A 51,551-nucleotide genomic window follows, 5' to 3' on the forward strand; every position below is an offset into this window, starting at 1 on the left:
CATTCCTTCATCGCCTCCTGCCTTTTTTTTGTGTGGAAGATCTTCATTCCCTCAAGTGGGACACAAAGTAAATGCTTCCCCGTGGCAGATTTGCAATACATAAAAGTGAATCTCATTCAAACCACTTTACCAAACGCAAAGGCTTTTATGTGGCAACGGTGCATCTACAGTGTCATCAATGGGGAGAGAGCAGATTGAGATGAGGAGGTGAAGAAAGAGGGGGAAAAAAGGAGTTATCAATTAATAAATGCTTTGGCAAATGTTTTTAAGTGGGGCCGATAAAGACGAATGACAGAGCGATAGAGAGAACAGAAAGGTGAATGTCTTTATGAATAATATAAGCAGGGGAGTCAGTGGGGCTAAACTAACAATAACACACTGATATTCATAACAAAGCTACAGCACTTGTCTGTGTCAAGGAACCGGAGTCAGTGCGCTAACCTTGAGTTGACATTGTGAGCGCGAGAGCCTTACGTTCAATCAATGAAGGGCTTTTCTCAGGGAGTCCACTAATCTCACAGGGCAGCAGAGGGTTCATCAGAGCTGAGAGACCCCAGGGACTGACTGAGGTAATTGGGTTAGCTGAGGGAGTGTGTGTGTGTGTGTGTGTGTGTGTGTGTGTGTGTGTGTGTGTGTGTGTGTGTGTGTGTGTGTGTGTACATCTACTTATGTCTTTGCGAGGAGAAATTTGACCATCGACATCACTGAGGACATTTTGAGAAAGTGAGGACATTTTGGCCTTTCCTCACCTTTTCAAAGGCCTGTTTAAGGGATAAGACTCTTTTAGGTTTTAAGGGTTATAGTTAGATCAGAGTTAAAACGCTGCACTTTTAACGAGTGCTTCAAAAGGCACAGGCACAAAAACTAAATCAAATGGTCCATCACAACAAATTGTTTTTGTATAATAAAAATAGGTTTTATAACATCGCCGACACAGGTTGGGCAGCTGCCCATTATTCAATCTTTTCAGGGCACTCATTGTCTCTCCCCAGTGAACTCAGTGAATGCTTATATGACCTTAAATATAATCTATAACAATACATAATAGTTGATAAATAAGCAGAAGGGTGTTTCATTTTAAAAAGATGAAAATAGAGTAGGTGCTAATCAAATTAGATAATATCCTATAGCAGGATGTGACAATTCCTACAGAACCATAATGACCTTCTCATCTCCGTCACCTTTCAAACACATCTGCCTTCAACATCCTGCTCCCTTTAGTTGCATAAGTCACAGTGAGCGCACTCGTGGCGACATGGGTTTGAATCCGTCCTGGTTTACTTTTCACACGTCCACAGCTTGTAATCTGTCATACTTCCCTGGTGTACAGGCTACACACAGCAATGAATTTAAAGAGAGCTGCTCTCTGTCTCCCACCTGCAGTTTACACACACACGCCACACGCACACAAACACACACTACACACACAAACAAACAAAGGAAGAGAAAGAGTTATCACAAGACTTTGTTCTCCATTTGGGGCTGAGATAGAGCTTCTCCTAATGAGAGTGATAATGATGTCTGAGAGAAATGCAGAGAGGAACAAAACATCAACCAGGATGGGAGCCAAGACAACAACAAAGACGACCCTAAATGCAGTTGACTGTAGACTCCCCGCTGGCTCCGTCTATGTGAGGAGATGACACCGCGCCCATCCCCCTGCTACTTATGGGGACATTATCATAATGTTGTCTCTGTATCAAGCGGGCTCATCTTGAAGTCCTCCACAAGGCCCGGTGTATGCTGACGCCTCAGATGCTGGAGGAAGACAGTGGTGAACAGAGGAAATATTAATATTAATGCAAACTGACAGTTCTGGCATCCACCAGCACAGCCCAGGACTGACAGCACCAATCTGATGAATCTCCGCATTGGTTGTAAACAAACAACAGCAAGAAAGATAATGATAGCCCTTCTGTTTGTCCTTCTGCTTCCTGCCTTGTCCTGTCACTACAGACAGCTGCAAAGAATAAACTTGAAACCGAGAAAAGAACCATATTGTGGACAGTGCATGGTTGATGTCTTGCAATAATCCAGCAGTTTGATACAGTCGGGTTCAAATCGTTGCTTCTATCCTGCGCTGAGGTCGGATACGAAACAAAAGTAAAGAGGTTAACAGAGGCGGTGTCAATTAAACACATGAATAATAATTAGTTCCCAGAAACAGATATTGTTTGTCACGGCCTGTGCGAACCTTCACACCTCAAACATCCACCCTCCGACATCCTGTTGAGTGATACTGTGCATGTGGTCAGATACAGCTGTGTATGGGTGTGTGTGTGTGTGCGCGTGCGTGTTTGTGGGGGCCTATGTGACAAAGTCAGAAACAGAAACAATGAGGGAAAGCTCCCCCTCATGACACCACGCTGCCACTTCCCCTGAGACTCTGTGAGTGAAGTGAAGACCGAGTCGCTCAGCAAGTGTACGATGCAGCACTGACTGTGATCGAGCTGAAACCCTCATCAATGGCCCATTCAGTCATTGCATCAAAGTTCCCTTTAAACCTGTGTTACTGATCTAACTGGGGACATGTAAATTACTTAAACATGTAGCTACCACATGAACAGAAGGTCTGTACAGTGTGCTGTGGGCGGCTGTGGCCCAGGAGGTAGAGAGAGGTGTCTGCTAACCAGAAGGGTGTAGGTTCAATCAATAGCAACTCGGCAGTCCAAAGTTACCTCAAACCCTAAATGGGCTCTGACGGCCATGCATGAATGGGTGAATGCTACTAGTCTTGCACTTTAAGTGATCAATTAGACTGGAAAAGTGATATGTAAACACATTCTGGAATATACTTAGAATGAAGACTTCAGTTCCCTTTCGTTTTAACTTTTTGTTCATGTTTTCCCAGCCGTTTGTTTGTGAGTTAGCGAAATTATGAAAAAACTACTGGATGGATTACCACGAACCTTGGTGGAAGGATGTGGTATGGGTGAGGAAAGAACCCATTACATTTTTGGTACAGATCCAAATCAGAGAGTGGATCCAGGCCTTTTTTTTTTCTCATTTTTTAACATTTTGAGGTATTTTTCATCGATTTCTGAGAGAACTAGGTGTGAATCGTTAAAAAAATATTGAGACGTAATGAAGGGGTTGATATTGTTATGCGCAATTTTGTGCGTATTGAACAAAAAATCTGAGTCTAGTTGATTTAAATGTGGTTTCATTGGGGTGTATGATTTTTAGCCACTGTATGGTAACAAATAACTACCACCAGTGTGTATATGAGAAATGTAATGTGGCCTTAGTTTTAAGTCTTGTTTTGATTTAAGGAGACTGTTGGGTCTTGGGGGAGGTATATGCTCTACTGAGTGCATTTCTAGTTTCACTTTAGATCTTTGATCCTGCATTTTGACATGGTATGCAGGAGGTAGTGGTGGCCCAGAGGAGTTATATTAGTTTATGTAACAGAATGTGTGCTATGCAGGTTATGCATACATTAAATAAAAAAAAACCTTGCTGGTCACCCAGATGTTCTTTCTTTCAATATATGTTAATCCCTCCAGATTGTCTTATAGCTGTACAATCAGTGTACAGCAGCCACAAGACACATTACTCACGCACACACATCAAAAGACACCTGGCCCTACATTTGTTTACTGTACATCGAGCGATCACTGTCCCGACTCAAGCTCCATCCCAGCAGCAGGATGTGGTGATGCGACATGTCCTCGCTCAACAACACCCACTTCCTACCAGTTTGATAAACAGCCTTGTGGTTTCAATCTCCTCCTGCCTGTCAAACAGAGATACACACAACAGCTCGACAGCATCACCATCTGCTAATGTGGCATATAAGCAAAGTAAGTTATTGTGCCTAATGGAGCTCATGCTATACCACGAGATTTACTGCAACAAACTATGTAAGGACCATCAACAGAATCGCTCATAGCTCAACTGCAGCGCCACGGCCTCACAGAGAGACTGAAGGGGATGAGCGCAAATACGCTCAAGTTATATCAGAATCCAGGCAGGATGTAATACGTCTCATTTGTTTTAGAGCAAATGATGTAATTGGGTCTGAGTCATGTTCACTAGTGGACATTTATGTTTCATATTAAAGTCTGTGTGCACCAAAAGGTTGATGACATAAAGCAATTATAGTCTCCTCTTCTCCTCTCCTCTCCTCTCCTCTCCTCTCCTCTCCTCTCCTCTCCTCTCCTCTCCTCTCCTCTCTTCTCCTCTTCCTGCTTTTCTCTTCTCTTCTCTTCTCTTCTCTTCTCTTCTCTTCTCTTCTCTTCTCTACTCTTCTCTTCTTTTCGCCTCTCTTCTCTTCACTTCTCTTCTCTTCGCCTCTCTTCTCTTCTCTTCTCTGCATGGTTGCATTGACACATACAATCCTGTCAGTCAGATATGTGGGCTGTCAGGATATGAATGTACACGCATCTGATGGAAGGAGGAGGAGGTGGGGGTGGGGGGGTGATTTAAGCCTGCTGATCCTTCACACTCCTCTTGTCAAACTTAACATGAAAATGAAACTGTGTGAATATGTGTGTGTGTGTGTGTGTGTGTGTGTGTGTTTGTGTGTGTTAGGGGGAAAGAGAGAGAGAGCGAGAGGGTCAAAGGAGAGGAGCCATGCCTAATCCTGTGGGATGTGAGGGTATCTACTGTGTATGGAGATGGGATGTAGAGATGTGTTCAGTGGTGCATGGATCACAAAACCTTCCTAACTGACAGAAGAGACTCTCAGGAGACCATTGTCAAACTGCTAACTGCTCCAAAAAATATTAAAATAAAATGGATAAAAAAACGAAAACTCAACAGTATTGTACTTTGCACCATAACTAAGAATGTTACAGAAATTGTTTGCTATGATTGATTAAAAATCATACAAACAGATGTATGTAAAATATTATGAAACTCTATTATTACTATTATTATTATTATTAATAATAATAATAATAGTCATTGTAGTAGTAGTGGTAATAGTAGGTTAGTAGTGGTATTCATAGTTCTAGAAATAACTTTTATATAATATATTACATTATATTACATATGCAGCCAACACAATCAAATAAATCATGATAAAAGAAATCTGTTGTTCTTGTCATAAATCACATCAGCTTGTTCTCTTGAACTCTACCGCTTCTTTCGGACGTGGTCTCGATTGAACGGTAGGTGGCGGTGTTGGTCAAATCAAACTCCTTTAACCCGGAAATGGTTGTGGCGGACCTTTAATTTAGCAGGAAGTTGTGTCCTCATGAAGTGACAGTTAGCTGCCATGGCGCATGATGTGAAGTCCAGAGCCAAACGATATGAGAAACTGGATTTCCTGGGCGAGGGTCAGGTAGGCAGAGGAATGAACCCCACATTTCTGTCGTTACCTCCGGTGCACGTCCCTCCTTAGCGGGTCGCAGCGAGTTGTGTGGAAACCAGGATAGCATGCTAACAAGCGGTAGCAGCTTGTCAGTGTCAACAAAGCCCTGCTGCATGCTGTTCAACGCAGCACTGACTATGGAGGAACACAGTAATGTTGGTCTCAGTGTTTCTTTTCTCACTGCCTTCTTTCTCCTCTGCAGTTCGCCACCGTGTACAAAGCCAGAGACAAAACCAACAACACTATAGTTGCCATTAAAAAGGTACAAAATTTGTCTTAAAGTCTGGACATCTGTTAGCTTTGTTGTGCTAGGCTAGTGTTTGATAGCTGATTGTTCCTATGGTTTCCTGCAGATTAAGGTTGGCCACAGGACTGAGGCTAAAGATGGTGAGTACTGACTGACTTATAGTAAACATGCAGTGATTGTACTACACATTGCAGCTCATGCTTTATACCCACGTTTCAATGTCTAACTGTATAAACAGGCATCAACAGGACTGCACTAAGAGAGATCAAACTGCTGCAGGAGCTGCACCATCCAAACATCATTGGGGTGAGTTATCAGTCAGGATGTCGGCATAAGCATTTATCTTCTTGGTCATTCATTTAGGAATATTTTGAGGGAAGAGGGGTTATCCTTCTCTCCTGTAAGAGAGTGCACCAATTTGAACGTGGCTTTAACCTTTAATGTGGTGATTTGCAGCTGCTGGATGCCTTTGGACACAAATCTAACATCAGTCTTGTGTTTGACTTCATGGAAACAGATCTGGAGGTGAGACAGTGCCTACTTTGTCTGTTAGTTATATGATAACATGGACACCAATATAATATTGTATAATGCTTTCCACATATCAGCCCACAGAGTATTGTGCTTGTCATTATGATTCAATCAAATTAAAACTATTTATGACAGGAATGAATGTGTTGTTCCTGGAACATTACATTTCCTGGACATCACTAATCATCCTCAATTGTGTTACCTGAAATCTAAAAATCTAACATGGCCTCTTTTGAAAATGAACCTCCTTTCTCCTATCTTATAAATTTAATTTAAAATTATAAAAGAAGATGCATTTGACCAGGGGTCAGAAGAAATGTTAGCCCTTATTTCTTCCCCATTACTAGAGGTTACAGGCAAGTGGCATGTAGAAGTTTGATTTCATCTTATGTTTATTTGCTGTCAGGATTTACTTCTACTCTTAATGATTTAAAAGCTGTGATGGTCAGATTAGTATGTAGGCAACTGAAATATGATCTGCATAATTAAGATGGCAGTGTGGGTGCTTTCATATGACCATTTAGTTATTCCACAGGTTCGCTAAGGCTTTTATGTTTTCCCCCAACTCCTCCTCGAGAATGTTTTAGTATACAAGGCTCCAGATGGGCGCCCGCCACCGATGCATCAGATCCAAATAGAACTATGCAAAACAAGATAAACACACTTTAAAAAGAATCAATATCACTCAGCTATCGGCCCCCACAATGAAATGAAGCCATTAGCCACTCACAGGCAGCAGACGGAAAGGTCAGGCTTGAGGCTGAAATATGATGCTCATCTTATTACTGGTGCTGAAAGCCTATATTTAGGCCACATGTTTGAGATGGGGATGCAAGAGCTTATTGCTTTTATTGCCATTTAGATGCAGGATAATAGTGGAGGTGGTGGAAGGATTATCTGGGTGAAAGGTTGAATCTGAACTCTGCTGTCTAACTTGGCTGAAGCCATGTCCATTTCTTCCCTGCGATGTATCCCAGTTCACTTAATTCCCTTATCTGCTCTGATAAGTGTAGTTTGGTTTAAAATGTTTGGCCTACAGCGATATAAAAACATGAAGTAATGGATGGATATTATTAGTCATCATATGTCTGCCTTTACTTGAGTGGCTTTGTTTTGTGTTTGTAAGGTGATCATCAAGGACACCAGCCTTGTCCTGACTCCAGCCAACATCAAAGCTTACATCCTCATGACTCTACAGGGATTGGAGTACATGCACCAGCACTGGGTCCTACACAGGGTAAGAGTTCTTATACTTCCAACGCTCATCACTTCATACTTGTACTTCTATCGTAGTGAGGCCACTCATTGGCATTTTGCATTCCATAGACCCTAACCCTTATTTAAAACATCAAAACTAAATCCCTTACCCAACCCTTTTCATACTATAATCCTAATTCTAACCCTAAAACCAGGTTTAATCTTCAAAAAACACATAAAAAAAAGTGAGGACCGGCAAAAGTGCCCACACTTTCCAGGAAGCTGTGGCTCAGGAGGTAGAGTCATCCACTAACCCAGAGGACATTGGTCCAATCCGCAGCTTCTCCAGTTTGCCAAAGTGTCCTTGGGCAAAACACTGAACCCTGATTGCCCTGCGACTATATATATTAATCTCAGCATATTGAAATTGTGTGTGTGCATCTGAAAAGGTGAATGTCACTTGTGTTGTGACAAGTTAAAACACTTTGAGTGGTTGTGAAGGCCATTTACAGTCAGTTATGCATATTTTGCTGCTTTGTATGTCCAGGATCTGAAGCCTAATAATCTGCTGTTGGACGGTAGCGGCGTGTTGAAGTTGGCTGATTTTGGTTTGGCCAAATCGTTTGGCAGTCCCAACAGAGTGTACACTCACCAAGTCGTTACCAGGTCTGTGCTGTTTCTTTATCTCACAGTATCAAAGACATAGATGCTAACATTCTTCAGTTTTCCGCCTGTTTTTATTACACTCATTGTAAAATATCATAGGTTATCTTAATCCATTACTTTTTAACTGGCCAACTGAGAGCTATAAAAACTGAACTCTGTCTCTGGGACCCTTTTCCCAGGTGGTATCGCTCCCCTGAGCTCCTGTTTGGTGCCAGGATGTACGGTGTGGGTGTTGACATGTGGGCAGTGGGATGCATCCTGGCAGAGTTGCTCCTTCGGGTACATAAACCTCGCTTTAAAGACATATTCATACAATATGCCAGGTTTTGTTTCTCATATCATGCTCATGTTTCTTTATGTCTCCTATTATTGTAGATACCATTCCTCGCCGGAGACTCTGATCTCGACCAGCTGACTAAGATCTTTGAGGCTCTTGGGACGGCCACAGAAGAGACATGGCCTGTTGGTATTTTTTTCCCCCGTTTTGTCTGTGATTTTATTTGCATCGCCATATGGTGAGAATCCTTGCATACGTGTGTCTTGACAAATGTCTCTGCAGGGAGTGAGCAGTCTACCGGACTATGTGTCCTTCAAAATCTTCCCCGGCACGCCTCTGGAACATATATTTAGTGCAGCAGGGGATGACTTACTAGAGCTTCTACAGAGCTTATTCACCTTTAACCCCTCGACAAGGAGCACAGCTACTCAGGTAATAAGCTCACACTAACGCACAGTGGTTGATCTGAAAGTCATAGTTGATTTTAATTAGCTAAACTGGTGTTTCCTGTAGCCTTTGGGATTTTGGGGAAAATTTGACTTTATATTATATCAATATGCTAAGGTGGTAAAGATGAACATAACACAACATATTGTGTAAGGGCTGGACAATACAAATGTATATCAATAATTATTGGAAATATAATTTGTATCAAAGGCAACATAGCAAAACATTATAATTTAATGATGCATTGTGTTAGCACAGTGAATTGATTTACCTTTGTTCTCTGCTAATAAATAAGAGTTAAAAAAAAACTCAAGAGCAAAAATCTGTATTATGTGACATTGTGATATATTTATGTATTATAAATCAATATTTACTAATTTATCTTGATATAATTTTTACCGTGTAACCCAGCTCTACAAGATGATACACACATCTGTACCTACATACCTTCAGTGCAGCTGTAGACATTGCTAGGGCACGATTGGCCATATGCAGGTGATAACAAATTGACACATTTGTCCGTTTTTCTCAAGGCTCTGAAGATGAAGTACTTCAGTAATCGGCCTGGTCCCACTCCTGGCCCCCAGCTACCTCAACCCAACTGTTCAGCTGAGGCACTGAGGGAGAAGGAAACAGTCGGACTCAAGAGGAAAATAGAAGGACTGGAGACAAGTAAAAAAAAAAAAAAAAAAACACAGTCTAAGCTCATCAGTATCTATATACATAAAGACACGGTCATACTTCACTTAATGTATTTGCTACATATATCAAATTCTAAAAGTACTCCCCTGACCTCGGTTTGCCCAAAGTCAAATAAAACGGGTCAATATTACGGTGAAACGGTTCAATTATGGTCTGAACAGGAAAGTGAAAAGTGTCTGCTACTAATGTTTGAAGCCAAGTTTGGAAAAGCTAGAAATGGTCAGACCAAAGTTAAATTTGGAGAATGTTGTGGACTTGTGCCAAAGAAACTGCTCTGTGCATGGTTCACTGAAATCATAAATCTAGAACACCACTCTCCTGAACCTACCAATTCAGAGGGTGTTGGCTGCACATTTAACTACAGTAAATATTCAGAATAAAGTGAAGCAGAACTCACACACATACCGTTTAGTGGTTTGTGAGAGGGTAGGTTTTATTTTGGACGGACCTTGCTTTTACTGGGAGGTTCAAAGCTTCTCCAGCTTAATCGTATGGTTTGGAAAAAATCTGAGCTGACTACATAAGCTAATCTCTGCTATCGTTTATTACAGGGAGAACATCCAAACACTTACAGTAGATGGAAACCTAAGTGGTTAGCAGACTACTCATTAAATGCTTGTTTTACTTGCACGTGCAGTGTAGATACTGTATCTGGCTTTATTGTTCCGAACACAGACTAAATGTTAAACTGATTGTTATACTTTTAAAGTTCCTTTTTTTTCTACAATGTATGTGATGACAGTATTTGTATTATTTTCAGCTGTGATGAAGAAGAAGCTCGTTTTCTGACAAGATGGGACCTGGTGAATCAGATGGTTGCCATCTTCACACCATTCTGTGGCTCAACATTACTCGGGATTGTCCACTGGAAAAAGTTCCCCCCAAAAGAAAGACCAAATCCAGCACAAGACAAAAAAACACAGGGTCAGGTGTGGTTGACTTTAGGACATTTTAGAGGTTGTAGCTGTTAAACGAGTCGGGTATTTGGGCCTGAACTTAGCTCTATGAATCAAGCTGCTGCTGTGTCCAGCAATGGATGAACAACAGAGACGGTCTGTGGTCAGAAGTTTAAGCATCTTTCTCCACAAACTTCTAAACTGCGGGAGCCTGTTGGATCGTGGATTTATGGGACTGAGAAAAACCAAACAAGCAAGTCTGAATGATTTCATGTAGATGTATCTTTATTTTTTGTATGTAAGACCAATAAATGGTGCGTATGCATATATGGTGTGTTTCTTGCTAATGATTATGTTTAACACTTTAAGCTGCTTATTTAAATAACTGACTTTATGAATGTTATTTGCCCTGACTGTTATTAAGGGAAGATAGTGAGGATGGACATGTTCTCTGGAGTTCATACTATAACACATAGAACATATAGTTCAGGGATGGCAGAAAGGTTTCATGTTCGTACTGTTACGTCTACTTTTGTGCCAGTGGTTTGTTTACTCAGCATGGTAGAGATAGTCGGTGAGTCTGTCTGTCTCTTTGTTTATGAGACATAACCCTGCCCTCAGGATGTCTCGAGGCTTGACAGTGGCGTTCAACAATGTGCCTCTCTCCCTCCCTGTCCTTTCTCTTCAACATCATTGTGATCCAACACAGTCTGACATGTCAGAGGCCTGGCGATCTCAGAGGCAGTCTGCTGCACTTTTGGTTTTCTGTCAAACTGGGTCCATTCAAACTCAATCCTCATATTTAATCAAATCTATTTCTTATTTTCTTAATGGGAGCCAGTGGTCATTTTTATCTTCTGTTTTTATCTGAGTTTTTCCTCAGTGTTCTCAATGAGATCATGTTTAAATACCTAAAACTACGTCAGATCAATTCTACTGAAAAACCACACTTGGTCAGTTTGATGACTTTCAGGTTCTGAGCAGAGATGCTCATGGATTTGAAGTCATGAACTCAAAGTTTGGACAAAGGCAACAGTGTGTCGTTGGAGCCTATTAGTAAATGTCCACAATAGAGCACTGAGCGGCAGCACAACGACTTTGTGTGGTGGTGGTGGGCGACTGGGTCAGGTGACAGGTTTGGCAAATGGCAGCACAGTCATAGAGAGCCACAGTAGCAGCTTTATCAGCTCAACCTTGTACAAAGGCCACCTCACTGGCCTGTAATGGTGGGACTCGGCACACAGTTGCCCACATGCGGTTGCATAACGCGTGCACAGGGTTTTTGGCAGAAAGTGATTGTCATATGTTTGAATAAGGAAAATATGACTGTGCGAAGAACTGCAGCGGGATGATTACAGGCTTAGCATGAATAAGACAGGGAGGGGACAGCCTTATGTGACGCAGAGTTTAAAGTCAAGAGATGTCTACGTGTATAGATTTGTTAACATTATCTACAGAGGGAGGTTTCTTGGTCTCGCTGAATAGAAAATTAATGATTTAGATAAGATAAGTGAGTAAGCCTTTCATGTTTTATTGCTTTTTATATAATTTAGAAACTGCATTTTTGTAAAAGTAAAACGTTCTTAATTTGTGATGAGTCCTTCTGGGTGAACGATAACAGCTAAAGTAGGTGGTGTTCTATTAAGATGATAACATAATTATCACATTAACATAGTCAATATAGCATACCGTAAACACAGCATTATATAACAGAAGCATAGCATTACATAACAGAAGCAAAACAGCATAACATAACTTCACATAAACAGAGCATGTATATAACAAACACTATATGAACAACATATAAATAGGACTAAAAGTATTAAAAGAGATTTGTAGGGCATTTCAATCTTACATTTGAGTCCTGAAGAATATCAACATCATAGGTGATAAATATTAAATATATATTTAAATCATGATTTTCTTTCTTTCTTTCCTTGACCCACTAGCCTTCCTGATGGATTGCTTATTAAAAACCAGATGACAGTTAGATGTTGCATGAACAAATGGTTCTCACCCTCTTGATAGTACTTGATTGTTTAGTTAAGTGTTGTCTAGTGTAGTGATTGATTTAATTGACAGTTGCAACATTCAGACCACATCTTAATATGTGGCTTGGTGAGAGGCGTTGATCAGTAAACTTTATTTCTCTCTTCACCTCTGTGGTCATTCTCTCCTCCATCCCTCCTTGTGGCCGCGGTCAGGGGCGGAAGCGGCGATCAGCTTTGTGCTCTTCTTTTGCTTTGAGTCCATGATAACGATGGTGATGTGATGTGGGAGGAGAGATAGAGAGGAGGGGGGAGGAGGAAAGACAGAGAGGAGGGGGGGAGGAGGAGGAGAGACAGCAGCGGCCAGGCTGGTAGGCAGGGAGACGGAAAGAGAGAGAGAGAGAGAGAGGGAGAGAGGGAGAGAACAAACGCGTGTGGCGGTGATTTCTTGTGGAGGTGAAAGAAGGCGACGGAGAAGAAAAGCAGCTCCTCTTCCTCCTCCTCTCAGACGGATTGTATTCACTGGCTCCGGCAGAATGTGTACGCCATGTTGTGTCTCTCAGGTGAGGAACATTTCCACAAACCTCGATGTTGTTTTTGTTGCTGAACTGTGGACGGTTGTACGCGAAACGTCGACGGTCGTCGCTGCCTCGTCACGTGTCCCCCCGAAACATTACCAATTCTCTCGGGGACATCTGTCTCTGTTATAGCTTCCCGACATGTTTGTCAGTCACGTTCATTCATTAGCAGTACGAAATGACCCGGTTTCCTCACTGGAAGCGAGTGGAGAACTTCTCTGTAGCGACGTCAAAGCAGCTGGAAGACAAAGAGACGCGAAGCAACGTCCGTCACCGACGAGCCACCAACACGAAAGAGAAGAGCCGTCATATGGGGACATGTTGTTATCTGGAAAAAAAACTCACTAGCCTTGTCTGTTCAACCGGATGCTCGAGTTGGTTTTCTGTTTTTTCTGAACTGTAGTGCAGTTACCCTCCAAACATCCTGCTTCCCAAAACACAAATCACACATCGGTCCCATCTCCATTCCGCAAACATCTATCTCTGTAGAAACGTTGTGTTTCTGAAGTGTTATTAGCAAGAACGAAAGTCTAAAGATGCACACAGCCAACTACTTTTCATGTCAACTATGGAAACAGTGTGACTGTTGTTATTTCTATGTTTGAGGTAAGTTTTGAAGTTGCAGAATGGCTTCAAATAATCAATTATAGAAGTATACTATATAATACCTTATGCAGAAAATGTATATAGTCACTTTTTGCTTCTGATTCTTTATTCACAGAAGACCAAATTATTCATATACCCCTGTATGTGGCTTCTATTACAGCTGTTGCATGGACAACTGTGTTTTTTATTGAAGATCCCCCTCCCAATAATTGAGATGAGTGATTTGATTATTTAAGTCGTTTAAAGATGCTAAAACAGTCACTAGTTCTTGATGCTTATCTGCAGTTTTGCTGCTTATTTTTGTTGGGAACTTCTGTTGGTGCAGAACTTTAAACAAATGGTTTTGGCTTGTGAATACGTTTTATAGATTCAATTATTTTACCGGAAAAGAACCAGAAAATGTATAGATACCAACAACTAGAATGGCACTTATTAACCACCAAATTGCACTCACTCATAAATATCATCCTTCTAAATGGTCGCTTTTTTATTTCATCAAGATCCATAAATTATTCCTAGGGAGATAGTCGGAATGTTAAAAATTCTATTATCCCAAAATGTGATGTTTATTTCTTGGCCTGCATCCCATCCTTCAGCCACATATTGTAGAAATCTGTTAGTATCTTTTGCATAATCTTGCTAAAAAACAAACCGACCAACCAACAGAGAGGTGCAAACAGCTAAAAAACCCAGAGGTTAAACCGATTGATGGTTACATTGATTGTGTTAATATAGTTGCAGGCTTTAGTTTGTGTAAAACTATTGAAATACTTTGAAAAGACAGCAGCGAGCGGTGAGTGCTCAATTGATGTGTTTGTAAAGATAGAAAGGGTTTTTCAATGTCTTTCAGCAGACAGATTGTTTTGACCACAGGGTCACCAGTGCTGAGCTGGTCTGGTCAGGAATTTAATTACTTAGACACATCCCTCATATAAGACGAGCTTGCTTCTATTTCCTGTTCTTTTCAGGGACTGAGAATGAAGGAAACAGGGAAGGATTAGGAGAAAATGAAGGGCAAAATGTAGCATCAGTGTGGCGGTAGTGTGCTAATCCAAACCACAGGCGCCTCATTTAGCTTTGTCGCCCTCTCAATTTATGTGTCTACTTGTAATTAACTATTTTTTGCCTGTGCGTATGCGTGCCCCTCTTGAGGTTTATAGGGGCCCAGGTTGATGTGTGGTCTGTTATTATATCCTCCTTGGCTTGGAGGTGGATGTTATAGGAGGGTGGGCGTTGTTTGGGTTAGATTTAGAGAGAGAAGCAGGGATGGTGTGGGAGCTCACTTGTAATTTCCCAGTGGGAGCAGGGATGTTTGCCATGTTGTGATGGGACAGAGGGTATGGCTTTAGCTCAACATTGAGTGTTGTCCAAAGCGCTGCGAGTGTTGGCTGTGATTGTGGGACAGGACTGAGGCTATGTGTAGGCAGAACAGCAATGGCACAGGCAATGCTGGCAGGGTGCATATGTCAGGAAAACCTAGAGGAGAAGAGGCTGCCATTCAGCATGAATCTTTCTGGGGTATCACAGAGTCAGAAATTAAGAACTGACCCCGGCCTCTGTCGAGTATTTAAATGTTGCTCAACTCGACTCCAGTACAGCATGTTTTATTTACTAGACATTTCTGGAAGGTCTTATCTTTAACCAGGGTGTAACAAGATAACAGCTGCTGCTTTCAAACACCCACCGATGTACGCACATTTTCCTGAAATTTTCCAAAATGCTGTAAGTGAGAAAATGTCTGGAATATGTCTGAGTGAGCCAATGTGAGAATACAGCAGGAAAATGTGTGGAAATGTAACACTTGCTGGACACAAAACTGAAAAAGACAAAAAGTATCTAAATATTTAAGGATTAAAAAGGGGTGTCATACCCTGTGAAGACGTTGACAAAGATGTCAACATGGAAAGACGAGTGGATTTAAGGACTTTTGGTAATGAAGGCTGCTGCCATTGTAGATTTGCTGTAGCCAAAAAACTGCTTTCTGCAGCAGAATTTTACACTTCATGTCCTGCATGCTCTACAAAGGCGCAACCTCTCATCTGAATACTCCATATATTTTCCTGTTGTTGTGACCACGTCTGACCCGGACAAGCTCCTGCAGCATTCTTCCTATGTGAAAGACAAACTCCGGAAACTGTTCGGACCCACTTTTCTGAACATAATGTCTGAAAACGGCTCAAAATAATTTGCTGATGAATATGTGTTTGTGTGCATTCTACAATTGATGCATGTTAATCATAATATTGCATTTCTTGTAAGATGGTTTCTGCTGCTCTTAGGACTTCCAGCTGACTGGACTGTGATCTTTTTAACATAGATAAGTAAATATTGTGAAATCTTGAACTATCTCTTAATGGTTCAGCCCATTGACACTCACACACAGCTATCCCTATCAGTTGGCAGAGCGACTGCTTGTGGCCAAGGTCACAGCTCGGCTGGGCAGGTGATCCTAAAAACAAGTGTTGATAGCCTGTAAAAATCACTAGAGTTGTAGTGATCCCCTGAGTCATACGATTAGGATTACTGGCCAACTGCGAAAAAATGTCTGCTATTTTCAGCTTCCTCGCAGGAATTTTGCTCTGGTCAGCAGCGGGAGCAAGTTTCCCCACAGGGAAATAATTGTGAATCCTCCATCTCTTTGTCCCTATGAACTGTCATACAGTTCGCAGGGATAATGTTTCCTCAACCTCATCTTCCCATGTCTGGTCTCTTGTTTTTTTGCGCATGGGGTTGAAGGCTGATGTAACCATGTGAAATGCCAGCCAGCTCTGAGAATGCTACCTTTTGCATCGGTCAACCGGGAATAAGTGGCTGGGAATGACATGTTATTGTGTTTAACTTTGTGCAACTGAACGCTCACATTCGCAAACAGTGCACTTTGAGAAGTGAAACAGGCCTCTGGGTAAACACAACGTGACGCTGGATTGGCCTGGCGATCTCAGGCTGCCTTCCTGTTCTCGTTTTGGTCTGTTTCCTTTAGTAGTTTTTGTGACTCACATTGTCTGCAGGGGACTGTCTATGTCAGCTCTCTGTTTTTCGCTGTTCCTTTTTTTTTATTTTCATTCTTTGTTTCTGTTTTCCTTTATCCGTTAAGCAGACTTTAGTTTTTCTCGGTTGCTTGTACTTTGGGATATATTTGCCAAGAGAGAAGTAAAGACCTCCCTTTGTGTATAGGAACCAGAGCAGTGATACATTTTTGCTGTGTGTATACAGCTGCCTAGCTGAACACACAATAGAGGAGCTGTCAGTCACAATCTAAGTGGAAATTGGAGTAGACCTTTTGTTACCATACCATACATCTGTGTGAGAAAGATCCCGCCTTATATTTTATTGTTTAAAGTTTTTTTTGTTTGCCCTCTCCCTCGGTTTTTTTTTCCATTTCCCCCTCTCTGCTGGTTTCTCCTCACAGCATTGTCCTAATTGAGATACAAGGGTGTAGTTACATCTGAGCTTTGCCATGAGTCATTGTGGTCAACGTTATCCAGTGGCCACAAAGGTTTAGCTGAAACTAACAGGGAGTTCCCTTCGTTTTAAAGCAGCCGGCTGCAGACTGGACTAAAGTAGGTAAAGTAGGACAGGGATTAAATATGAATGGATCAGATGGCATGGATGAACAAACAAGGACACTGTGGCTTGAAACAACCTGATGTTTATCGTCCCACTGATGCAGTCGCTGAATATTTAATGCCCCCTTCTTTCATTAACGTTGGTGCCTCCACCAGGGATGTTATGTTTTCACATTTGGTGATAGGTTGGTTTGGATGTTTGATTCGAAGCAAGATTCTGCAAAAACTACTGGACAGATGTACTTTATTCTTTGAAAAGAAGGTCAGACAGTCATATAGTATGCAAATGCGCGCATTCTGCAGAGTGAAAAAACAAGGAACATTTGCAGGCCTCCTCTTTAATGCAGCTGAGTGATCCTAGCGTGTGAAGTGGGGGAAAAGTGAAATCCCAGGAGATAACAAGAAGGATGAGGAGGGGTGTGACAAGGTCGAGCTGGAGGAGATGAGAACGAGAGCTGGAGCTCTGATACTTAGACCTGGTGTCATGTGAAACTGCTGTGAGGCAGGTTATCAAATGTCAGTTTTGGCATTTACATAAGCCTTATAAATACAGTAGAACTTTTGCATTACAGATCCCATTTAGAATTAGTTAGATGAGGATCTCCTCACTTCCTTTAACTGGCTCTGTATCAGTCTGCCCCCATATTTCCATTTGCTGTGCTTACAGTGATGTAGTGAGTGACCTATTTTTGTGAACTGTCTGTTATCTAAGCAGCTGCATCAGTGTGGCTCCTTGCACCTGAGTTAACCCCTGTGCATTTGTTTTAGTTTGTTTCCTGTTTCCCTCATCACTGCTGCTTTGAAGAGAATAAGGCCGTGAAGGATAGAGGAGGGGGAGACATAGTAATTATCATCAGCGCTTGCTGTCTGATCACAGATGTGGGTTTCGGGATTGTCCACATTAAGGAGTCTATCACATTAGCATCCAGCTGTATGTCAGAAGAGGCCTCACTGAACAAGCCATACAGACTTAATTCTGTCTCTGCAAGCACTTGCTTCAATTTGTATGTTATTTCCGTTCATCTCCTAAGGGTTTCCCCCGCTTCTGGTTCCTGTACTCTATTTAAACCTGATTCCTGTGTGTGAGCAATATCGTCTTTCTCCTGATCCCTGGAACAGCTGGAAGGTGGTGGAGCGCAGGGGTGCGGATGATATAGGCTAAAGGGCAGCTGCAAATAACAAAGAAAAAGAGGCGACCGTAAGAGTAGAAAATACAAGAGATGACGACAATGAGTCCCCAAGTAACAGGGTGGGGGATGATTGGAGAATGGAGATAGGAGTGTGATAGAGAGCTCCAGGCTGAGTGAGCAAGAGCTGAGTCTTTTTCTGTCTCGAGAGATTCCCACAATCACTGTGTAGTTAGTGCAGGTCTCACAATCAGTTGTTAGAGTGTTTGTTTAATTTATCTCACAATTGGCTTTTTCAACATTTCCCTATTGGCTGCAAAGCACCGGACCATAATCATTGGAACAGCAGTATGAGAGGCTAGTGGGGGGTAGCTGTTGATATTGAAGTAGGGGTGTACCCTGCAGACTCGGCAACCACCTGCTGGCTCGCTGGTGGGGTGGGCGGAGAAGGAGGATGGCCCGTGAAGTGGGTAGGGTCAAGGTTTGTTACCATGGATATCCTTTCATGTATCTCTGTGTGGCGGAATTCCCTGAGACATTTTCTTCTCCTGTGTCCCCTCCTCCCTCCCTCTGTCAGCTGTGCAGACTTTGCTGTTGGGCCCCCTCACTGTGTGCAGACCGCTGGTGAAACACCCCCTAACTAATGAAATCTAAACACCCTCACAGCCTAAATCGTCCTGTTTCTTCCTGCCTACTCTCAGTCGGTTGTGGTTAATTAATCGCCCATTGAGAGAGACATGTGGGTGCAGCAGAGACAAAGGAAACGGCTTATCCTGTTAAGCTGTGTGTAGTGAAGTAGAGCAACAGGGCCACATAAATAAAACGGTTTGAATTAAAGGCTATAGGTCTGTGTGCGCTCAAAAGCAGAAATATGCACAAAGAGGCCCGGTGTCAAACCCATTAATACTCTCTCTTCCACAGTATCTCAAGCATTGGTGATATATGTGCACGTGTATGAGCTTGATCCCTGGTCCCACAGTTATCCTTGAATTGATAAGAAACACCCCTGTCGGTTCCAGATTGGAAATACACTGATCTCATTCAGGCATCATAGATGTCTCTGTGTTTGCTGCCCACAGCCGTTACCCAGATAGCGTGAGGAGGTTAAATTCATAATTGACCTATTTTCTCCTGTTCTTAATGAGTTCACTCTTCGTCCCAAGGACAGCATTTCAAGACAGACACAGAATAATGATCACAAGGACACAAACTCAAATTTTCGGATAACTAAATCTTACTTAGTGTGATTCCCCAATGTGTTGAAAAATCTATATTGTGTAATATTTTGAGCCCTGTTTGTTTGTTTTTTTGTAAGCACGATTAAGCAAAACATGCTGGAGTTATTGCCACAGAACTTGATTGGAAGATGCAATATGTTAAATGAGTGTACAATTTGTTACAGTCTGAGTTCGAGGGGACTGAGATTAAGATTAAGATATGTTTATTTATACCAAACACATGCACAGACATGCACAACACACACAGGGAGAATTCTCTTGGCCCTGTCTTGAGCCCGACCTGATGCCGAAGCAGAAGATTATTGATATAATTAAGCAAATAATCAATCAACTGGACCATTTACAAAAGGGAAATCTGTGGACAGATTTGGACTGCAGGGAGCGAGAGGCATGTGGCCAGAGAAGGAGCTTGATCATAGACCATGTGCCCGTGCCTGCAAGGAATCAGTTGTCTGCAGCATACCACACATTACTGGCATCTGGAGTGGAACGCAACACATCAGAGAGCGTTAGCACACTGGCTTTACTACATTAGAAAATCAAGATCGTGGATTAGGATGCACACTCGGACAAGGGATAAGATTACGGTTATGACTGAGCGGCAAATTGACCAGCTGTTGCCTGGCAATTTTCCGGTTTTGAAGAATACATTTATTATTCACCAGAGGATCCACATCCAATAGGAATCCTGGATTGATGGGATACATTTGTGTATCCTGTCTTGGGGTTTAAGACTCTGACAGTCAAAATGCAACATCTCCTGCACATCATTCCTTCTGTGTCCCTACGCCCAGTTGATGCAACTGTAACTTATTTAATACATTTAATATAATACCTAGTTTGTTGACATGCACTAGTGTTATAGATTTTTCAATATGAATCGCTTGTGGCAGATACTAGTCACCTCATATGTCTCCTTTGAGGTAACTGTGGTGATTAGTCAGATGCAGATGTCACTAGAAGGTACACAGCTTACCTGAGATGCTTCAGTTCACAGCCATGACACCCTCTGATTAAAAGCTCTTACGTCTCTTAATGCTGTAATGGTAGTTTATAAGTTTCCCTGTAACTCAAAAAGACTCAGTTATGGTCAGACTAGAATTGCCATGTTACCCACAGTGGCACCATTTGCTTCACATGTGCACAGTTTGTGTCACATCCCATAATGGGAGAAAATGCATAGAAAAATAGTGCATATGAGCCCTCCAGTCGACCTCACCTTTAACCACAGCAGTGTGTGTTCTGCCATCTGAGAGGTAGGAGGCTTCCACAGGCAGGGTGGAGTGGCTACAGAAAGATACTGTATAATTATAGAGCCTCCTCTTTCATAAATAGAACAACGGGCCTGTCTTTATGAGAAGGCCTGTCACAGGAAACAGAGTAGGCCTGTGTGTGTGTCTTCAGAAGACAAGAGCCTTCACTGTCTGACTCTGTACTGACCAAGAGTTGCCTCTATGAAGCAATAGGAGGGATTTGTCCTCTGTGATCGTAATAGAAACCATGAATGAGCGAAAGAGACAGCCAGACGAGTGTCTTCCATCGCAAAGTTTTCATCTGTTCAGTTCGTTGCCATAATTTTGTCTTCCTGCTCAAACCTGTGGTAAATTATAAGTGTGGGAGGGTGAAGGTTGAAGCTCCGGAAAGATAAAGTACACCCCCACACACAACTGTCCCAAAATGACTCCACTCTCAGATCTTAGATTCTGTGTGATTAACCTTGAATGCCTTTACTTTGTGTTCAGTAATTGTTGCAGTTATAGTGATTATAAATATTGAATTTTGCAGTTGTATGCGTGTCAATGAACACACAACGCTGGACCAAATTTATGGAAGTGATTGATGTCATCCTTGTTTTATAGCCTCTTATTCGCATCCTGTAGGTGAAACATTTTTACATTTGGGACTTTCCAGAAAATTAGCAACCAAATTACTGATATTTCGGCTAGCTCTGGTTAAGGTAACAGTTTGGGAAATCCTTATGACTGCTCTAAAGACAGTAGTTGCCAATGACAGCACAACTGCTGATTTGAAGCAGGGAAGACGATGTGATAGCTATGTCTTTATAGAAAATTGTTTTATCGTTGTCAAACTAACAAACTTTAAAGACATAGTATCAGGTCATAGATTTGTGTACTCACCGATGCCAACAAGGAATATTCTGTTGTTCCAAGCTGTTGAAATTATATATCTACCAATTATTTGTTTAATAATATCACTAAAAGTACCAGATGTTTTTTTTTCTCTATATTTCTTCAGCATTCCAAAACAGTTATGTAGGAATTAGTGAGTATGTTACAACAACCAATGCATTTTGGTCTCATGATACATGGTACATTTCTTTGTGCCTCATTCACTTCCTCACAGGAAGGTCAAAGAGCAGAAGCTGCAGCCGACAGCGACTGATGTTAAAAGAGCACTTAAACCCTGGTCCTCTCTTAAAAGTGCCCTGTAAATACATTACGTGTGTATCAGATGGTTCAGGATGGTGTAGAAAATTGTGAAAGCTAATCTGATTATGCTTTTCTCTGTGTGCAGCTGGCCTGCTGCTGCGGCTCGGCGGCCTGCTCATGCTGCTGCAACTGCTGCCCCAAGATAAAGCAGTCCACAGGGACCCGGTTTATGTACGCCCTTTACTTCCTGTTGGTCACCGTCATCTGTGTCATCATGATGTCCCCCACTGTGGCGAAGGCGCTGGAAGAGGTGAGTACATACGTTTTGATGGAATACTCCATCATGACACACGCATACATGCACACATTCTGAATAGAGTAGACTGCACAATATACACTTGATAAGTCTACTCAGAAATGTATGTGTGGTTTTAATCTGTTTGATTCATATTTTAACATTCATATGATGAGGAGTTTGTTTTTGGTTGAGAGTGTCACTTGTAAGAGGATCGGGAGGAAATTAAAGCACAGAGAGAAAATACCAGTTACCAAACATAATGTGACTTTCAGCTGTGTTTACAGCCAGAGGTCGTCAGATGGCCCAGAATAAGACCGGTGATAGGCCTGGTCGCGTGTCACTCACACACTGTCCTGTGTGAAGCTCCAGAGAGAGACTGATTTATCATCTTATAATATCTCAAATTATTACCCAGAAAGGTGTAAAAAGGGATGAATGTTGTTTTTCTTATTCACTGAATAGAAGAGTGGATTTGGCCCGGGGGCTGTAGTAACCCAGTCAACAGTTGCCTCAGTACCATAACCTTTACTGTTTGGCTTGTTCGGTGTGTTGACAGAAGAGTTGTGGGTCAGACACACATACTGACATGCAGCGAAGGTGAAAGTAACGATAAAGAGAATCTTTGTAGCTCACACACTGTCTTAACACATTATGAAACAAAGGTTCTGCCAACTTAACTATCTTCTATAAATATAATAAAATGTGCCGACATTATTTCACTATCTGGAAATGTAAAGGATTTATTGAATTGCTACTGGAAACATTCATCCTCATACTGATTTAACCTATGGATCCCGTGTTTCTCCACAAAGAAATAGGGCTACGATCGAGTAGGCAGAAGGTCAGGCTGGAAGCTGTTTTGTCTTCAACCACCCAACGAGCTTTTGAAGCTGGGAAAAGTTGCACAGGAGGACTGTAGTTCTCTCTTTTGAACTCTACAGCTTTCATGTTGTTATCTCTTCTCCTACTTTGCCTCGTTGAATCATTTCAATGCAGGATTATTATCAGACTGAGGCTGCATCGATATTACTTATAGCCACTTTTCCACTGGTCAAAAAAAACACTTACACACTAACATGGCTTTTGATTACATTTTTATTAGTTTACCCATGTTTTAAAAAACCTGCGTATACCAGCAAATTTTTATTTAATAAAGGTTTAAAGGATCTCTATCCACACAAGCATTTTGACTCCCTGTCAGTTTTATTCCCCTTACATACTAACATGCCCGAAAACTCATCATATGACCCATCAGGTGTACTGGGCATGTGTCTGCCGTTGTACTCAGAATCTGTTCGAATAATAGCTCATCTCCTACGCATGTAAACAGTTGTATCATTGGAAAATGCAGAGTTATTGCATGCATGAAAATCACAAATGTAACGATCAACAAAACGGGCCTTGCAGCATTCCCAAACTTTTTTATTTTAGAAGCTCTCAACTCAGGAAATTGTGTGGACGCCTGGCATATCTGGCAGAGGCGATGCTCTTTGAAATAAAAACTTAGTTACGATGTAGCCTGTCTGAGAAATAAACTAAACTGGAAGGCCTCCTCTGTTAACTGCTTTAATATTCAGTGGTTAGTTATCCTCAACCTTGTGAGTCAGACTGTAGTCACAGTCTGGCAGATGGTGTCAGAGATGATGTCCTGATTCACTTACTCCTCATCCATTTTTTATGCGGATAGCTCAATATAGATGGTGCTGTTTTTGGTACCATACCTTAGTAAGTACACTGTGTGAATCTGCGCACACACTGTGCAAACTGAAGATAATGACAATACTTCATCTGGGAAGAATACGCTCAACTGACTGTGTTACCATGGCAATGACTGCAAGCTTCCCCATCTGAGAGCGTATCAGATGACGGATATTTTTCCACCAATCTTCCTCTGCTGTCTTTTTTTTCTTCTTTCCATCTCTGCCAGTGTCTACAGTACAATATTAAAACGACTCCCTGCTGTGCGCCTCCTCATGAGAGCAGAACCCTGTAAAAGGCCTACCCAGGCACAAAATGGCCTCTGATAGCCCCACGCATAGCCTGCTGAGTTAAGCCTGAAACATGCTTCTGCGACTGCGTCTGCGTCTTTTCACGCCGCTGTGGCGCAAGACTCGTTTTCATTCATGCTTCCCCAACCGTTGCGCGTCTTAAAAGCAATTCCGCGCCAGAACACTAGGCGGAGTAATGCTTTTTGTCGAGACGACCTTAGAGACGCCTTCTTTCTTCTTCGTCGATTGTTTATTTACATAGCCACTGCGGCTCCTCGTAGCCTTTTTCTGGCGGACAAATCCGCCAGTCAATGACAGGTTATACAAGCTATCATACTATCGGATATATTCTGCCAAGTGCTCTTCTATTTGGTCCATATTCGTTCTTCTAAATCTTCCGTGATTTCTGCCGGTATTATGGGGCATGAAACCGGAAATGCAGCTCCAGAAGGGATGTAGAGCAGACCAATCACAGCCTTGCGGGCTGAGTGAGCTTGCGGAGCTTTGCCGTAAATTTTAGAAAAGGGGGTCGACACCCGTCAGCACGTAAGGAGGGATACATAAGCACGTAAGGGACCCGGAAGGGCTCTTGCGCTTACGGGCCCGTGAAAACGCAGAAGCATGTTTCAGGCTTTACACACACAGTCACACACGTACACACACTCACTGTCAGTCACACACTGAGCACAGAGGGAAGTCCCAGCTAAGAGAGCAGCCATTGTACGTATGAGAGCGCCCGTCTTTTCGCAAGAGATTTACAGCAGTCTGAACCAGCAGGCCCCTTTCCCTCTTAATCTCAACACCATGGACATGCTAATATGGTCCTCACCATGAGACAAAAGATCCAAAGCAGGCTTTTTACTCTATGTTGTTATCTGGGTGTGGACTGAGCTACAAACTAAGGAGATGACAACTCAATCCGCTGGCTTTACTTCACCTTAAGGACAAAAGACTAATACAGCAAAGTCAAACCATCATCTGAAATGTTGGAAAAAATTTTGTTTACGTATTTGCTTGTGCCTCTTATCTCTCCCTTGGTTAGAGATGGTTACAAGTCAAGTAAAATTACTTCATTGTCAGTGAAGGGAAGCGGAATTTGACTCTTTGGTTATTAAATTCAAAAGCTGTCTCTCCCGCTGGCTCAGAGCCACTGAAGCACTTTCATTTTTCTGTTGAAGGCCACAGCAACGTCCTTATCTACTTAACTCCCTCCAGTTCTACTCTCTTCTTTTCAAGGCAGGTAACCTGAGTTCAAAGTAATTTTCCAAACTTCATAATTAGAGAGATTTCCCAGTCTCTCTGTCTTACTCATGCCCCTGCTGCTTTACCCTCCTCCCAGTTTCTCTGACTCGCTGACAAAAGGCAGTAATTTATTCATCTGTGTCTTTTGTGTGTGTACACTGACAGTTAGTTGTAAGGCCCCTCTAACAGCCTGTAGAGAACGAGGGATGAAAGAGGGCTCCATGGAGAGAAAGAGGGGTTGTTGTCGCTGCCTGTTCTCTCTTTTTGCTCCTTTAGAGGCATGACGCTCCGAATAGACACTATTGGGCCCTTTCTCTGTGGCGGTGCACTAGACAAACACGAGAAGAGGTGGGGTATCCTCATCAACATCATAATGACTGTTTTATGTGTATTATCCCTGTCAATCAGATCCCCTACTACAGCGAAATGTGTGAGAAGTTGAACGCAGGAGAAAACTGCGAAACCCTGGTGGGCTACTCCGCTGTCTACAAGATGTGCTTCGGTATGGCCTGCTTCTTCTTATTCTTCGCCATCTTCACCATAAGAGTCAACAACAGCACAGGCTGCCGGGCGGCCGTGCACAACGGGTAAGAAGAAGGCCCCATCATTTCTTATCTGTCATTAAACAGTTCACATTAAAATCCAGCAGGAACGTTGAAGTGCTGTGAAAGCAAGTATGTATTGAGCAGTAAAATATTGAAAAACATTGTGTGCATCTCTTTGCTGGGCCTCAACGTAACAGTTAGTGCTGTAATAGTTCACTGAACATGAGTCAGATGTAAAATGAGCTTCCCCAATGTTGACCATCAGATCATATTCTTTTTGAATAATTGTGGATTGGTTATACCAATGCCGCGCTCGTTCTAAACCTGCCTGTTTGGAATGTGCTGTTTGCTTGACCTGTGGTAATGCTGACAGCCGTTTTCTTTCTGAAGAAGTGACCTGTAGTAATTTAGTCACAGCTAGTTCAGACCCGCTGCTGGTCTCAGTCCAGCACCCTGAAGCTGCTCCACAGCTAGTGCACAAAGAGCTGCTCCCCTGTTTATTCAAAGTTCAGTGAAGCTTAACTCAGTACGCAGAACCCCGAACTGGAGATTTAGTTGCTGTTGTTGTACCTTGTTGTTGTGAGTGCGCTGTTGTAAACTGACTGATTCGGAGCACTGGTTGTCTGTTTACTTTGAGTTTATTAACATTGAATCTCGGGTATCTAAATCACACAATACTTGAAAACTGCACTTGATTGGGCCACGATCAATACACATGCGTGTGAAGCTAAACAATTCTCGAAATATGCATCCCACATACAGAATCACAGACATTTCTTGAATTAGTATATTAGATATATCAGAAATAAGATTTCACACCATCTGTGTTGGCTCTCTTCTGTGTTGCAGAAATTTGCTGAGAAGTGAAATATGCTGATGAAACCACTTTTCTTTTGTATTTTAGTTAAGATAAATATGAGTCTTTTTCCACCTCGAAGGTTACAGAGCTCTCACACCTTGAGTGTATTAGGAGGTCTGACCCTGAGTAGAATAAGATAAGATATAACACAGTGCTCTGATGCTTACAAAGACAGTTTGTTCCTGTGTCACAGGTAGTGAACAGTTTCTCTTCTCTTTTCTACTGTTTCCCAGGCTAGCTAAAGCAGGTGTGCAGCATGACTCATAGGTGAAGGACAGTGAACCAATTACATAAAATGTTAAATAAGCAATAGGGAATTAGTAATCAGGCAATGATTAAAATATACAATTTCTAAAACTTTAAAAACTCTTAAGCTGTCATGTCAGGAATCTTATGCATGTTGATTGTTGGCATTTGATTTTCAATTATTTTCATATAATTTTTTCACTTTATTTAATGTTTTTAAACGTAAACTTTGTAATGTTTTTCCTCTATAACCTTTAACAATATCGTTTTTTCTTTACATGTCAGGTTCTGGTTGCTGAAGTTTATTGTGCTGGTGGCATGCTGCGCTGGAGGATTCTTCCTCCCAGAAGAGGAAACCTTTCTGGAAGGTAAAAATGGGACACTTAGCTCTGGAGCTGTTAATTAACGTATCACTAACATAACCACATCTCTGTAGTTGCAAAGCAAAAGTAGGAGACAGCAAGTGATATGGTAATGGTTGAAGTACCAATTAGTAACACAGTTAGTTATTTGCATCGTTTGGCTGAAACTTCCTTAAGAACCCTGAGGATTTCAGTAGTCTCACAGTTTGAGAGTCGTATGTGTTGCAGAAGATTTAAGATGCCTGTCTTGTCATCACTCAAACGATATCCTTATCTTTCTCTCTCTCTCTCTCTTATTCAATGTCACAGTGTGGCGCTACGTGGGAGCCGCTGGCGGGTCCCTCTTCCTCCTGATCCAGCTCAAGCTGTTGGTGGAGTTTGCACACAGATGGAACACAAACTGGTGAAAGCAACACGTCTTCTCTTTGCTCTTGTCTCTTTTGTCCCATGAAGTTCTCAAACTTGCTGTGATTTCTATTTGTTCTTGAGATGCTCTGAGGGTCAGACGTATTCTTCCGCAGGGTGTTTTTGGATGTAAATAGTTTGGAAAGAGGGCGTCATGTAGCTTTGTGTGTTTGTGAGTGGAGGGGAGTCTTGGCAGCAGGCCATTCTCGCTGCAGATTCACATGGTCTCCGTGTTCACTCAGTTTCCCTTTCTCTCTCACAAAGGCAGAGACACACCCTCCCTACAACAGTCAATTGTTTAAAAAAACTATTTAGTTTAGTAACCAATTAAACTCAGACCTCTTAATGTATTGATATGCGCCCTTGCCCATTTTAGTAAACCCCAACTCTTTGTCTTTCCTTGATTTTTTTACTTTAGGCCGACCCCTTTTGTGTTAGTTGTCTCTTGTTTATTTTGTCCTTGTTCACTTGATCTTTTTACTTCTGTAATTTTCTTTATCCTTGTTCATGTTTTTTTTTTTCCTTTCGCTTTCTTTTCTCTCTCTCTCTCTCTCTCTCTCTCTCTCTCTCTCTCTCTCTCTCTCTCTCCATACCTCTTTCGTTTCATCTGCAGGAGTGCGGGAGTAGCATATAACAAGCTGTGGTACGCTGCTCTGGCCTTGGTGACGCTGGTGCTATTCAGTGTTGCAGTGGGAGCCGTGGTCTTCATGGGTTGGTTCTACACCCACTCTGAGGCCTGTTTACTCAACAAAGTCTTCCTGGGCATCAACGGTAGCCTCTGTCTCATCATCTCCATGCTGGCCATCTCTCCATGCATACAGAAACGTGAGAAACCTGCACTCGTATGCACATTATCTCAACTGGCTCTGTAATGCAAATAAGAATACAAGCATTTGCTAAGATAAGAACTACCTAAAATGTAACCATCTTGGAGACAATTTAATTATTTTACAGGTATTTTGACTTTTTAATTTGGCTAGTATCCCATACATTAATATAAAAGAGGCGGGATTATAAGTATATTAGTATAAGTATATTAGTAGTATTGAATTCATTTTTTTGTCCCTGCAGTGCAGCCCACATCAGGCCTGTTGCAGCCCGGGGTGATCAGTGTGTACGTCATGTACCTCACCTTCTCAGCCTTCTCCAGCAAACCAAAAGAAAGTGAGTATGAACTGACGCCCATCTATACCTACTGTGGTAGTCACGGACATTATTGCCTTGATCAGCTTGCATCTACTGTCTTACATAACTGTGACACATTGTTGTGCATAGAAATTGGATCAATATAAAAACACCGGCAACCACTTATAGTGATGACGTTTGTCCCAGGCATAACTGATAAGAATAAGTGTTACTATATCCCAATTGCGTGGATTCTGTATGATTTTTATACAGCACATCGACACGGCCCTTGTGGTGAAATTAAAAAAAAATAACTAATTAGGATCGACTAGCCAAAATATCAATGATAGTTTTTTTGTAAGCTTTGCAAACGGACCACAAGGTAAACTGAATGTTACAGAGAGTGGCCTGTATTTTAATTTTATTTTAAAACTCTTAAAGCACGGTACTTGTAGCAGAAGGTAGAGTAAGAATTTCATGTACAGGTCTGTATATGAAAAATAAAACACTTATTAGAATACCGTGGGTAAAACTCAGATAAGCACATCAGACAAGGCTGCGAGCTATGAGAGAATGAGGAGTTACAGTTAGGTAGATTTGACCAACTGTTATGTCAGCACTCAAGTTAACTACATACTGCTGTTGAGGCTTTGAATGCTCTTGCACCCACTGTATGTTAAACTATCTTTATCCTTCTTTCCCCATTAATAACACTGTGCCAAAATAGATGTGCTACGTCTTTGGCAAGCTCTCTATTCCTTTAAAAACTTCTTTCAGCTCATTTATCTCTGTCTGCACTTTGTTTTTTGTCCAGTCCTGGAGATAAATGGCATGAACCAAACCGTGTGTGCGTTTCCCTTCGATTCGGGAAAGGAGAGCGACAAGAAGATTGTTACAGCGTTCGGAACAGTTATCCTGTTTGGTTGTGTCCTTTACTCTTGGTAAGACAACACATACAAACACACACACATCTTTTTAGTAACCTTAGTGTATTTCCCTGCAGTATATATTTTTAGCGTTATATATGTGTAGAGGTGGAGATTACGCAAGCAGCCGAAATCCAAACTATTTAACAGCTGCTCTGTTTGGTCAATGAAGAATAAAATTATGTATTTCATGGCAAGCTATAGCGACAGCGACAGGGTTAGTTTTGATTGGCTGTGACTTCGGAGAGACGGCGTACGATTGGCTGTGGCTGACCTAAGCGCTTGAGCGGCGAGAACGATGGATTTCTGCCTTTGTTCACATGTGTTTCCCATCAAGTGGAGATCTTATGTCTCTTGTGGTTGGTCCTTGAGGAAGAGGGAACTGCAGGCGATGGAAAAATGCAGAGTGACGGAATCGCAACCCCTCTCTCTCCCACTCATCTTTCTTTTTATTTCTTTCTCTCTATGTTTTTTTCCCCACCCTCCCTCCAGCTTGACATCCACCACCAGGCGAAGCTCTGTAGCGCTCAGGGTGTGTAGGAACAGTGAACCAGAGACTGAGGTAAACACACCAGTATTCAGAACTCACTAAGTGTGATGGCTAGTTAAATAGTAACACCGGTCTTACAGACTAACTTAAAATCCCTCTGCCCTGACACCCTTATAAATTTAAACAGATGATTCCCCCAATAAATAAAGCATGCCCATGTTTGTTTGTGTCTTACAAATATTCAATTGCAGCTCGGTGGTAACCTCTGTTTCCTCCTCCTTGCAGAGGGCTCGCTGTTGTTTCTGTTTTGGAAATGACACAGGTGAGGAGGCTCCTTCAACAACACATCTTTACTGTATCTATCCCTCCCTCTGCTCCCCCCTTTCTGTCTCTTTAGTCCATTCGGTGTGTATGCATATGTTCCCCGGAGCAGTGTTTCACTGTCAGGGGCTACGCTCATTGATATTCCTCAGCCCGATTGAGGATGGTGAGAAAGTATTGGTCAGCAAACACAGATGATGTCACTGTTACTAGGAGGTTAGTATGACACAGGAAAGCAGGCCCAGACAGGAGGTGGAATTGTTGGTAGGCCTGCACCGCCACCTGCTGGAAAAAAAACACTTTTGCATTATGTATTGGAAAACATAACAATTAAATGTAGTTTTATATATTACATCATAATGTAGTGATTAATCTAAATGAATCGGTCCAGATTTATAACAATGTCTTTTCTCTACTGTTTCAAGCATTTCACACATTATGCAATTAGCTGACTGAACTCCTTGTGTTAATGTGTTTGTTTCAGAGGACTACGATGAGGAGAATACTGGTGGAGGACAGAACGTGTTGTACGACGAGAGAGAGGCAACCATCTACGGCTACACCTACTTCCACTCTGTCTTCTTCCTGGGTTCCCTTTATGTCATGATGACCGTCACCAACTGGTTCCAGTAAGTGACCCACTTCACCTGCTGTGTTTATGTGCACTCAATACTCCAGTTATAGACAATGAGAAGCAGACGATTGTTGATAAGCAATAAACAATTAAGCAGCTGCATGTGGACATTTGAACTCCAACTAGGTCAGATTGAGGTGTCAGAGGTCTCTGTGACTCAGTGTAGTCTGAAGACCAGTGAAGTTCACTGCAGAGCGAAGACTGTGTCTATTCATTATTATACTTTCCCACAAACTCATTCTTTGCTCATTTTCAGTAACTAACTTTATGTTCCTAATTTAATTTGATGTAGTCTCTTATGGTATATGCTCAGTTTTATGCAAACACATTTTATCGTATGACTCTTTCTTCTGCAGATCGAGGCATTAATATGACTAAATATGTTTTGAGTAGAGATGCATTAGAGCTAAGAGGGTTAGATTTATTATTTATATTAGTTATTCTGCTAAGGCTTGCCCTTTTTCTCGCCACGTTAAAAAGGTGGGAGAACAACTCCTGGAAATCAGTTGAGTGGTTTTTGGTTTATCCTGCTGACTGACTGACTGACTGACTGACTGACTGACTGACTGACTGACAGATCATGATTTATATCCTCCTTGGGGCATGTAATAATTACATATTCAAGTAAAAAAAATAATATATATATATATATATTCAAGTAATTGGGTAAGTTTGCAAGCTCAGGTTTACAAGATACTCTTTTTCCACTTGCTTTGTTGACAAGGTCACTTCAATGTTCCTGAGCATTGTACATTTTAATCATGTTCATGCTGGTGACATTATCTGTATTATTATAATTATTAATTATTAATCAATAATTAGGTACTTTACATCACCTAAGCCATTTTCAAAGATTTACCTGCGGGAAATATCCGGAGAATAGGCTACAGAGTTTGCCTTTCACACATGCACAACTATAAACTTTATGCGCACAATGCAGTGGGAGATTTTCTGCACAGATGCGTTCACAACAGTAACAAATCCTCTGCATTATTCAGGCAAGAGGTGGAGCCTCCAGAAGCAGCCGACAGAGACAGGAAGCAATGTATTTACTCCGGTTCAGAGATCATGTGATTTTCTTTACAACACATAGACACTTCGGCCTCAGCTCTTATCAGCACAAACCTTTTCGACACCTTTGTTGGTGCCTGACGTGTACGACACCACTTTGTCACGGGAGATATTTCTTATCTTTTTTTATCATCAACCCCCCGACTCGCTAGGGATGAATCCACCAGGGGATCCCCTGCTGTGTTCACACTTTGAATCCTCCTGAGTTTCTACTGACTTTATACTAGGGGGCCAGGTGGAGAAATTCCGCAAACAATGCCGAGCCTCTCACTCACACATTTGTGTTCACACATGTACCTCCTCTGGAGAAGATACGGAGGGTCTGCAGAGTTCAGTGCATGTGTGAAAGCAGCTCTATTAATGCAAGTTTTCATTAATTTCATGGGTTACAAATGCACTATTGTCTATTGGGGATCAAATAACAACAGCAGTTTATCTTTCTCCATTGTTTATCTTGGCTCAGTTCTCTGACTGTGTGTGTCTCTTGCAGTTACGACAAATATCAGATTGAGAATATATTGGATGGCAGCTGGTCGGTGTTCTGGATCAAGATGGCCTCCTGCTGGGTCTGTCTCATCCTCTACATGTGGACCCTCGTTGCTCCTATGGTCTGCCCAAAGCGATTTGAGGCGTAGGACGCAGATCACTACATGAGTATCGTGCTACTCCGATTCTCTGGATACAGGCAGACATGAAGCTCCCACGCTGAGCCAAGGGACCACCCCCTTTTCCCCCTTTTCTTTGAAACACAACCCCACACTATCCTCAGCGGTTGAAAATGGATGATTATCTGTTGCCTTTTTTTTTATATATCCTAGTTTATTTTTACATTGTTCGAAAATTTTAAGTTGTTAATACCTTGACGGTAATTTAAAACTTTAAATTCTTTACTACCATAACTCCTGGATTTTTATATTACTTATAGGTTTGAAATACAAGAGTCATAGAAGGTGAATTCCATTAAACACAAGAAGAATCCAGTTCCTATTGATTCAGTGATCATTTCAGACTTGAAAGTGTTTTATCTGTGTGTCTGTTTTTCTTGGATTATTTCTTTTACTGTCAGCCGAGTGTTTCAGTTCTGAACAGTTGTAGCAAGGGTTTTGGGACAAATTGATTTCTAGATAAGAGATATTACATGACAAACTGTATTTATTCAAGTGTGTCCTTAGTAATCAGAAGAAATGTGGAGAGAGTGAATTCGATTTGCCCCTAACTCTGTTTAAACCCTCATCTCTCAGGCTCACATGTCGGCTGTATTATTTTTATGCTTTGTTATATCGGTCCCCTTTTGTAAGTTTTCTATGCAACCGAACAAGCTCTTTTTTCGATCTTAGATACGCGGTGTTGTGAAGTTTCCACTTAGATCACAAGGATAATTGTTTCAACATTTTTTAGTGCTCCCTTTGAGCCAAATGTTTTCTTAGGAAAATCCATGTCATACGTGCAACGTTTCCAGTCCTCGACAGTGTTGTACGGGGCAGTGCTCTCTAAATCAACCTGCCTTTTGTAACAGTGAAGTCAGTGGAACGCCGCCTCTATAGAAGAGCTGCAGTGACACAGAGTGTGAACATTTACCAAAGGTAGATGTCAGAAAAATACAAACTACTCTGTCTCATTGGTTAGTCTGTTACAGAGAACCTGAGAGCATTATGTATTTCCATGTACATGCAGACACTCTTCCTGTTGAGACATTTTCTGTACAGTCATGAAGGCTTTTAACCTTGTTATGTTACACACAGCTCATAATGGTGGGCTGAATAAGGTCACATGAGTGGTTTTACTGGTGCTTTATTCAACACTGGATGTTGAGTTTACTGCCAAATTCAGACAAAGACATTCACCTGTTTATTACCTGTGTGACAGGTTATGTATGAAAATACAATATATTGTAATCTGGAAGGTCTTTTGTTTCCTAGTCCTCAAAACTAAACCAGTAAGTTGTTTTGTCTTATTGTTTACCTAACATGTTTTATAATAACTTATATGTACATTTTGGCTAAAGTTCTGTGATCTGTGGAAATAATTGATTTGAATCATGCTGTCATGTGACTTATCTTTTTGAAAGACTTTCAGCATTTAAGTTACTGGTATGAATGTAGAGATTAAATGGTGCTCACAGCAGCTTTGATATCCAACTGTTAAAATCAGACAACAGTACAAACAGTGAAGTCTGTGGAAATCCATACCATTTAATAACACTTTCTGACCAAGCTGTATTTAAAATGAGATGTGCTTGTCATGCAGTTCAAAAAGTTCTCACATGAAAATAAACCATCCAATGCACGTCACGTGTCTTTATTTGCGTATCATGTTTTCCTATACATATTAACATTTAGACTGACCTCATGTAAAAATGTATATAAATGTATGTAGAAAGAGCACCCTGCAGTTTTATGCCTCAAACAACATATCTTTTTCCAGACTCCCAATAAGTCATTATGTCCTTTGACCACTGAAAACTTAAAGGTCATCAAGAGACATCATGTAGTAAAAATTTGAAGAAATGTCCCAAAGGCAGACTTGAGACATGACGTTCAAGAGGCTTAAGAGGTTACAGACCTTATACCTCCAAAATCAAATCTCTTTATCCGAGGATCTATGTGAACATTTGTGCCTGATTTGAAAGGATTCTCTCAAGCCTGACCTACAAATTTGAATCCTGTCACTTAAGTCCATTTAAATGTTCGTGCCAAATGTGATCAAATGTGTTCCTGATATATTATGTAAAAAAGAAGATGAGATCACAGTGACCTCGATCTTAACCATCGACCAACAAAATCTAATCAGATCATCACTGAATTCTACTTAACATTTTTCCAAATTTAAAGAAATTTCCCTTAGGGTGTTCCTGAAATGTTGCAGCCACATGGCAAAATGGGCTTTGTTATGACACAGCGACCTTAAACTTTGACCATCAAAAATCAGTTCATCCTTGAGTCCAACTCAATAATGAACAACAGATGGACAACCTGAAAATATAATGCCTCTGGCCACTGGACATCGCTGGCTCTGAGGCACAAAAATGATTGAGCTTGCTTAGATTTTTGAGAATTGCTGCATTTTATTGTATCTACATCCAAACACAGTATCTCCTGCCTCTTTTCATACAGTTGTCATAAAATGCTGATAAAACTGAAGGTGATATTGCATAGATATATAAAACCTGTTCATCATCTATCCAAGAATATACTGGCTTCAGTTACATCACACCAACTTAAAGATAAGTATATAATGCCTCACTCTAACGACACAAAGTTAAAAGATCATGACTACAAGATGATCCCAAATTCAGCATTCAGTTTCACCTCATGTTCTCTACCTCCTCGCTCTCGGCCGTGCAGCTCTGCTTCTTTAATCCATGTTCTCAGCAGCGCTCCAGTCCTCTCCCTGAAGGATCACTTCCCTCTCTGGCTTCACTCTGTGCTCTAAGCACTGACATCCTTGTAGTCGGCAGGAATTGTGTCTTTAGAGATGAGAAATGGAAAAAAGTCATTAGGAGTAGCTGACGCTTATGAAGCATTTGTGGGACTCCCTCAACCTGCAGTCACTCACCGTTGCAGCGATACTTCAAATTGGACCAGATGATGTTTTCCTGAGAGAAGCAGAACACTCCCAGTCGTCCCCCCCTCATACTGGTGTCAATTATAACGCCTGTGTCCGCCACCAGGTCTGAACCCTCGAAAAAGCGAGCCCTGGGGCACACATGAGGGGAAAGCAGTTAGTCTGTTCACACTGGATATATGGATAGATAAATAGATGGTCCATGATGGTCTATTATTTAAGCCTCAATATTTGTACTCATCTTTCACTTCAATTGCTTCCCAATTAATAGTCATCTGCTGTCTACTCGTGATCAGATCACTCAGGACAGATGTTAATAACAGGTCTGAATGGTGTCTTTGTGTCTGAGTGATGGTGTGTGTGTCTGTACCTGATGTATCCAACCTGTGGTCGGTGCTGGAGGAACCAGCGGTAGGACACCTTGTCTTTCCAGCCGACGTTCCTTGGGTCTTTCCACAGGAGACGGACCTGCCCGTCGGTGTCCCCTGTGTGCCAGAGGGAGTTCCTCAGATGCTCTCCTGGGCCTGTCTCCGACTTCACCATCTGAAGAGCCACAAAAGATGAGAGGGGAATAACTTTTACTGACGACAACGGATGATCTACAGACACACGTGGCCCGCTCTCCTCACCTTGAGCTGTATTCCCGGCTCTGCAACAGCCCTGAAGGGCGCAGCCTGCCAGTAGGTTTGTTCTGTCTGCTTCCACATCACCACGTAGAACGAGGAGGAGTCCTGGTAGCCGAAGATGAAGCCTGCGTAGTCGTCGTCTGTCACCGTGTTCACGTGGAATGTTCCCTCGAAGTCGACCCCGCTGAACGCTTGGTAGCCTGAAGATGTGGACAAGGAAGAAGGAAGACACAGCAGTGCTGGTGAGGGAAGAGCACAGTGAAGAACATAGGTCATATAAGTATGACGGTGACTGTACGTACCTACAGCCAGGCCAGGGTCAGAGTTCATGGTCTGAACTATCTCCATGCCCTAAGAGAGAATTTATTTGTGCTGTCATGTCATACATTGTTGCTTCATTTAAAGATAATGATAATCAAATCTTACTATCCATTGCCATCTAATCTTTCTACAGAGCACCTCAGGAATAAATTGCATTATTAGACAAGCCTCTGCAGTTCAGCTGCTTCTCAAACAAGCAGGTGGCTCACAAGTGGAAGCTGTAGTTCACCTGGTTGAGAACCAGCCAGTTGGGGTCGATCTGGGAGTCGCCCTCTGGGTCCAGCACGACCGTCTGATAGGCTCTGAAGTCGGTGAGTGTGACCTCGGCGTTCTCTGGGCAGGAGTCGATGATGTCGATGACGTTGTCTTGGTCAAAGTCCCCCTCGCATGCGTCTCCAACGTTGTTGTCTGAAAGTGACAAGGCCATGATTGAAAAACTCTCTCCGCGGCAAATACTGCATACACACACACACACACACACACACACACACACACACACACACACACACACACACACACACACACACACACACACACACACACACACACACACAGCGACCGATGCTCACTGTCGGAGTCCTGTTGATCTGGGTTGGGAACTAGTCTGCAGTTGTCATCAATGTCCGGTACGCCGTCATTATCATCGTCATCGTCACATTCATCTCCCTACCAAAATAAAGTGAGACCCTTTGTAAACGCAGCCATTTACAGTATATGTCGGCATACAGGAGATGACTCCTTGAAAATGTAAGGATGAATAAAGAGACAGTTTCAAACCTTTCCGTCCTTGTCAGTGTCCAGCTGAGAGGAGTTGATAACCGTGGGACAGTTGTCATTTGTGTTCTGGTGTCCGTCCCCGTCACTGACAAACCAGAGTTTGTGCAGGTGAGACCAATGACATAACAACGGAACATCTTAAATATTCATGACAATGCCACAGGTCATGAGAGTGACCTGGTGCTACCTGTCTACGTTGTCGTCACAGCTATCTCCAATCAGGTCATCGTCTGTGTCCCACTGCAGGTAAATAAAACAGACACTGTTGATCAGAGGTATGACAGCAGATTATCACTTCCACAGAGGAGGTTATTTTTGTGTTTGTTAGTTTACAGGATTATGGCAAAAAGTACTTCAATAACTTTTTGTGAAGGGGTGGGACATGACCCAAGGAGGAACCCATTCAACTTTGGTTTGGATTGGGATCAGGGCACCCGCCAAGGTTTTCTTTTGTTTTTGTTTTAACATTGAGAGACATGAAAATAAAAATCTGAATCTAGTCAATTTAAAAGTGCTTCCACAAGGGGGCTGCTGGGCCTTGGCGGAGGTAAACCGAGGTATACTTTCAGGTTGTTGTTCGGTTTGTTACCTGGTTCGGATTGGCCATATCAGGACAGCTGTCACAGGCATCCCCCACCCCGTCATGGTCTCTGTCCCTCTGGTCTGGGTTGGGGACCCGTGGGCAATTGTCGAGAATATTCTTCAAGTCTGACAACAAAAACACCCGATTGGCTTTAATTATAACTTAATGTGCAAAAGCATTGACAGGAACATTTTAACAAAAAGCATGACAGAGCACAGGCTGGAGACACAGTCTGTCAAATGCTTCAGCAGATGGCAGTGTTTGTAAGGGAGGAAGGTGAAATAGTTTCCAGTGGCCTTCAATGCCTGGCAAAGGCTCACCATGGAAAAATTATATTAGAGCGGAGACAGACGTGACCAAGTTCTGAGCAATCCAGCCCTGAGAGTTAAAGACATAACCAAACAAGAGCCTGGAGTGATAAGCAGCAGCAGAACCAAGTTAAAACAGGCAGTGGACGTCAGCCTGTGAAGGTAAACATGCAGGCAAACTGTTTCCAGTGGAAGAAATGAGACATCAAGTGAAGTATGTGAGAAACAACACTCGGGATTCCAGTTGGAACATTTTAACATTTAAAACAGTTCGTCTACTGGGGCTTGTGATTTCTTTTAAGCTTGAGTTATTTCTCTGTAAGCCAAGGGTCTAACTGGCAGAGGATGGGAATTGGAAACAGAGAATGACGAGGAGGACGTTTTCCAGGTCTGGACAGTGTGGTCCAGACAGGCTGACGTTTGGACGACCCTCCTGGACACGGTAGCTCTGATTAACGTTAGAAAAGCAGTAATGGTCCTGTTACTAATCCTCCAACAGTGATCACCATCCTACTCTATTCAGCCACTGTGGCCATTTATGAAAGTGAGAGCTGCTGCAGCGTGTCCCTGTAATTAAACCACCACAGAACTATGAGGACATAATGAACATTTGGCCGTTAAACACAAACGAATGCACTTACTGTCTCCGTCCATGTCATCGTCACATTCATCTCCCAGCCCGTCCTGGTCTGTGTCTGTTTGTTTGGGATTGTCTACAGTTCTGCAGTTGTCACACGCGTCCCCATGGACATCCTTGTCGCTGTTCCTCTGGTCCACATTAGGAACGAGCCAGCAGTTGTCCTGGGACAAACAAAAAAAAAAGAGGTTCACTCAATAATGCATGCGTCAGGCTAGTATTCATAAAGCCTGAGAAGTCACCTACATCTATGTTAATGATGCCATCGCTGTCTGCATCATCATCGCAGGCGTCGCCCGCCCCATCCCTGTCTGCGTCGTCTTGGCCAGAGTTTGGCACAAACACACAGTTGTCCTGGAGGAAGACATGTGCGGTGTTACGTTTTAATATTAACAATGAATAAAGTGCATGAGAGGAGAGCGGGTGTAGGAATGAGTACCTGCTTACACTTGTTGTCTCGGCACTGGAGCTTCATGTCCGGATAAGCATCAATATCTGTGTCCTTGCCACACACGTAGCCATCACCCGCCCAGCCGATGCCACACTAAACAACACAGGCACAAACAGGAGGGACAGCATCACATCCTGTGCACATGATCTAATGTGGATCAGCACCATTCGTGATGCAGAGGCCTCCGTGTAAAGCCCTCAGGCTGTTTTACCACACAGCTGATGCTTCCATCCCGCTGCACCACACATTCAGCGTTGGCGTCACAGGGGTTGGGTTTACCGTTGGGGCAAAGCCTGGTGCCCTGGCAACCATTCACCTGGTCGCCCGTGAAGCCGGTTTTACACTCGCCGCAGCGGAAGGAGCCCTGAGGAGGAGAGGACAGGGTCAGATGAAGGGATATAGCCTCCACACGTCCGCTGTAGGAGAGTGTGATGATAACCATGCACCAGGGTCCGAGGTCTTACCACAGTGTTGTGACAGCGGGAGTTGGCAGTGCAACCTCCATTCTCAGGTGGGCCCAGACACTCGTCTATATCCTCACATACCTGGGACGAAGAGCAATTCAAGTTTGAAGAAAAGGATCATATATCTGTATCACATTATATTTATAATATTAATAATAATTATTATTTTTTCTGCTTTACCTGTTTGTGTGACTTAGCATAGGATACTCCCACTCCGTTTATCTGTGGTCCGGTGTAACCCTGAGGGCATCTCTCACAGAGAAAACCAGGAGCAGTGTTCACACACCGGACACCAGGGAAACACGGCTTCAACTGACACTAAAACACACAACAAAACAAAAGCTGGTCAAACGTTAACGAGTGGAACTTTCACATACTGGTCGCAGAGACTCATGCAAGATAAAAATGGTTGTTAACGGTACCTCGTCTACGTCATCACAGTGAACCCCGTCGCCTGTGTATCCATCCGGACAGGGGGCACAGCGGAAATCCCCCGACTCTGAGCGGATGCACATGTTCTGTCTGAAGCAGGTTCCAGGTGGACACTGAGTCAGAGGACGAGGCTGCATGACTTCCTGCCCTGGACCTGGAGGTGGACCGGGGTTGGTTGGAGAACCGCCAAGACCTGTTGGCACAAATAGAGAAACATAAGCTCCCTCACGAAACGTCACTTTGTCAGACTATGGCAAATGAATAGTTTTTTATATACTGCTTACCACAGGCAAGGCACTCAGCGATGGTGTTCCTCAGAAAAGTTGTCTCCTTAATCTGAGCCAGAAAGAAACAGTTTGTAGATCTGTCAGAATAAACTGTCACCTGGGTAAATATATGATGTACCCACAGCATACAGTTTATTCATAGAAGCAAATAATACTTTTTCAATGAGTAGCGACATCTGAATGAGATTATGAGGTTATGAAAAGCTATAAAACGTGTGTCTGCCAAGGTGATGAGTTTTAAATGTGTTTTACAGCCTTGGGATTCTGTTTGATACATAATCTCCTAAGAAATCCTCTTTTTATTCATCCACTTCTGTCTGCTGCGGAAGTGGATGAGGATTTATTCAGTCGCTGTTGCTGAATAAAACCTTCAAACAAGGCAGCACCATCAGGCTCTTGAATATGCCCGATTTTTTCCCGTCAAAATCCATGAATCATTCTCTGAGAAATCTAGGAAAACATTGAAAAACGCCTCTCTCCCAATGTTAAAGAAGGTGAAAATTCCTAGATCTGGCCCCTGACAAACAAACTTTAGATTTTACCACCACAAATAAAAAATGTAATCCAACTCTTTAAAACAACCAGGGTTGGAATTTATCAATATTTTCTACCCAGAGCTCTCAAGAATCACAAATAATCTCATATACTGTACATCCTTATGTACATCTGAATAATTCTGGTCCAATTCTATTAAATCAAACCATTTTTTTATCACCATCAATTTTAGCAAAGAGGGTGACATAGCAAGTTCAATATCTTTTTTGATTGATTTTCCAAACCTTGTGATCAATGTCAGTGTTTGTTTCTTTCATTCTTTCGTTCTCCATCGGGAAGTGAACTGTGTGTGTGCTTGACCTGTTTGAGCAGCATCTCCCTCAGCTCAGACAACATGCTCTTCAGCTCCTCCATGGTGGCCTGGTTATGTTCCTCCCTGCGTCCCTCGAAACCTGAGGAAGTCAAAAACCAGAATTACAGATTCTTTACAGAAAAAAAATCTTTAAATATCCGACATCTGTCAGGTTTAAGTAAAGATGTCCTCACCCAACAGATGCACAGATTCACTGTGCTCCACACTACAGTCCTGCAAAGTGGCCACGTTGTCTATGGTGTCCTCTGTCACCAGCTTGAAGTCAGTCAGCTCATTCTTAAAACCAAGAAGAAAACAATAGTAAGGATGAAATTCATTTACCTGAAGTCTATTAAGATATGGTCCATTCATTCACTTTTCCCAATGCTGTTATTTATAGGATTCACTATATATTTGTTCCCAAGCAGTATATAAAGTTACTGCAGCATAATATAGAAACACTATAAATAGTTTTTTCACCTGTCCACTTGACTGCAGCGTCCTCAGTGCCACCTTGTTAGGACCCGGTGGGAGTGACCCGAAGGCAGCTGGAAGGTCATCCAGAGAGTGCGCCAGTGTGCAGTCGATGTAGATGTTGAGGCGAGGTGGACCACGCTGCAGACCCCTGGCATGTAGCATCACATGATGAATTCTGCCGTCTGCCAGGGAGGCGTGGTTGAAACTGGTTGTGCCAAATCTGCCGTCGGTCCTCAGGTAACGAATGGTAACTGCAGATGGCAAGAAATAAAAATGGAGTGAAGGACAGTGGACAGAAAATAGACAGAGAAAGAGTGAACAAGTTATAAAAAGCGGATAGTGCCGTGTGTGTGTCAGTTTGATAAGTCACCCTTGCTTTGTTTGGCCTGCACACTGAAGTCCAGGTACTTGGTGTTGTCTTTGGGGTTGATGACACTGTAAAGAGAGGTGGGGGCCTTGTTGTGGAGCCTGAAGGAGGAGAGGAGGAAAGCCTCATCCTGCCCCTTGCTCTTCAGCTTCCCTTGGAGCAGGTCCGGCAGGCAGTCCGGAGACGCCAGCAGGTCATAGACTGACACAGGAGAGGATTGTTAAAAATAACTGTCAGTCGGCAGTGAGGAACATTCAGCACAGCAACTGAAAACACTGGTTTTACTATAAGAGGTGCTGACTTTTTCTTGTCAGAATGAAAAGAGACATTTCTGAGTTTGTGCCTTGCCGGCTGTGCCCTTGGAGTCTACTCTCCATTGCTACTGCTGAGTTGTGTGGTACTTTAGTACTTTAAGTGTGACAGCATATCGGTGTGTGTGCACCCGTGTGTGTGTTCATGTTTGTATCCTGCTGTGTTTTATAGAGTGGTAGATGGGAGTTCCAGAGAGGAGCAGCAGGAAACTCTTTCCACTAGAACAGCCCCCACCGCCTCACACTCAGACACATGCACACTCAAAACACTTGCACACGGCCATTAGCTGAATTCAAGATAAATATGCAGTGACAGGAAATTGTGTGGAAAAAAGTGCGTGCAGATTCCAGGCAAATCAAGGGTTTAGCACATGGACTTTGTCAGTTGTTGTTTCTCCATCTCATTTAGGTCACACTGCCTAGACCCTGGATTGAAAACTTTAACTCCAATTTAAAAATCCCCAAAGAGTATATTTCGTTCCAGAATTGTTTTACAACAAGCAGACGACAGGTTGTCTTATATAAATGGGGGGAACATTTTCGGGAAATTAAGATTCATAAAGCTTCACCATGCACAGCACAAAGAAACACACTGTGTCTAATGTATTCCAGAAGCAGGGTGAGCTGAGGAGCCAGTACTTACCGGTGCCTTCAGCTGAGACAGTGAGCACCAGCTGTTGCAGCACCAGAGACAGAGCTGCTGCTCGGGCCCACACACACATCATCAGTGCTGCAGAGCGGGTTTCTGAAGAAAGATGTAGATTTCCTCCTGTGGATCAATAAAGAAAATCACAGGCGCAGAAGGATGGACGAGTCCAGAACTTGAAGCAAAATATCAGCAGAGGTGAGAGGGCTTTTTCTGGGGGGGCCAGAGGCAAAGTTAAGGGGAGGGTTCTCGAATGCTACTGTTGTGGCAGTGGCACAGGGACCTTTTTACTAGTCTGGGGGAGTGTCTCCTTGCCGCCAGCGGCCAATTAAATGATAAGTTGTCCATTATACCGGTTAATAAAAGCTGAATAAACTAATGCATTCTACAAATAGCAAGACAGTTAATTTGAACATAAAACATGTTGTAATTCATTATTTAAAAAAGGACTGTGAGACTGCTACATTGATTATACTTGTAATATGCGTTTTTTTTCTTCTTTTATTCTGTAAGTCCTTTGTGTCTACAGTCTGTTGAAAATGTAACGTGATATCATATCATAAAAATGCTCTAAATCAGTCTGTATATACTGAGCCAGTTCTAAAAATGCCTGAACTGGATCTTTCCTGGATCTCAGGGCAGGAAAACCGTATTCCGCTCCTCACAAACGGCATTAACCTGTGTCAAAGATGTGCATCATCTCCTATAGCTCACTTACAGTAAGTCAGTTGAACTGTATAACTACAGGCCACGGTTTTAGTTATAATTCAATCTGATTGAATTTGCCCTAAATGCCCCAGCAACCCTTCTCTAAATTCCATCTGTTGAAGAATGTGGGGAAGGAGAAACAGAGAGGGCTGGAGACTTTAAGCCTGGGATGATTTCCTGATGTCTGCTACTCATCTTAAAGTTCTCTTCAAACGATTTCAACATCTCAACAGAGAGGTTTATCATCCCTCAGTGCATTATCACCTTACATTGGTCTGTGTCTGGCCAAACACCTGGCAGCCTTCGGCCGTCTGACTGTCGGCTCCATGTTATAGCGGCTGAAAAGACATAAAACACACACACATAAACGAAAAATACAATTTACCACTGAGATCCAAATATAAATGGAGGCATGTTCTATCAAAATGTATAAAATCAAACAACATTGAGTTTAATTTGTGTAATTCAAATACCAAGCTTTTGTTTTTCTAGGACATTTTATAACTTCCCAGGAAGTATACAAGGAAGGAGGAATGGAACAAGAGGCAAATCCGAAACTAACCTTGTATTCAAATATATATATAGATATATGAATTAGAGGTATATGAAGGTTTTGTCTGACACTAACATCTTGAAGCTCTTTAAGGCAATTTTGTAGTTTTTTGGGCCACATAAATATAAACTGACTTGTTCATTTAATCAGCTTTGGATCAGGACACACAATTCCTGATTCGATGAATCCAGATTTGAGTTCATCATTGATTTGATTTGGGATCCAGTAGCTGGTGAAACAGTCTGACCACATGGTGTTTTACTGGCTGCTCTGGAGTTTTATAAGCACTGGACCATACCTTCTCATTGATGCTGTTCTTTCTCATTACATGTACTATTTTTGGTTCTCTCTCTAATAAACCTGTTGTGCCTCATTCCTGTATGATCACCTCACTATGACTTAACATTTTATGATCCCTAGAGTCAAGTAAAGGGCCGTTATCGAATGACAGAAGTCAAAAGCGGGTGATTTTATGATTCCTTAAGGACACTATAAATATAATGAATAGGTGGTTCTGCCAATTGCAGGGGTTGACCACTCTACCCCCTAGGCCAAAACCTCTGTCTGAATTTCTGTCATGTAACACACTTTCAATCCATTTAAAACTTAAACGTAATCAGCCATTTATATGTAGACATTGTACATATATTCAGCTCAAATCTTCTCAACCAAAAACTCTTTCCAAGCCTCAGATTTTTAAATTTTATTGAGTTTTCATTAATCTTTTCTTACGTTTTTCTTCTTTGTTAGTTGTCGTAGATTTTAAAACAATATTTCTTAATTTTATTTTCTTCACCTGCTTTTTCGTTCACTTCTGCAGGCTCTGACGTCACACGCCCCCCCCCTCTATGAATCCAACATGGCGGCTGCCATGGAGCTGAGATGCTGGGGAGGAGACTGGGGTTTACCTTCTGTCCACTCCGAGTCCCTCATAGTTCTGGTAACGTTCTCATCCAACAGTAATCATAATATATCAATTACGCCCGCTCGTGCTTTTAAAACGAGCGGTTCTCCGCTCTCTGCTCTGTGTATCTCTGGCTAGCTTCCATGCTAACTTGTGCAGTGTGTTTCTGTGCATCTCTGGCTAGCTTCCACGCTAACCTGTGCAGTTCGTCTCTGGTGCGCTGACGTGCAGGATGATCGTGTAAATAATGTCCCAGTTGCAAGTGACACCTTTTTGCTCTTTCCTCTGTGTCTCTGTCATGTCGCTGAGTCTCATAACAAAGCTTTAGTCGCCTCAAGGTCAGTTTACACACAGTTTCATTTCCAGTCTTTATATATTCGTGCTCAGTCTCTCGCTGGACATCTTTCGACTGGGATCGGTGCAGTGACCTGGTTAGAAAGTGAACAGACAGTTATTTCCTGTCTATTGATCATAGTGCTCCTCAGTGAATACATGCAGTGACAACTCTTGCCACCAGGTGACGCCGCTCATTTAAAGGACTTGCCATTTAGTGACTTTAGCTATTTAGTGACACTCATGATGTTTGGTTTTCTTTGGTTTATTGACAACAAGCAGATATTGATTTTAAAATGCAACACATCAAACCTTGTCAGCGACAGGTCTGGATCTGTTGGATAGAGACCAGGCTCAATATGTGACAATACAGAATCTCAGCAAACAGGAAGTTAAACTTAATAACTGAAAATGTAAATCATATCAACGGTCAGTATTTTTAAGGCGTCTGTTTGACATTTACTGGTAAATAAACCTGTGAGAATCCTCTGGCTCAAGCTTCACCTATGTGATTTATTGCTTTTCTCTGGTTTATAGTATTGTAAACTGAACATCTTTGGGTTTTGACTAAATGAGACATTTCAAGATGTCTCCTTGGTCTTTTGAACATTGTGATTTACAATACTAAAAATATCTAATTATTATATCTATTAAAATTATTTGTTACTTAGTCCTCAAACTGATTCAGTAAAATATACACTTGTCATTATTTAGTTGTTTTCCTTGTGGTTTGCTTGTGTTTCTTGCTATAAACTGTGTCAAATTGCTCCTGGTGGTAATATGACCTCAGCAAACATCCAGCTGTATCACAACATTGATACAATATTAAACCAGCATCATTTCCCAGTAACCAGTAATTCCATTCTAACTGACTTTTGATATCATAAATTCACTGACTGTTGTCTCTATTTGTATCTTTTTTGATTCAAGTGTGTGTTTTTCTTTCAGGCATACTCAAAGTTTGCCGGGGCAAAAGTCACAGTTTCTCCTATAGACTGGACATGGAAGACTCTAACAGGTGGGCAGCATCTTCTCATAAAACAAGACATTTAAAAACATGGACAGAATGCCATGTGGTAATTACATGTGGTGGGTGGAGAGTTCTTTGATTTTACCATGATGCAATAATAACTCACAAATAAATAACACAAACATAAATAAAACACAAATACAATGTTGAATAACTTGAGCTTTGTCTTGAATATACTTTTTATTCAACCTGCAGCAACAGTCCCAGAGCTGCTGTGTGGAGATGCTGCAGTTCAAGAACCATCACAGATACTCAACTTCCTGAGGAAACAGGTGAGAGTCCGTCCATCACCTGGTCATCATGTCCCCATTTAACAGAATTTATGGCTCGACAGTTATTGTTATGATTTTTCGTTTTCCAGAGGTATAACGCAGACTATGAGCTGACAGCCAGACAGGGAGCCGACACCATGGCTTACATCGCCCTGCTCGAAGAGAAACTGCGACCAGCTCTGGTAAATCCATCGCTCCTCTACTTCTACTTGTTTTCCAGTGAAACATATAATTGGTGAGTCATGATAATGTTTCTGTTCTGTGTCCAACAGCTGCACACGTTCTGGGTGGATGCAGAAAACTACGCCAATCTGACACGGCCATGGTTTGCCTCACATTCGCCATTCCCACTTAACTTTCTGGTCCCCTGTCGCCATGCCAACAGCGCTCTCTCCCGCATCCTTCTAACCAAAGGAGAGGCGCCTCTACACAGAATCACTGAGGTGGAGGGGAAGGTAAATAATGATGTGTCTGACTCATCAGCCTCACGTTGGGTCAACTGTGTCTTTTTATACAACTCTGACTCTTTCTCCCTGTCTGTGCCTCAGATCTACAGTGATGCTAAAGAGTGCCTGAATCTCCTCTCGTACAGACTGGGGGCAGCAAACTACTTCTTCGGCAACTCGTGAGTTGTTTGATGCGTCTGTAAGACCACGTCTGTACATCCCGAATATGTGCAAAGTGGAAAACAGAATGAATCAAAAAACTTAAGAAATTGAGATGCAAATGTGGCCTGTTGAATCATATTTTGATCTGGAGTCATTTGTTTTCTTTTTAAGTATTGATTTTGATTTTTGATTATTTGTTACTGGTATAGGAAAAATAGACCACATTTTGATGTATAGATGGAACAAGTCCTCTTTCTTCATAAATGGGGAATAAATGTGTTCATTTAGACAATATGATCAGTTGTAATTTATTGCTTTATGAAGCTCCCTGACAGTATCAGTCACATGAACATGTGTGTTTGTGATTGTAGGCCGACCAGTCTGGATGCCTACGTATTTGGTTTCGTGGCCCCCCTCATTAAAGCCAATCTTCCCAGCAGCCCTTTGCAGAGCCACCTCAAACAGCTGGATAACCTCACAAGCTTCTGTGACACCATCCTCGCGGTGTACTTCAGCTCGGACCACCCTTGTAAGATCTGCACACTCTGGAGTGATTCACATTTTGATGACAGTTTGATAAAGACGAGGATTTTTTACATTTGCACATAAACTACTAACTAACCTCTCCAGAATTTTCCTTCTCCTTTCATCTGTGTTAACCTGCATGCTTGCTCCCTTTTGTCTTCTTCATTTTTGGGTGTGGGAACATTTTGTACTCTTCCCATTACACTTATTCTCTGCATTCTCCTTTTCCTTCTGCGGGCGTTCCCTTGGTTCTTCTCTCTCCAGGTCCTCCCCCACCTGTTCAGGAAACAATGGATGCAAACCTGCAGAAACTAACTCAGCTTGTAAACAAAGAGTCCAACTTAATAGAAAAGGTGCTTCTGCTTTCCCTTTCGTTTCTCTTTATGGGTTTGTGGTTGCATTGAACTGGTCTCAGTCTCAACTGGAACTACATTAACATTGCATATCTCTTGAACCATTGTCAAATTATATTTCTGCTCATGCATGCTCTCACTAAACCGTACATCCTGTTCTGTAGATGGATGATAATCTTCGAAGCAGCCCTCAGCACAAACCGCACAGACCAGACCCCAAACCCAGTCTGCTCAGCGAGAAGAACTCCTCCCCTGCCTGACCCTTCACCCTGCAGCCCTGATTCAGCCTTATGAATCCACGTGGAACCGCCCATAGATGAAAGGTGCTCTGACTCAACGTTCTGAAATAAAAAAAAAACATACTGACAGAACTGAACTGCAGCTTCTGCAGCATGACAGGAAAATAACTTAATAATTAATGGAAGTCTGACTATATAACTATAAAAAAGACCTTTTTAAGGCAAGATAATGATGAAAGATTTCACAGATGTTCATATGAAAGCGATGGAAAGTGCTTGTGTGAGGTCTTTTAAAAAGGTTCAGTGCATGTATGTGGTAAAGATGGAATGCTATGAAGTGATGCCCAATGAGAAAGACACAGACAGCTGAGGGAAACTTAGAGTTGAATATGAAAAAACACTCAAATTGAAATTCCTAAGGTAAATACTAAGTTAAATAGACATTGGTCGCTGATGTAGAACGGTGTGGGACTAGAGCACCTTATTTCACCATTGAAGAAACCTCAAGTTACTCTAGTTTATAGATCTGTGTTTTTATGATGGAGCAGACATGAATCCTAGTATTTTAGTACTTTAAAATCTTCTGCACAGTCAATTCTAATAGAATTTGAAGTAGATGATAATGTACAGTATGTATGCAGTCAGACTATAGGAATAACCAATTGCTTGTATAGTTGTAAATACTTTCATGAGTGTCCTTTAATGGAGTCGACCTGCCCTTTCACAATCATTGCTTCGGCCTTGAACTCCACATCATTTCCAGACGTTATCTGGACTTTCCTTTTCACATATGAAGAACGCGGCCGGAGATTGACCAAGTCAGATGCGTTCAGAAAACTTTAAAATCTCCACAAGGTTTTGGCTTGTGTTGGCTTCTGTGCATATCATGTGGGGACGTTATATATAAATTCTGCTGCATGTTTTTGTTTATAGCACTTTAATACAGGAATCTGCCCTTATCATCAAAAGCTCTTGAATCTCGTTGTCTTTCCAAGTTGACATCTTTGTGTTTGTTGTGTTTTTCACCCTGAGATATTTGTGTTCTTTTTGTTTTGTTCAGTGATGCAACTGCCGCATGTTAGAAACTAAATCAACACGCTTACTTGCAGGTGCTATATTCTCCTGACCTTTTCTTACTGTAGTCTCACACGGGTACACTCTGACATTCTCTGGATATTTAACCCGAGGGGATGGCAGGAAAGCTCCAGAGAATGTCCGGAGCAACTGTCTGTGACATTTTTGTTTTCACATACAGCCCCTCTGGATAATTTTAGGAGAATATGTGGAGTTTAGTGCAGGTCTGAAGGCAGCTTTAGATACACTGAGGTAATGGAAGGGCTCTACACACTGTATAAATGTGTTCATGCAAACCATTTGGGACTAACCACTGTGTCTTTCTATAATTTCTGTCTTTATTGTGTGAGATATTCTGGGTCATTAACAATCCACTCACTTCTTCTGTTGCCATAACTCTTTTAGGACCACCTTTTATGTATTATTATTTGTTATTCCTGTTTAACAAACATTCTGCTCAAACTGAAGTGTCTGTCCTGTTTGGGAAAGTCTCATTCGCTGCCTTCTGTTTTCCCTCATTATTACCGTCTGATTATCTAGATTGGACTGTAAAATGAGTTGCCTGTTTTTCTTCACACGTCATGTTCCCAAGTGTCCTCGCAGCTCATATCATTACTGAGTCCACTCTGTGTGCGTGTTTCTTTCATGATCCATGTCCCAGTTAAAAATGTTGATACTCAAAAATATTTTTTTGCTTTTGCAACCTCTAGAAAATACTTCATGGACATGTTCACCTTTAAAGCTCCATACTCTGAGAATAAAGAGTTCACTAGTGTGTGTGTGGTGCAGTGGCTTGTGAGGATAATTTGGGGGCAGTGTGCCTCCATGACTGCTGGTGTCAACATGCTGACCTTCAATTTTTTGATACATGGTCATAAATTATATCTTTGTCATTTCTGCTGCCTTTGTCCATAACCTGTTCATGGTTGGAAACCATATCATATTATTATCTTATTAAAAATAATATATAAGCTGTACTTTTGTCTCTGTATTTTATTTTTAAAACAGTAAACGTCTCCATCTTCTCGCTAAGCCAGGTCATCATCAAGCTGTGTTATTGGCTGACCTGTCTTTCCAGTGACCATAACAGATGATTTCCCTGTTATCCACCGTGCCGCTGTGACTGTGTGATCATGTGTTTACATGTTGGGGAGGATAGAGTGCTCTTTGTCTGCTTTTGGCCTTAGACATGGAAAAAAAGGAATTGGATAATTTTCACGTCATAGGTCACATGTGGGTGGACTCCTGCTGAAGCGCCTCTTGGTTTGTTATGTATTCGGTGCATTTGGACCTATTGCAGTGATTTCCTGTGCCTATTCTGGCCCTGTTCTGTTTTCCCTGTGTTAGATAATATACATCATATCAAACAGTGTCACAGAACTAGTGTTAAGCAGCGAAACCGAGTCTTCCTGAATTCAGCTGTACAAAGTGTTACAGCTTCTCTGCGCAGTGTGATCCACTGCAGGACTGCTGAGAAGAGTCGATTCAAGCAAAATGAGGCTGTCATTTTTCAAAGAGTTCCCCTCCCAGCTCCAGCTGAGCACAGAGCTGTTCTGGAGGCCAGCAGCT

At 42.1% G+C, this 51,551-nt stretch overlaps 4 protein-coding genes across 5 annotated transcripts; 3 read left to right on the forward strand and 1 right to left on the reverse strand.

Moving 5' to 3' along the window:
• The first annotated feature begins 5,165 nt into the window (after positions 1-5,165).
• On the forward strand, positions 5,166-10,605 carry cdk7 (cyclin-dependent kinase 7). The gene is made up of 12 exons (XM_062382100.1): positions 5,166-5,287; positions 5,520-5,579; positions 5,671-5,704; positions 5,803-5,870; positions 6,021-6,089; positions 7,222-7,332; positions 7,840-7,958; positions 8,138-8,237; positions 8,334-8,420; positions 8,518-8,667; positions 9,216-9,354; positions 10,145-10,605. Exons 1-12 carry the CDS (start codon positions 5,222-5,224, stop codon positions 10,171-10,173), a joined length of 1,032 nt encoding a protein of 343 aa, XP_062238084.1. The 5' UTR covers positions 5,166-5,221; the 3' UTR covers positions 10,174-10,605.
• Positions 10,606-12,644: 2,039 nt separating this feature from the next.
• On the forward strand, positions 12,645-34,571 carry serinc5 (serine incorporator 5). The gene is made up of 12 exons (XM_062382099.1): positions 12,645-12,831; positions 21,919-22,083; positions 25,710-25,888; positions 27,237-27,319; positions 27,623-27,716; positions 28,332-28,543; positions 28,790-28,882; positions 29,658-29,784; positions 30,262-30,331; positions 30,545-30,581; positions 31,065-31,209; positions 32,776-34,571. The coding sequence occupies exons 1-12, from the start codon at positions 12,805-12,807 to the stop codon at positions 32,918-32,920; spliced, it is 1,377 nt and encodes a 458-aa protein (XP_062238083.1). The 5' UTR covers positions 12,645-12,804; the 3' UTR covers positions 32,921-34,571.
• thbs4a (thrombospondin 4a) lies at positions 34,560-43,623 on the reverse strand. Its single transcript, XM_062382098.1, has 23 exons — positions 43,381-43,623; positions 42,430-42,627; positions 42,063-42,310; positions 41,777-41,879; positions 41,591-41,682; positions 40,733-40,784; positions 40,439-40,641; positions 40,197-40,334; positions 40,017-40,097; positions 39,764-39,916; positions 39,541-39,645; positions 39,348-39,455; positions 39,106-39,265; positions 38,163-38,281; positions 37,761-37,813; positions 37,574-37,658; positions 37,366-37,462; positions 37,026-37,204; positions 36,778-36,826; positions 36,479-36,675; positions 36,220-36,392; positions 35,841-35,980; positions 34,560-35,751 (listed from the first exon to the last, which is right to left on the reverse strand). The coding sequence occupies exons 1-23, from the start codon at positions 43,460-43,462 to the stop codon at positions 35,714-35,716; spliced, it is 2,853 nt and encodes a 950-aa protein (XP_062238082.1). The 5' UTR covers positions 43,463-43,623; the 3' UTR covers positions 34,560-35,713.
• A 1,871-nt stretch (positions 43,624-45,494) lies between these two features.
• mtx3 (metaxin 3) lies at positions 45,495-50,959 on the forward strand. 2 transcript variants are annotated; one of them, XM_062383432.1, is made up of 9 exons: positions 45,495-45,584; positions 46,830-46,899; positions 47,107-47,183; positions 47,273-47,365; positions 47,456-47,638; positions 47,732-47,808; positions 48,163-48,320; positions 48,581-48,669; positions 48,834-50,959. In XM_062383432.1, the coding sequence occupies exons 1-9, from the start codon at positions 45,504-45,506 to the stop codon at positions 48,927-48,929; spliced, it is 924 nt and encodes a 307-aa protein (XP_062239416.1). In that variant the 5' UTR covers positions 45,495-45,503; the 3' UTR covers positions 48,930-50,959. The 2 variants fall into 2 exon arrangements, with proteins under 2 accessions (XP_062239416.1, XP_062239415.1); XM_062383431.1 differs by lacking the exon at positions 48,581-48,669 and having other exon boundaries at positions 45,498-45,584.
• Positions 50,960-51,551: the final 592 nt, after the last annotated feature.

The sequence above is a fragment of the Platichthys flesus genome, chromosome 3 (assembly GCF_949316205.1).
Source record: "Platichthys flesus chromosome 3, fPlaFle2.1, whole genome shotgun sequence".
Taxonomy (NCBI): Eukaryota; Metazoa; Chordata; class Actinopteri; order Pleuronectiformes; family Pleuronectidae; genus Platichthys; species Platichthys flesus.

Coding starts and splice junctions, on each gene's coding strand:
- cdk7 (XM_062382100.1), top strand. CDS start 5,222: ATGGCGCATGATGTGAAGTCCAGAGCCAAACGATATGAGAAACTGGAT. Junction 7,959..8,137: donor ACTCACCAAGTCGTTACCAG/GTCTGTGCTGTT, acceptor CCCTTTTCCCAG/GTGGTATCGCTCCCCTGAGC. Junction 9,355..10,144: donor AATAGAAGGACTGGAGACAA/GTAAAAAAAAAA, acceptor TATTATTTTCAG/CTGTGATGAAGAAGAAGCTC.
- serinc5 (XM_062382099.1), top strand. CDS start 12,805: ATGTGTACGCCATGTTGTGTCTCTCAG. Junction 27,717..28,331: donor CACAGATGGAACACAAACTG/GTGAAAGCAACA, acceptor TTTCATCTGCAG/GAGTGCGGGAGTAGCATATA. Junction 31,210..32,775: donor ACCGTCACCAACTGGTTCCA/GTAAGTGACCCA, acceptor TGTCTCTTGCAG/TTACGACAAATATCAGATTG.
- thbs4a (XM_062382098.1), bottom strand. CDS start 43,462: ATGATGTGTGTGTGGGCCCGAGCAGCAGCTCTGTCTCTGGTGCTGCAA. Junction 39,917..40,016: donor CCCGCTGTCACAACACTGTG/GTAAGACCTCGG, acceptor TCTCCTCCTCAG/GGCTCCTTCCGCTGCGGCGA. Junction 37,659..37,760: donor TGTGACGACAACGTAGACAG/GTAGCACCAGGT, acceptor CTGGTTTGTCAG/TGACGGGGACGGACACCAGA.
- mtx3 (XM_062383432.1), top strand. CDS start 45,504: ATGGCGGCTGCCATGGAGCTGAGATGCTGGGGAGGAGACTGGGGTTTA. Junction 47,809..48,162: donor AACTACTTCTTCGGCAACTC/GTGAGTTGTTTG, acceptor TTGTGATTGTAG/GCCGACCAGTCTGGATGCCT. Junction 48,321..48,580: donor CTTCAGCTCGGACCACCCTT/GTAAGATCTGCA, acceptor TTCTCTCTCCAG/GTCCTCCCCCACCTGTTCAG.